Here is a 70,689-nt window from a genome sequence, read left to right as displayed (position 1 = left end):
GGCTGCAGTGACCCTTCTAAGGAGCCAGTATCATCATGCCCCTCCTTGATGGAGCAGCAAGGCCCCCACCACCTGCCCTTGGTCACCACTTGACACTCAAAGCCTCTGACTGGCTACACTGAACCCTGAGTGCCCCACGGTCCCTCCTGCCTCTCAGCCCTCAGCTTAGAGCATCTTCTTCCTTCATCACGTCCCCTGCTTGGCCCCTGACTACTAGGTCTTTCTTTACAAAGAAAGTGCAGATGGCACCTCGTCCAGGAACGTGTCTTGGACACCACCCAAAATCAGGGCTCTGTGCTGGGCCCCAGTGCTCTCAGAGCCCCCATGCTCACCTCCCAAAGCACTTACTCCCTGGAATAATCACTAGTAATACGTCAACTCCTCTGTCTTCCCCACCAGAGGTCTAGGGCTGTATCTCTTATTCCCATATGCTCAGACTGTTTGTCAAAACAATGGTACATGATTATTGAATAAATAGTCAAAGAGGGCTTCCTAGAAGAGGCAATTATTAAGTAGTATTTTATAGGCAGACAGGAAATGGTGGGAAAAGGAGGCTGTGAATGAACTGTATAGAGCAGGAGTGTCTAACTCAGATCCTTCAGGAGCTAAGAGACACTGGGAGGAATGACGACAGATGGTCCCCGACTTACAGTGGTTCGACTTAACAATGTTTCAACTTTATGATTGTGCAAAAACGATACTCATTCAATAGAAACTTCGGATTGTGAATTTTGATCCTTTCCTGGCTAGCGATGTACGACTATACTCTCTTGTGATGCTGGGCAGCAGTAGCTCCCACTCAGCCACGTGATCCTGAGGGTAAATAACCGGTACACTCACAACCTTTCTGTACCAAGACAACCAGTGTGTTTTTCACATTCAGTACAGTATTCGATAGATTACATGAGATATTCAACACTTTGTTTTAAACTAGGCTTTGTGTTAGACGATTCTGCCGAACCGTAGGCTAATGAAAGTGCTCTGAGCACGTTTAAAATAGGCGAGGCTAAGCTATGATGTTTGGTAGGTTAGGTGTAGTAAATGCATTTTTTCAAGTAAACGCACTTTTGTCTTATGATATTTTCAATGTACGATGGGTTTAGTCAGGACGTAACTCCACTGTAAGTCAAGGAAGAACTGCACATATATTTAACAGAAGGCGGGGAGACACCAGCAGAAGGCGCGCTCTGTCGAAAGGCATCACATTCAAGTATGAGTGCCACACTGCACAGGCTGCACAAAGCACAGTGGTTTGCTGTCCCTGATTCCAGGTGGCAGGGCTGGGCATGCTGGCAGGACTGTGTGGTCCAGAGTGAGGAAGGCTGTTGGAGTAGAGTGGCTGGTGAGCTCCTTCAGAAGCTGGGAAGCAGGGCATGACTTTGCTATGCCTAGTCTTGCTGTGGGACTGGGTCTCACAGCTCATCCTGGCTCTGGCACACATCCCAGGTGTCTTGGAGGCCCTTGGAAGCCACAGGCAAGAGTGTCAGACCAGAGACACAGGAAGCAGGATGGCCTCCCCTTTTCTTCTCTGAGACCTCCTGGACAGATGTGATCATCATCGCTCAGGGCAACTGGGTCCAGGGTGGGGTCTCTGGAATCACGGGTGAGATGAGTCCTCATAGCCCCTTAGAGGCCAAGGAATTACAGAAATTGTAGGACTTGAGCCTCCACGTGAATAAGACCCTGGTGAACACATTGCTCTTGCGGGTGGTGGGTGTCAAGCATCTGTGCAGGTCGTCCAAGGATTGGGCCCCGCCTGCCGCCTCTAGTTCTTGGGGAAGGTGCTGGTGGCCACTCGGCCACGAGGGGGCGCGCAGGCTCCAGGAATGGTTTCTCAGGGCTCAGCTTCCTGGAGGAGCGGAATAAGGTATCAGGAGGGGTGGCCAGAGGGTGAGAGCAATGACTGCAGCTGGGATCTAGGACTGAACTTGACCTTTTAACATCACTCTGTCACTGTCCCCAGCACTAGCGTTATTCATTGATTCATTTATTCAAGAAACATTTGCCCGCACCTGGGAGGGGCCAGCTCTGAGCTGGTGGGCTCTGTCGACACAAATCAGATAAGCTCGCCTGGACCCTGGAGGAGCACACAGTCTGGGCAGGGAGGCGGACTCTCAAAGCTGCAGTTTCCCTGGGAAGGATTTGTGCTGTGACAGAGGGGCGTGCTGTGTGCAGTAGGGGCACCCAGGAGGGAGGGCTGATTTTGCTTGGGACTTGGCGGAAGGCTTCCTACCGTTGGTAGTATTTGCTGTGGGTCTGAGCAGTAGTGCAACAGGCTGAAAAGTTAGGGAAAATGCAGTCCTGGCTGGGGGATGTCCTGAGCCAAGTCATGGAGGCCTGTCCGAGTTGGCTAGACAGGTGGACATCCAGGGGTGGGGAGGCTGGCTCGTGGAGGGCGTTGGCTATCAAGCGGGGAGTGATGGGAGCTTATCTCTGAGGACAGAAGAGTCCTATTTGGGAGCCAGAGCAGCCCCAGCTTTTGTGGGGGCCTGAAGTTTAAACAGTTTTGGAGGCTTTGTTAAAACAAGAATATAGAAATAAGTACCAAATTAGATAGAGGGGCTTGGAGGGGCCTGTGCAGGTAAGGGGCCTGACACCTAAGCTTATTAGCTTCGTGGAGAAACCTGGCAGCAAACTACTTCTGCTCTATCCCTCCTTTCTCCCTTCTGGGGAGTCCTGGACCCCTGAGCAGCGAGTCAAGGCTGGATTCAGGAAACCAGAGTCTGGGGTCTCCTCTGGAGGAAGAGAGGCAGAACTGCTTTGCTGGGGGGGAGGCGAGGTAAGTGGATGACTTTTCACATTGAGTCTATGCACATAGTGCCCCCAAAATTTTCGAAGGGGTGCCTTGAATCTGACCACAACTCCTGTTAATGCTTCAAGTAATACACAGGCGTGGAGGCTTTGCCCGTTGGCCAAATGCTTTCACCTGTGTCATTCTCACCCCATCTCAAAGAGGCAGGTAAACTGTTCCCTCCACCAAGGCTCAGGATTGTGCTGAAGAACACCTGGCACGGCTGAACCACCGGCAAGCGGGACTTCATACCCTGCTTCCCGCCGGTGCCCCTCGTTCACTAATATTTAAACCCAAGGTTGCACTCTTGGGCCCCTGCACAGGGAACTGATTCACTGTAGAAGTGAAACCGCAGATGACTTGGCTGGCTTTGGTAGTTTCCCCCACTTCCTGCATGGGCTCAGATGGTAAGGGCAGGCACAGGTAGGGTGGAGCTGACAGGTTTTTTTTCACCCCGTCTATCTGCGCTGTGGTGAGAGAGGGTTCTCACTTTTACCCCCTTTCTGGGCTGTTAGGAGAGCTCACACCTGGGTAAAACCTGCATCTCAGGCTGTCACCCAGGCAATGGATCTCTGAGACTGATTTGCATGATCTTCCTAGGGATCTGAAGCCTGTGTTTAAGTCTCAGCCAGCGCAGGGGGAGGAGAGAGGTGCCTCCTAATTCCAGCAGCTTTAATCAAGCAGTACTGAGCGTCTGCTGTGTTAGACGCGGTGCTAGCCCCAGCAGGATAGAGCTGAATCAGCCATGCCCCTGTCCCCCCGGCTCACTTCAGCATCTACCTGTGCCAGGTATTGACCTGGGCGGGGAGACGCGGAGACAGATGAGCAACTGTGCACCTGGGCAGGGGAAGCTCACGGTCCGATTCAGGGTCTCAGCAGAGAATGGTGAAAAGTATAACATAGTCTGTTCAAAACTGGGAAGGATACGTTCTCTACTTTTGTGCCCCAAGCTGTTTGCTGGGATTTATAGGAAGTAGATGGGATGGGAATGGATTGGGGGAGGTCAGCAGAGCAATTTCCTCCAAACGGTGCACAAAGGATTGGGAGCCTCTGGTCTTGGGGTCGGTACACATCGGGGTGACAAGAGGAAGAGAGAGATGGGAATCATGCAAGTATTCAGATATTTCTAGATGCTTCAAGGCCAGATCCAGAAAACCCCAAAGCCTTTAAACTTGTAACCATACAAAGCAGCCCTGGTTTATCCTAATTTCTGCAAAACCTGCATGAATCAGCCTGTGCTTATGATCGGGAAACAAGAGTGGGGAGGGCTGGAGGACGCTTGGGTGAAAAGGAGGCCGTGAGGTAGAAGGACCCCGGGGGTGCTTGGGATGGATGCTCACCACTGTGTGCATGTCAGCTATCTCCTCTCTTCCCCCTCCTCCCCTCAAAGGTCTGGCAGAGATCAACAAGAAGGGTCAAAATGTAAAAGCCAACTTGCCCTTGAACTTTCCCACAAACTACAGGAGCCTGGAGACAGCAAGAGTGGCTGATGGTGGGTGTGGCCGGCTAGGTGCCAGTGCCCTTCGCTCACCTGGGCCGGGCATGACATCTGGCCCATCTGAGCAGAGACCTGGCTTTGTCTGGACAGGGGCCTCAGCACGGGTTCCCATGGCTGGCCCTGCAGCACACCTTTCTTGCAGGCTTTGGAGCTTGGGAGCCTCTGGGGCCACCCCGTGCCTGAGACACTACTTGGGAGAAGGAAGATGCTCTGTGATTCCCCAAAGCTCTTTTCCTCTTACCTCACGTGGGCCTTGCAAAGATGCTATGAGGTGTATACCACTCATTAGCTCTTCATTTCACAGAAGACAGACTTGAAGTTCAGAGTGGTCACCCAAGATTGCACAGCTGGTGTGTGCTAGGACTGGGGCTCCAGTGTAAGGTCTCTCTGAAGGCAAGCCCTGTGCTCCTTCCAGGACTCTTGACTTTATAAACCTCCCCTGCCTGCTCCTCTCAAGGAATCCTCCAGGCCCCAGAGACCCCACTATAGCATGAGGTGGTTTGAACTCAGTGGCACAGGTCACCCCCCAACAAACTCCCCAGCCCTCCCCCCTCAGCATCTAGTTGGGGAGGTACAGTTTACGTAGAGGAAGTGCTGACAGCAATCCAGGCAGGCATAGTGAGTAATGTAGATGTATATAGTAGCCACGTTTGTTGATCCTGCTTCCTAGCCACAAACAATTTTGAGCGTTCACGCTGCTATTTATGTATTTACAAATTGTATTTGTACTTATACTCTAGTGTATACGAGCATTATAAAACACGCAGAAAAAAATATAAATTAAAAATAAGAAAGGGAAAAAACACGGAAGGGAAGTTGAGTGAAATAACACTTTTTTGAGTTAAAAAATGTATTTTTGGTTACAAAAGTGGTGTATTATGATTATTGACCAAACTGTTATGGTTTTTTTTTTCGCGGTACGCGGGCCTCCCACCGCTGTGGTCTCTCCCGTTGCGGAGCACAGGCTCCGGACGCGCAGGCTCAGCGGCCATGGCTCACGGGCCCAGCCGCTCCGCGGCATGTGGGATCCTCCTGGACCAGGGCACGAACCCACGTCCCCTGCATCGGCAGGTGGACTCTCAACCACTGCGCCACCAGGGAAGCCGCTGTTATGGTTTTTACTTGTTCTTTTTTGCAGCTCTTCAACCTGAGCTGGAGGCATGAGGTTGTGGGTAAGAAGGAAATATGAGGGGCAGGTTCCCCCTCCCTCGTCCTGGCCCAGGGCCTGTGACATTTTATTCCTTGAGGACATGTTCTTTCCTAGAAGGTGTCTCTTTCTCTTCTGAGGTGGCCTGGTGTTTGGCTGTTACTCATATGTTTCATCCAGAGCAGTGCTTCCCCAACAACTTTATGACCTTTGCCTCATCCCCGAACACCTGTACCATTATTAGTACTTTTCTTAAACCTGTGTCACCTTTTAAAATTAAATACCTCCTTTGACCTTGTCCTAAGCAATGAAGTCCACAAAATCCAGATTTGATGTGCTAATTCTCCTTCTGAAACACAGTAAAATAAATGCATAACTATTTAATCAAAAACGGCCCCAGGAACTACTATAATCGTCTCCTGTATTACCAGCGGATGCACCCACACTCTGGGGAGCACTGACGTGGAGGGAGGGAGAGAGAGTCCTAGGCCACGTTCCATCTGACCCTGAAAGGTCACCTCCCAAGGGACCATTGACAGGCCTTGAAACACTCAGGGATGCTTTCTCTGTTCCACCCTTCCCAAGACACAGACCCTATCCAGTGAACCTTAGGCACTAAAACTGGTACCCTGGGGTGAGGGTAGAGGGCCGCAGTGATTCCCAGCTCACAGTAGTCATTTGCTTAACCTGATGTAAAGGGGATCTTTGCCTGGACTCCCCCAAGGTGAGTGACCACAGCTTATACTCCAGACTGGGGGAGGCTGAAATGTTTTATTTGCTTCTCCTGTTCATGGGTCCAGGCTCTTCAAGCAGAGGCCCACCTCTCGCAACCCTCGGTCTCTGGGTAGGAAAGTCAGAGGTCTGGGGTCCCCTGGCTGCAGATGTGCTACAAATGCCTCCCCCTAGATGGTATCCTGGCTTTACTGGGACACCACTGAGACTCCATTCAGGAAGAGCCAGGGGATGATAGTTGAGTTTCTGGGTGTCATGTCAGGAAGGCCCTAGAATGCCAACCTCAGCAGCCCAGTTTGCGGCCAGGGCTCAGTCTTTGTGTGTTCTTTCTGCCTGTGTCTCTTTCTCTCTGTTGTCAGACACCTATTGGATCATTTTTCCCCAGATCATCACGTTAGGAGTGGGGGCTGACTCTCAGAAGTCAGTTTACCCCCAAGGCTCACTTATTAGAAATGAGGCTGACTTCTAGTTTTCTCATTGTCTTTATCTTGTTCAGGGAAGTACTAAAACTAAGTATTCTTGGGACTGGTATCTACCAAGAAATCTAAAGTGTTTATCTTAAACTCTTACTCAAAACAACACATTTCCAAACCTAAACATCTTTGTGTCTAACCTTAAGTATATTCAATGTGACTTTCACCTTCTTCCTCTTCAATGTGAGATAACCGGAACTATTTTCTTTGGGAAACTCCCTATACTGACTCTCCTATGATAGACCTTTACAGACCCACCCCTCCGATCTTTTTTTTTTTGAATTTTATTTTGTTTATTTTTTGTACAGCAGGTTCTTATTAGTTATCTATTTTATACATATCAGTGTATATATGTCAATCCCAATCTCCCAATTCATCCCCCCCCCGCCACTTTCCCCCCTTGGTGTCCATACATTTGTTCTTTACATCTGTGTCTCTATTTCTGCCCTGAAAACCAGTTCATCTGTACCGTTTTTCTAGGTTCCACGTATATGTATTAATATGCGATATTTGTTTTTCTCTTTCTGACTTACTTCACTCTGTATGACAGTCTCTAGATCCAAGTACATCTCTACAACTGGCCCAATTTCATTCCTTTTTATGGCTGAGTAATATTCCATTGTATACATGTACCACATCTTCTTTATCCATTCCTCTGTCAATGGACATTTAGGTTGCTTCCATGACCTGACTGTTGTAAGTAGTGCTGCAATGAACATTGGGGTGCATGTGTCTTTTTGAATTATGGTTTTCTCAGGGTATATGCCCAGTAGTGGGATTGCTGTGTCATGTGGTAATTCTATTTTTATTTTTTGAGGAACCTCCATACTGTTCTCCATAGTGGCTGTATCAACTTACATTCCCACCAACAGTGCAAGAGGGTTCCCTGTTTTCCACACCCTCTCCAGCATTTGCTGTTTGTAGATTTTCTGATGATGCCCATTCGAACTGGTGTGAGGTGATGCCTCACTGTAGTTTTGATTTGCATTTCTCTAATGATCAGTGATGTGGAGCAGCTTTTCATGTGCCTCTTGGCCATCTGTATGTCCTCTTTGGAGAAATGTCTATCTAGGTCTTCTGCCCGTATTTTGATTGCACCCCTCTGATCTTTAAACCTAAACGGTGGCAGCCTGTCTGCAAGAGAATCCCCTGGGGGAGCTTATTGAAAATTACAGATTCCCTAAAATATGGCACAAATAAACCGATCTACAAAACAGAAACAGACTCATAGACATGGAGAACAGACTTGTGGTTGCCAAGGGGGTTGGGGGAAGGAGAGGGATGGACTGGGAGTTTAAGGTTGGTAGATGCAAACTGTTACATTTAGAATGGATAAACAACAAGCTCCTAATGTATAGCACAGGGAACTATAATGAATATCCTGTGATAAACCATAATGGAAAAGAATATAAAAAAAGAATGTATGTATGTGTATAACTGGGTCACTTTGCTGTACAGCAGAGATTGACACAGCATTGTAAATCAGCTACACTTCAATAAAAAAGAATTAGAAAAAGATCAAACTCAAAAAAAAGAAAAAAAAAAAGGAAATTACAGATTCCTGGGCTCCCCGTCTGCAGGGTTGGATTGGACAGGTCTGGAGTAGCTCCATTCTTTGAAAGATCCTTAGGGGACCCTGAAGCATTTGGGAACACCTGCTCTACACCTGCCCTGACTTGTCTAAATCATGGGGGGAACTTGGCTCCGTCTCAAGCTGAGGTCCAGGATACACAGGGATTTGTTGAGGCCCAGGGCTGCGTAGGCAGAGAACCACCTGACATTAGATTGCATTTCTGCATAGGCAGGAACCAGCACTTAGAATTTCTTGAGGCCTCCCCCTGGTTCTTCATAAACCTATCATTGGTATCAAAGGTGATGCTTATCTTCCTGTGTGCTTGAAGGGAGACCACATATCTGTCTAATTTAAAAGGGGTATCTGATCATGTGACATCACTTAAAGAGAAAGGGGCCCAACACTCAGCCCCATTTTATGTCATGGGAGATTGTGATCTCTCAGGAGACCATTTCTGCCCACCCTCATTCTTGTGTTAGCATTCAAAAGTAGACTTTTGAGCAACTTCAGTAGGTGGAGATCTGTGTGGGGTCATGTGGCTTGGTGCCTAGCTGATTTCTGTTCTGATGGTCAGAGACAGTAGTTAGATCGATGCAAAGCTGCCAACACTCTAATGCTGTTCTAAAAATATTCATCTTCAGAGAATGAAAGTAATTTATGGAATGTCTGCTATGTGTCAGGAACCATACTGCACCCCTCTTTTCACACACATCTCACTTTTTCTTCCCAATAACTGTGCAAAGTTAATATTTTTATCTCCATTTTGACAAAGGTGAGGATTAAAACTTGATCTTGCCCAAAGTAACAATATTTCACCCTCCAGATGGCTCAACTTCAAGTCTCATTCCATGATCTCATACCACTAAAGCCAGTTTTCTGGTGCCCAAGAGTTAGGAAGATCTGCCTGAAATCCTCTGTCAGCTCATTCATGAAATTGGATTGAAAGAAAGGGAAAAGTGAGGTTAAAATTTTGTGGGGGGGAGGACAATAGGCAAACCAATGTGTCTTTTTTTTTTTTTAATTGAGAATTTACTTTTTAGAGAAGTTTTACGTTCACAGCAAAGTTGAAGGGAAGGTACAGAAATTTCCCATATATCCCCTGACCTCCCCCCACACACAAAGCCTTTCTCATTTTATCAACATCACCCACCAGAGGGGGATATTTATTATAACCGATGAACTTATGTTGACACATCAATATCACCCAAGGTCCACAGTGTACGTTAGGGCTCACTTTGGGTGGTGTGCATTCTGTGGTTTTCGACAGATGTATAATGACATGTATCCAATAGTATGGTATCATATGGCATATTTTCACTGCCTTAAAAATTCTCTGTGTTCCACCTATTCATTCCTTCCCAACTCCTGTGTCTAGTCTTAAAAAAAGAGGTACTTGTTCTTTTATTGTTACTATGAGATTGGTTAGTTTTCTTCAGTAATATTTTTATTACACAAATATTCCTGTTGCAAAAATTTTTAATGGTATGAAATTTATAATATCTGTTCTTGACTTACAAAAATGGCAATTTTATACGGCTCAATCTAATACTAAGGTAAAACTGGAAAGTCTTTTCTTACTCCTATCACTACCTCACTTCCACACAATTTGGGACACACAGTCAATTTTAGAATATTTTCATCACCTCCCCCCAGAAAAACCCTTTCCTTTAGCTGTAAACCCCCTTCTCTTCTACCTTCTACCCCAAAGTAAACAATAAACTACTTTCTGTTTCTATAGATTTTCCTATTCAAGACTTTCATATGAATGGAATCAAATAATATGAGGACTTTTGTGACTGGCTTCTTTCACTTAGCATAATGTTTTCATGGTTCATCCAAGTTGTAGCATGTATCGTACTTTATTCTTTTTTATGGCCAAATAACATTCCATTGTATGGATATACCACATTTTGTTTATCCATTTGTCTGTTGATTGCTGTTTGGGTATTTCTACTTTTCAGTTAGTATGAGTGACGCTGCTAGAAACATTCATGTATGAGATTTTGTGTGGGTTAATGTTTTCTTTTGGGTGTATATCTAGGAGTGGAATTGCTGGATCATGTGGTACACAGTGTTTGAGGAACTGCCAGATATTTTCCAAAGCAGCTGCACCATTTTACATTCCCACCAGCACTACATGAGGGTTCTGATTTCTCTACATTCTCATCAGCACTTAATATCTGACTTTTGGAATCCAGCCATCCTAGTGGATTTGAAGTGGTATCTCATTGTGGTTTTGGTTTGCATTTCCCTAATGACTAATGACGTTGCGAGTATCTTTTCATGTGCTTATTGGTCATGTATATATCTTCCTTATAGAAATATCTATTCAAAAGACGTAGAGAATGGACTTGAGGACATGGGGAGGGGGAAGGGTAAGCTGGGATGAAGTGAGAGAGTGGCATGGACATATATACACTACCAAATGTAAAACAGATAGCTAGTGGGAAGCAGCCGCATAGCACAGGGAGATCAGCACCTGGAGGGGTGGGATAGGGAGGGTGGCAGGGAAATGCAAGAGGGAAGGGATATGGGGATATATGTATATGTATAGCTGATTCACTTTGTTATACAGCAGAAACTAACACACCATTGTAAAGCAATTATATTCCAATAAAGATGTTAAATAAAAAAGAAATATCTATTCAGATCCTTTGCTCATTAAAAAAAATTTATTATTAAGTTATAAGAGTTATTATAAGATACATAATTTGCAAATATTTTCTCCCATTCTGTGTGGGGTATGTTTCACTTTATTGATGGTGTCTTTCGAAACACCAAAATTTTAAATTTTAATGAAGTTTAATTTATCTATTTTTCTTTCATTACTTATGCTTTTGGTGTCTTATCTAAGAATTATTTGCCAAATCCAAGGTAGTAAATATTTACCTTTATATTTTGTTCTAAGAGCTTTATAGTTTTAGTTCTTATGCTTAGGTCTTTGACTCATTTGAGTTAACTTTTGTATATGGTGAGGTAAGGGTCCAGCTTCATTCTTTTGCATGTGGCTATCCAGTTGTCTCATCACCATTTATTGAAAAGGCGATCCTTTGTCCATTGAATAGTTTTGGCATTTTTGTAAAAAAAAAATTCAACTGATTATAGATGGATGGGTTTATTCCTGGATTCTCAATTCTATTCCACTGATCTATGTGTTTATCCTTGTGTAGGACCACACTGTCTTGATTACCGTTGGTTTGTAGTAAGTTTTAAAATTGGAAGGTGTGAGTCCTCCTACTTTTCTCTTATTTTTCAAGACTGTTTTAAGTACCCTAAGTCCCTGGCAATTCTATGTGAATTTTAGCATCAGCTTGTCAATATCTATAAGGAGGTCTCTGGGATTCTGATTGGGATGCGTTGAACCTGAAGATCAATTTGGGGAATACTGCCATTTTAACAATGTTAAGTCTTCTGATCCATAAACAAGGAGTGTTTTCCCATCTAATTAGATCTTTTTTATTTTTTTCCAACAGTGACTTGTAATGTTCAGAGTATAAGTTTTACACTTATTTTGTTAAATTAATTTCTAAGCATTTTATTCTTTTTGATGCTATTGTGAACTAATATTTTCTTAATTTCATTTTTGGATTGTTCATTTCAAGTGTATGAAAAGACAACAGTCTTGTATATTGAGCTTCTATCCTGCAATCTTGCTGAACTTGTTTATTAGTTCTAATAAACAAGTGGATTTCTTAGGTTATTTTTAATGTATCAGATATAATCTGTGAATAGAATAGTTTCATTTCTTCCCTTCCAATGTGGATGCCATTTATTTCTTTTTATTGCCTTAACTTCCTGGGCTAGAACCTCCAGTACAATGTTGAATAGAAGTGGCAAGAATGGACATCTTTTCTGTTGCCGATCTTAGGAGGAAATCAGTCTTTTTATCATCAAGTCTGATATTAGCTGTGGGTTTCTCATGAAGGCCTTTTATCAAGTTTGAGGAAGTTCCCTTTTATTCCTAGTTTGTTCAGTGTTTTTATCATGAAGGGGTGTTGCATTTTGTCAAGCGCCTTTTCTGCATCTATTGAGATGATCATGTGATTTTTGTTTTTTATTCTTTTGGTATGATGTTTTATATTAATTGATTTTCAGATGTTGAAACAACTTTGGATTTCTGGGATGAATCCCATATGGACATCGAGTCTAATTTTTTTAATATGTGGCTGGAGTTAAGTTTGCTAGTATTTTGTAGAGGATTTTGGTGTTTGTTTTCATAAGAGACATTTGCTTATAATTTTCTTGTGATGTCTTTGTCTGCTTTTGGTATTAGGGTAATACTGGCCTGATAAAATGAGTTGGGAAGTATTCCCTTCTCTTTTATGTTTTGGGAGAATTTATGGAGAATTGGTATTCTTTTTTAAATGTTTGGTAGAATTCAGTAGTCAAGCTGTCTGGTCTTGGGCTTTTCTTTGCGGGTAGATTTTTGATTACTAATTAAATCTCTTTACTTGTTACACTTACTCAGATAGTCTATTTCTTCTTGAGTCAGTTTTAGAAGTTTGTGTCTTTCTAGGAATTTGTCCATTTTATCTAAGTTACACAATTTGTTGGTGTGCAGTTGTTCACAGTATTCCTTTATAATCTTTTTTAATTTTTGAAAGGTTGGTAGTTATGTCCCCTCATTCATCTCTGATTCTAGTTAGTTGAGTGTTTTCTTTCTTTTTTTTTTCTTGATCAATCTAGCTAAAGGTTTGTCAGTTTTGTTGATCTTTTCAAAGAACCAACTTCTGTTTTCCTTTATGTTCTCTTTTGTTTTTCTATTTGTTGTTCATTAATGTCCACTCTAATCTTTACTATTTCCTTTCTTCTGCTTGCTCTACATTTAGTTTGTTCTCCCTTTACCAGTGTCTTATGGTGGAAGGTTTGGCTGTTGATTTGAGATATTTCTTCTTTCTTAAAGCATGCATTTACAACTATAAATTTCCCTCTAATCACTACTTTAGCTACAACTATTTTACAGAAGGTATAACTAAATTGCCTCTCCCGTAGACAGCATATAGTTGGGCCATGTTGTTCTTTTTAATCCAGTCTGATAATCTTTGCTTTTTTATTTGATTGTTTAATCCATTTACATTTAAGGCCATTATTGCTATGGTGGATTTATATCTGACATTTTACTTTCTGTTTTCTATATGACCCATGTCATTTTTTGTTCCCCTAGTCCTCTTTTACTGATTTCTTTTGCATTAAGTAGATATTTTCTAATGTAGCATTTTAATTCCTTTAATATTTTTTTACCTTTTTTTTTCTTTTTAGTGGTTGCTCTAGGGTTTACCATATATAGCTTAGCTTATCAGAATTAGCTTCAGATTTATATACTAGCTTAGTTCCAGTGATGTATAGAAATATTACTTCTATATAGCTCTGTTACCTGCTTTTGTATGTTGTTGTTATGTATATCTCTTAATGTTACAAACCCAACAAAACACTGTTATACTTATTACTTTACTAACTGCAGTTATTTCCTTAGCCCAAAAGAGCTTTGTTCCTACCCACTTCCTTTATGCTGTTATTTACATTTGTATATGTTGTAGGCCCAACATTACATTATCTACATATTATTTATACAATTTCTTTTTAATCAGTTATAAGAAGGAAGGAAAGAAATACTCATACTTTAAAAAATAATTACATAATTACCTTTAGTGGTACACAGTTACCTTTGAGTGTGTGTGTGTATGTGTGTGTGTACTCAAGTGATAATGTGGGATTATTTGCTTTCAGCCTGAAGAATATACTTTAGTATTTCTTTAAAGGTGGGACTGCTAGCAACAAATTCTCTTAGCTTTTTTTTTTTTTTCTGGGAAAGTCTTTATTGCACCTTCATTTTTGAAAGATAGCTTTGCTGAATATAAGATTCTTGATTGACAGTTTTTTTGTAAAAATTTGAGCAATTTGAATATGTTATTCCACTGCTTCTGGCCTACATTGTTTGTGCTAAGAAGCTAGCTGCTAATCTTATTGGGATTCCTTGTAAGCAATGAGCTGTTTTTCTCTTGATGCTCTCAAGACTTTTTCCTTGTCTTTTTTTCTTCCCCCACCCCTGGCATGTTTTACTATGATGTGTGTTTGTGGATCTCTTTGTGATCTTATCTGGAGTTCATTAAGCTTCTTGGATGTGTAGGTTACTTTTTCATAAATTTGGGAAGTTTTCTGCCACTATATTTTGGAATATTTTCTCTGGTCTTTTCTCTCTCTCCTCTCATTCTGATACTCTGATTACACATATGTTGGTGCACTTTATAGTGTCTCACAATTCTCTGGGCCTAATTCACTTCTCTTCATTTTTTTTTCCTCTCTGTTTTTTTGGCTTGTATAATCTCTATTGGTCTAGTGATTCAAGTTCTTTAATTCTTTCTTCTGCCAGTTCAAATCTACTTTTGAGCCCTTCTAAAGAATTTTTTTTATCTCACTTATTGTATTTTTAAACTCCCAAATTTCAATTTGTTTTTTAAATAATTTCTATTGCTTTATTGATGTTCTTTATTTGATGTGACACTGTTATCATACCTTTCTTTACTTCTTTAGCATGCTTTCCTTTAGTACTCTGAGCATGCTTATAATGACTATTTTGAAGTCTTTTTCTGTTAAATCTATAATCTAGCTGCTCTCCCAGGCAGTTCATTTTGCCTGCTTTTTTTTTTTTTTCTGGTATATGGTTTACATTTTCCTATTTCTTTTCTTGCCTCTTATATTTATTTTTGTTGAAAACTTGACATTTTAGATGATATATTTTGGCAATTCCTAGTCCTTCCCCTTCCAGATTTCTTGTTATTTCTTGTTTATTTTTTTGTGATTTGCTGGATTGTTTTTGTGGAGTCTATTTCACTCCACCAGCATTCGGCCTCTGATGCTGCTCCTCAGGGAGATGTAATAGCTTTGAGTATGCCCACAGCCCCTTGGATGACAGTGGTATTTGTAGGGCTCTCTTTCTTGCTTATTTTGACTATACCCAGCTGTTAAATTTCACTAATTGCTTGCTGGTTGCTCTAATGTTTTCAACAGTGCTCTGGGGTGCAAATTGCTCTATAAGTGAATCTGATCAAATTGTGACTCCTTTGAAGGAATAGTTTTTGAAGTATGTGTTTGAGATTTGTTCTGACCCCAGTGGGTTCCTCTCAGCTGTTTTATTCCCTGATTCTGTCTTATAAACTATCCAGTGTATAGTCTGGGCTATAGCTTCATTAAATCCACGAATATCCCTCTATTTGCTTTTCTCCACAATCTCCACTGTCTTGAGAGCAAACATTAGGTTTGAACTTTTCCATGCTCTTTTGCAAAGAAAGTCAGCTCCTTTGGGAAGACATGGTGAGCTATTTGTTTTATGGACTGCTTTCCCCCTAGGAAAAATCTCTGGAGCTCTGGAGGTGGGGATGGGAACAATGACAAATCTCTCTTTGAGTGACAATGCTCTAGGAGCTGAGCAATCAGTAGGTGCAGACAGTAGCCTGAGATCCTCTTGGCTTGCCTCTCCTTTGTGAAACCACTGCCTCATGAGGGCAGTCGGGGCCCCAGTATTCTCAGCGTGCCCTACCCAAGGTAGAGCCTCCATCTCATGAGAGGGGAGTGGATGGAAGAGAGAGACCCCAATTCTCAACTGTACTCACCTGGAACTTAGCCTTAGCAACAGTAGCTGGGGACAGGATGAGAAGTGCTGAAGTCCTGTTCTTCCTGGGAAAAAAGCCCTCTAGCTGGTTACTGTGGGGAGAGGGAGACCTGTGTTCTTGGAAGCAGAAGCCTGGAGTGGAGTTTCTGCCTTGATGAGCTGAGTGAAAGGAGGGAGGCCATGGTCTTGGTTCAAATACCACACATTCTTACTTTTCTTACCAAATTTTTGTAGATGTTCTTGAATAGATGTTTCTTCATTTGCTAAACAGCAATTGAACACTTAGAACCACTTACAGAGTAATGGGCAGCTCGATGGACACATATTCCAAGGGAATTTTCACTAACAGCTCCATCCTTGGGCTAATGTTGTGATAAGGTGGCTGGCTCCTCCTTCTTAAGTTTCTTGTGATGAATATCATGGTGCATATAGAAAACAGCCATTTCCCTTTTACTTTTACGCTTGACATTGTGGACCGTGAGTCTGTTTTAATCCATATTTAGAACTGTGAGATTGAGAAAGCAGTTATTTTTTTTAAAGTAACCAACAGCAACAATTACTATGGTTAATACTTATTAAGTGCTCTCTTTGTGGTAGACACATATTATTTCCAAAAAAATCTATAATAGACAGTAGATAATTTTATTTTTATTTCACAGATAAATAAACTGAGTTTTAGAGGGATTAAGTCCCTTGCTCAAGGACACATTGTAAGTAAATGGTAAAGCTGAGATTCAAACTCATGTGTGTTTGGCACCAGCACCCAAACTCTTAATTTCCGTTCTGTATTGCCAAGCGATTCTAGAATTCTGCAAGGGATTTCTTGCTGTCAGACAGTCTTCTGAAACTTCATGTAAACTTTCCTCTGAGGTGCCTTTTGAAACTTTCATATTTAAGTGCCTTGAGAGAAGGAGGCTTCTCTCTTCATCTGTTATCAAGAGATCACTGAAAACTAAAGTCTGTCTTAACCATTCCATGTGTGAATAAATGTGAGTCTTGCTCCAGACTTTCTTGATTTTACAAGGACATTATCAGGAAGTCAAAACAACAGTGACAATAACAACAATAGGAGAAGCCCCTTGACTGTGTTAATAAGGCAGCACATAAAGGAATATGGAAGAAAACACACAGGAGTTTATCAAGTCTAAATCCTATTTAAACTTATTACCTCCAAATCATTGGAAAATGCTTGTCAAAGGTCTTAGAACCAAACAGGAGAGTAGATTTTAAAACATATCCCACGGGGTGAGGTTGTGAAGTAACCTTCATAACCTACCAATTACCGTGAGCGTCCATGGCTCACGGGCCCAGCCGCTCCGCGGCATGTAGGATCCTCTCAGACCGGGGCACGAACCCGTGTCCCCTGCATCGGCAGGCGGACTCTCAACCACTGCGCCACAAGGGAAACCCTATACTGTATCTATTTAAACTTTGCTTTTTCGTTTACAAAATGTCTTGAGATTTTGTAAATCAGTAAATAGAGACCAGCCACATGTAAAAAATTATCAAATTATATTTTGAAATGATTAAAAGTTTACAGAAAAGTTAGAAATATATTTTTTAAAAAGTAAACCAAACCTTTTTCTCCCTGAATAATTTGAGAGTAAGTTATTGACCTAATGCCCTATCACACCTGAATACTCTAGAGTCTGTTCCCTATAAAGACATTTCCCTACATAACCATGATACAATGATCAAAATCAGAAAATTAAATCAATACATTATTTCCATCTAATCCTTAGATTCTTCAAGTTTTGTCAATTGCCCCCATAATGGCTTTTATAGCAAAAGAATCCAATTCAGAATCACAGGTTGCATTTAGTTCTCAGGTCTTTCTGGTCTGCTTCCGTCTGGAACATTTCCTCAATCTTCTCTTGATTTTTATGACTTTTACAGTGGAAGATTGCAGGCCAGCTATTGTGTAAAATGCCCTCAATTCGGGTTTGTATGATGTCTCTGCACTCTGAGGCTTGGGTTCTACATCTTTGGCAATAATGTCACAGAAGTGACGTTGTGTGCTTCATATTGCGTCGTAGCAGAAGGCACACCGTTTGTGTTTGTGTCATATTGATGATGTTCACTTTGATCACTTGATTATTGTGGTGTTTGCCAGGCTTCCCCTCTGTAAAGTTACTCTTCTTTCTCTTTATTATTATTATTATTATTATTTTTGGTGGTACGCGGGCCTCTCACTGTCGTGGCCTCTCCCGTTGCGGAGCACAGGCTCCGGACGCGCAGGCTCAGCGGCCATGGCTCATGAGCCCAGCCGCTCCGTGGCATGTGGGATCTTCCCGGACCCCTGCATCGGCAGGTGGACTCTCAACCACTGCGCCACCAGGGAAGCCTTCTCTTTATTATTAAAAGGTATTCTGCGGGGAGGGACTTTGAAACCATGTAAATATGCCATTAGGCACTAAACTTTTTAAAAAATTTATTTGATCAAAGTATAGTTGATTTTCAATGTTGTGTTAATTTCTGCTGTACAGCAAAGTGATTCAGTTATACACACATACATATATATATATATATGTACATTCTTTCTCATATTCTTTTCCATTATGCTTTATCACAGGATATTGAACATAGTTCCCTGTGCTATACAGTAGAACCTTGTTTTTTGTCTATTTTATATATAGTAGTTTGCATCTGCTAATCCCAAACTCCCAATCCATCCCTCCCCCACTCCCTTCCCCCCTGGCAACCACAAGTCTGCTATCTATGTCTGTGAGTCTGTTTCTACTTCATAGATAAGTTCATTTGTGTCATATTTTAGATTCCACATATAAGTGACATCATATGGTATTTGTCTTCCTCTTTCTGACTTACTTCACTTAGCATGATAATCTCTAGGTCCATCCATGTTGCTGCAAATGGCATTATTTCACCCTTTTTTATGGCTGAGTAGTATTCCATTGTTTATAGGTACCACATCTTCTTTATCCATTCATTTGTTGATGGACATTTAGGTTGTTTTCATGTCTTGGCTGTTGTGAATAGTGCTGCTGTGAACATAGGGGTGCATGTGTCTTTTTGAATTATAGTTTTGTCTGGATAACTGTTCAGAAGTGGGATGGCTGGATCATGTGGCAACTCTATTTTTATAAACTTTTAATTAGTTAATTAATATTTGTATGGATTTATGGTTTCTGTTTTATTCAATGTGTTGTTATGTAATTATTTATTTTGATGCTTCAACTTTCATGATTTGGCCAATAGAAGCTGGCTTATATGTCTTTTTGACATGTCCCCAGTATTCTTTAGGGCTTTCTTTTTTGGAGATGGGAGACACAAGAAGGTTTTCAAGTTCATCTTGTATTTTCCCCATCAGTCTGAAATCAGCCCTTTATCCAAAGAGCCCTGGTTTCTTACAGTGAAAAATGGCATTTAGAAGCCAAAATTTTGGTGGTAGATGTGTTCATTGATATTGAGTCATAATTGCTCTCAAGTCCTCTTAGAAGATAGAGCTACATATATACACATCAACATTTATTTCTGTACCTATTTATATATGTAGAAAACTTGAATTCACATTAATAACTCCAATCCAATCTAATACCTCAAGGCTTAGTCTAGGTTGCTCCATTTTTGTATTTGTAATTCCTTTTCCCAACAGTGAGGAATCTGGCTTCCATTTTTCTTAATATATTTACTTTTTGGATGAATCCTCTGTTATAATCAATTCCTATCTCTGCTGCTCCCCTCTCCAGCACTGATACCCTTATCACCCTGCTTGGTACCTGACATCCCATGTTTGACTACCTTCCTCTTTTACCTGACTCCTCATACCAGGCATCCCCTCCTCATGGACATCTTCCTCACCCCACTTGGAGTCAGACACCTTGCATTAAGCAGCTCTCCACCACAGACACCCTCTTCATCTTGCTCAGGGCCATCCTGGTGCCATTCTCCCCACCAACTGCAGTTGGGACAAAAAACAGTGATTCTGTTCCTTAAGTTCTTTTATATTTGAGAATGTTTGCCTATTGTCTTTATATTTGATCAATACCTTGGCTGGATAAAATATTTCTGGCGTTTCCCTTTTTTTTTTTTCCCCTTAGAACTTTGTAGACAATGATCTATTGTCTCCTGGCATTCATTTTCTGTGAAGAAAGCTGAGGTCAGCCTAACTTATGTTTCATCACCCTGCCCTTCCCCTAAAAGGTTTTTATATTTCTGCCTGGAAAGTCAGGGTCCAGTAAAGGAAACAGAAACTTTACCAGGCATTTTAACAGAGAGAATTTATTATAGAGAATTGCTACCTAGCTAAGTGATAAGGCAGATAGAGAATACTAAGGTATCATGGAGGTAGCAATTGCAAGGAGAGCTACTACCCGTAGGACTGGGAGAACAAAGTAAAGAACCTGGAACTATTAAAACATGGAGCTTTGAGGAGAACCTCAGACCCTTGGGGGACGGGGCTTTCACTGTCTGATGCTCACGCTTCTGGAGCGGAGGGTAGGGAGTAATGAGACTGGTTTTATGACTTTGGAAAAACTGAAAACTAGCCCCAACTGTAAAAGAAACTGCTGGGGTGAAAAAGAAGCAATAGGTGATGCTGACAGTAGTAGGAAATCCACAAGAAGACAACGGGAAGTAGACAGAACTGAGCAAGTCCCTTCTTTATCCTCCAGTCTTTCAGTCTCCCGGTGTCAACCTCTATTGGCAGAACCTCCCCTGTCTGGCAAAGGAGAAATGGGGTCTGCAGAGTCCCAGCTGTAGCATCACAAAACTGGATATAGAGGGTGGGCTTGAAGTTGAGAAACAATAGCTTAATAACTGGAACAACACTTTAATTAGAATGTACATTGATCTTCAGTATTCTGAATCAATATTTCCTAGAACCTGGTATACACTTAATTGGCAGATGCCATTCCCCACCCCACCCCACCCCCCATTCAGGGAAATTCTCTTTTATTATATATTTGAAAACATTTTGTATTTAATTTATTGGGTTCTCTACCTCAGGATTGCCAATTTTCCTTAGTTGGATTATCTTGGTCTTCCATAAGTATTAGTTTTTCCTCTAATTTCTTTAATCTCTTTGTATTTTTCTTCCCATCCTCTGTGGTTTCCTCAAGTTTTTTCTCTGTTAGTAATTTAGTTTTTAATGATATCTATTCTATCACTTTCTATTTCTATTGAATATATTATCTCCATAAAAATATTATGTGTTCTTCAGTTTGCTTCCTTAATCTTTCTCTTCCTGTAAACTTCCTTTATTTTATTTTTAACATCTTTATTGGAGTATAATTGCTTTGAAATATTGTGTTAGTTTCTGCTGTATAACAAAGTGAATCAGCTATATGTATACATATATCCCCATATCCCCTCCCTCTTGCGCCTCCCTCCCACCCTCCCTATCCCACCCCTCTAGGTGGTCACAAAGCACCGAGCTGATCTCCCTGTGCTATGCAGCTGCTTCCCACTAGCGATCTATTTTACATTTGGTAGTGTACATATGTCCATGCCACTCTCTCACTTTGTCCCAGCTTACTCTTCCTACTCCCCGTGCCCTCAAATCCATTCTCTATGTCTGCGTCTTTATTCTTGTCCTGCCCCTAGGCTCTTCAGAACAATTTTTTTTTTTTTTTAGATTCCATATATATGTGTTAGCATACGGTATTTGTTTTTCTCTTTCTGACTTATTTCACTCTGTATGACAGACTCTAGGTCCATCCACCTCACTACAAATAACTCAGTTTCGTTCCTTTTTTGGCTGAGTAATACTCCATTGTATATATGTGCCACATCTTCTTTATCCATTCATCTGTCGATGGACACTTAGGTTGCTTCCATGACATGGCTATTGTAAATAGTGCTGCAGTGAACATTGGGGTGCATGTGTCTTTTTGAATTATGGTTTTCTCTGGGTATATGCCCAGTAGTGGGATTGCTGGATCATATGGTAATTCTATTTTTAGTTGACATAAATCATAGCAAGATCTTTTTTGATCCACCTCCTAGAGTAATGAAATAAGAACAAAAAGAAACAAATGGGACCTAATGAAACTTAAAAGCTTTTGCACAGCAAAGGAAACCATAAACAAGATGAAAAGACAACCTTCAGAATGGAGAAAATATTTGCTTTTCAACTACAATCTCTTCAAATATTTTCTCAGTCCCTTTCTTTTTCTCTTTTTCTTCTGGGACCCCTATAATTTGAATGTTGGTGCGTTTAATGTTGTCCCAGAGCTCTCTGAGACTGTCCTCAATTCTTTTCATTCTTTTTTCTTTATTCTGCTCTGTGGTAGCTATTTCCACTATTTTATCTTCCAGGTCACTTATCCGTTCTTCTGCCTCAGTTATTCTGCTATTGATTCCTTCTAGAGAATTTATAATTTCATTTATTGTTTTGTTCAGCATTGCTTGTTTGCTCTTTAGTTCTTCTAGGTCCTTGTTAAACATTTCTTGCATTTTCTCCATTCTATTTCCAAGATTTTGGATCATTTTACTATCATTACTCTGAATTCTTTTTCAGGTACACTGCCTATTTCCTCTTCATTTGTTTGGTGTGGTGGGTTTTTACCTTGATCCTTCATCTGCTGTGTGTTTCTCTGTCTTCTCATTTTGCTTAACTTACTGTGTTTGGGGTAAGGCTGCAGGTTTGTATTTTCTGTCGTTTTTGGTGTCTGACCCTTGGTTCAGTGGGTTATGTAGGCTTCCTGGTGGTGGTGGGGGGGGCGGCTGGTGCCTGTGTTCTGGTGGATGAGGCTGGATCTTGTCTTTCTGTGGGGCAGGACTGCGTCCAGTGGTGTGTTTTGGGGTGTCTGTGACCTTATTATGATTTTAGGCAGCCTCTCTGCTAATGGGTGGGATTGTGTTCCTGTCTTGCTAGTTGTTTGGCATAGGGTGTCCAGCATTGTAGCTTGTTGGTTGTTGAGTCTTAGCATTGAGATGGAGATCTCTGGGAGAGCTTTCACCGTTTGATATTACGTGGAGCCGGCAGGTCTCTGGTGCACCAATGTCCTGAACTCGGCTCTCCCACCTCAGAGCCACAGGCCTCACACCCGGCCAGAGCACCAAGACCCTGTCAGCCACACAGCTCAGATGAAAAGGGAAGAAAAAAAAGAAAGAAAGAAAATAATAATAAAATTTTAAAAAGTTATTAAAATAAAAAAATTATTAAAAATAAAAATTAAAAAGTTATATAAAAAGAAAGAAAGAAAGAAGAGAGCAACCAAACCAATAAACAAATCTACCAATGATAACATGTGCTAAATACTGTACTAAAAAAAAAAAGGACAGACAGAACCCTTGGACAAATTGTAAAAGCAAAGCTATGCATATGAAATCACACAAAGAAGCATACACACTCAGAAAAAGAGAAAAACGAAAAAAAATATACATATATATAAAAAAAGGAAGAGAGCAACCAAATCAATAAACAAATCCACCAATGATAATAAACTCTAAATACTAAACTAAGATGAACATAAAACCAGAAACAGATTAGATGCAGAAGGCAAACCCCAAGTCTGCAGTTGCTCCCAAAGTCCACCACCTCAATTTTGGGATGATTCGTTGTGTGTTCAGGTATCCCACAGATGCAGGTACATCAAGTTGGTTGTGGAGATTTAATCTGCTGCTCCTGAGGCTGCTGGGAGAGATTGCCCTTTTTCTTCTTTGTTTGCACAGCTCCTGGGGTTCAGCTTTGGATTTGGACCCACCTCTGCATGTAGGTCGCCTGAGGGCGCCTGTTCCCGCCCAGACAGGACGGGATTAAAGGAGCCGCTGATTCGGGGGCTCTGGCTCACTCAGGCGGGGGGAGGGAGGGGTACGGATGCGGGGCGGGCCTGCGGCGGCAGAGGCCGGCAGGACGTTGCACCAGCCTGAGGCGCCGTCCGTTCTCCCGGGGAAGTTGTCCCTGGATCCCGGGACCCTGGCAGTGGCAGGGTGCACAGGCTCCCCGGAAAGGAGGTGTGGATAGTGACCTGTGCTCGCACACAGGCTTCTTGGTGGCGGCAGCAGCAGCTTTAGCGTCTCATGCCCGTCTCTAGAGCTCGTTTAGGCGGTCCTCTGAATCCCCTCTCCTCGTGCACCCCGAAACAATGGTCTCTTGCCTCTTAGGCAGGTGCAGACTTTTTCCCGGACTCCCTCCGGCTAACTGTGGCGCACTAGCCCCTTTCAGGCTGTGTTCACTTAGCCACCCCCAGTCCTCTCTCTGGGGTCTGACCTCCGAAGCCCGAGCCTCAGCTCCCAGCCCCCGCCCGTCCCGGCGGGTGAGCAGACAAGCCTCTCGGGCTGGTGAGTGCTGGTCTGCACCGATCCTCTGTGTGGGCATCTCTCCGCTTTGCCCTCTGCACCCCTGTTGCTGCGCTCTCCTCTGTGGCTCTGAAGCACCACCCCCCCTTCTCTACCAGTGAAGGGGCTTCCTAGTGTGTGGAAACCTTTCCTCCTTCACAGCTCCCTCCCAGAGGTGCAGGTCCCGTCCCTATTCTTTTGTCTCTGTTTTTCCTTTTTTCTTTTGCCCTACCCAGGTACGTGGGGAGTTTCTTGCCTTTTGGGAGGTCTGAGGTCTTCTGCCAGCGTTCAGTAGGTGCTCTATAGGAGTTGTTCCACGCGTAGATGTATTTCTGGTGTATTTATGGGGAGGAAGGTGATCTCCACGTCTTACTCCTCCACCATCTTGAAGGTCTCCCTTACTGGGCTCCTGCTGTCGTTCTGGGGCTCAGTCCAGCTCTCGGATCCCATAACTCTACCTGGGAATTCTGTTGCCTCCCCGGGGCTCCACTTCGATCGGGGAGTAAGGACTTTTTCTCTGTGGCCCATTGACATCTTTTCAATGTTTTCCAGTGCTTTTTCCCCATCTCTCTTACCTCACTTTCTCCCTTCCCCTCCCCCAGGCTGGAAATTTTCCCCTAGTATAGTGAGAAGAGTAATCTTGGTTCTGTTCGTCTCTTGTCTATGTTGCGAATCCTTGCCATTTCTCTAAGGGTCTGGGCTTTTGGACTCTAAAAGTAGGAGGAGAGACCCTTTCTCCCTGCATTTGGCTGTCATACTCTCTCAGAGAATAACCTGGCTGCTTTAATGGGAAGAAGGTTCAGGGGCATGGGAGAGGGAAAGGCTAGGGTGGGGGAAATTGTGAAATATTTAAGAATACAATTCACTACTTGGTGATAATAATGACAACAACAGTAATGATGTAATTAACATCTACTGAACACTTCCTGTATGCCAGGTCCTCTCTCAAGTGCTCTATATATGGCATCTCCACTAATCACCACAACTCCATGTGTATTCATTATTATGCTTCTTTTTCATAAGAGCAAATTGAAGTCTTGCGAGGGACGGGGGTTTGCTCGGGTCCCACATTTTGCAAATGATGGGCATGGGCTTCGCATGCAAGCCTGCTGTACCAAAGGCTGTGCATAACCTTGCACCTCTGGCCTCTTGGCAACACCTCTGGAGCTTCAAGACACCAAGCCATGGAGATGGGGAATCAGATGATTCTTTCACACTCCTGGCCCCTCATGCAGCAGGAGTGGGGCTGCCCTGCCTCTTCCTTCCCTGCCCCAGCAGGGGTGGGTTGTCTCCGTGTGCCCCCATGGTCAGCTTCTCCCTACAAACCTAGTTTCCTGCTCTGCTTCTGCTTCAGCACGTTTCTAGTCTCTCTCTCTCTCTCTCCCTCCCTCTCTTTCGCTCTTTTTCTTGGTTTGCCTTTACAAATAAAATATAAATTTAACCAAGAGCTCATACCACAAAAAGGGAAGAAGTGATAAGTATAAGCAGCAAACAGAGCCCAGGGGTTAACACCTTGCTACCACATACGAGGGCTTTGTGGGGAGAGGATCAAGGATCTGTGTGTCTCTGCTCTCGGGGGCCCTCCAGGCTGCCCTTCCTGCTTCATGCAGAGGAGACACGTCCTGGGCTTCTCCCCAAACAGCAGTGCCTTTTTCAACACGTAGAAAGCCTGCAGCTTCAGGAAGGCTTCCCAGCTCCAAATTATCTCTACTGTCAGAGGACTGTTACTTTGGAGAAACAAGCTGACTCTAAAAAATCAGGTATCAGACTTTCACATCTTAGCATGACTTAGCTGAACTAGCTGGCCAGGATCCAGATTCTTAGGGGACAGTCATTTTGATGGCAGTGGGGAGGGAGGAGAGGAAATTTGGAACATGATGCAGCCAGTTGGCATACGGCGCCGCGAGAGGGCTCTGGGCAGCTGGGTGAAGGATGTGTGTCTCTCTGCAGGGGACGACTCCATCAGCACCTTGGGCCTGCTCCTCTGCCTGGGGCTCTCGTTGCTGCTTGTGTCCATCCTGGGCTACAGCCTGGCCAAGTGGTACCAGCGTGGGTACTGCTGGGAGGGTGAGTGAGCGCTGGACCCTGTCACCCAAGCGCAGCCCAGTCCCTCCTCTCCTGTGGCATTTGGCCAGGCCAGGCGGGGCTGCAAACTCTTCAGCACGGAGTCATGCAAAAATATTTCCTGTGGTGGCCGCAGTGGTTGAAGACTTGGGTGGGTGGCTGAGCGCTTGAGGTGTGTGGGGGGAGCGGGTGGGGCCTTTACTGAGGGAGTGGAGGCTCTTCTCCTCCCCCAGCAAGCAGTCAGCTTCCTCGTCCTTCAGAGCTCACAGGAGTCCAACTCCCAGGCCTGTGTGGGCCACAAGGCTGAGGGTGATGTGCTAGACAGGCCAAGTCCAGCTGTCTCCTACCCTGGCTCCTAGAGCCTCCCTTGCCCTGCCCTCTCTTGGGACTCTCTCCTAAGCTTGCTGATGCTTCGGCCTCACTGGGCGTGTCCTGGAATTTGCTGGGCTGCTCCCAACTCTGATCCATATCTGCCCTTCCCATAGGACCCAGGAGAACTGGGAGGGCATGCTGCAGTGCCGAGAGGCAGAGAACGTCTCCCGGATCTGCAATTAAGTTCAACAGCTTCCATGGATGTCTGTTGAGCACCTACTATGTGCCAATGCGCTTGTGCCTAGTATGATTTTTTTTTTAATTACATGCGAAGATGAAATTTTTAGTCTCTCTTTTTTATAGATGAGGATGTGAGGCTAAAGTCACAGAGTCTGGATTCAAGACTCCTTCCCAGAGTAATCAGTGCCCTTGATGGAGGGGTCCCCAGTGGCAGGATCTATCCTCAAAGACTGGTGGTTCTGTCTGGGAAGAAGGGGTGTACCCATGGGTCTGGGGCAGGAAGCAGACGCTGAGGGACTGGGAACCTCCCATGGCATCCTGCAGCCCTGCCTAGCCACCCCGCACCTTCCAGACAGGGGTGAGGGAGAACTAGATGCTCCCAGAAGAGTGATGGGCCGCTCTCCCCATAGGTACTAACCCTCTCTTTTCCGATTGTCTTTCTAGGGCCTAATTTTGTCTTCAACTTGTACCAAATCCGGTGAGTAGATTCAGGGCAGATCTGGGTGGGGTGGGCATGGGGGGTTAGGTATGCTTGAGAAAGAACCAAAGATGGAACTCAAATTCACTGCTCGCCTTCCCTGTGTCCTCCCCATGTCCCTAAACAAACAAGAGAAAAGGAAGGAGCCAGGGTCCATCTAGAAAGTTCCATGAACGTAAACTTGAACATGGACAGGGCCATGTAAGATCCAAATGACAGTGCTCCTCTTAGCATTCACCCCTGGGCAGGCACCATCCAACCATCCATTCATTCCTTTATTCATTCACCCATCGTGTATTCGGTAAAGATCTAGTGTGGCAGGTATTGTGGTGTTAGTTTCTAAGGGTACAAAGATAACTGCTCATAGCTTCTGTCTTCAAGCATTTCACTGTCTGTGGTGGGCACCTGCCTGATTACAAATAATTTAAGTTCAGGCATAAGATGCTGTCAAATGAAGACAATCAGGCATTCAGGGTGTGGGATTTGGAAACTCCTCTTGTGATATGTCATCTCATCTGCTCTTTGTCACATGGCAGCTTCTCATCTGGCCTGAGAGATGGGGTAGCTCTGATTCTGGAAGATAAGCCAGTGAGTCAGTGAGTCACTGCCAGAAGTTCTTCCCATGCTCTGGTCCCAGGGAGAGGCCTGGTTCTCAGCCCCAGTAACTTGATTGGCTCACCTTTCTCAGGAACATGAAGGATCTGGAGATGGGTCCACCCTTCACCATCAGTGGCCGGATGGTGGCTCCATGAAGTTCTCCAACAGGTTGGTCTGATGAGGGCAGCAGCAGCTTTCTGGAGCCCCAGAGAGGTGAGTGGAAGGTTGGTGAGCTGAGTGAGTCTGATGTCCCAGTGTGGTCCTCAGATGGTCCAGGCACCCCAAGCCTAGCACCAAGGACTGCTTGGAACCCGGAGATGATTTGGTTCATCCCCCGCCTCCTGGAGAGTGAGTGCTGTAGGGGATGATCTCAGGAATGAAGGCCTGGGGTTGTGCTCTCTCCCACTCCCCAACTCCTGCTAGCCCTGGGCCGCTCCTTTTCCACTTGAACCATGTCCTGCCTTTCTTTCCTGGGGAAGTTCTATTTCTGATCAGATGGAAATTTCTAGAATAGAGCTTTGTATCTCAGCCCTTTGCTCTGAGATGAAGATTCCAGATGGCCACCCTCTCCAAGAAGCATTGCTGTAGAGCTTCTGAACTTTCCGAACTTTCTAAGCCCAGGAGCCATCCCTGTTTCCTGGCTGGCTGACCCTTTGGTCACACCTTTCCTCGCCCGCCTTCAAGCCCATCCCTCTTCACAGCACAGTTGCTTTCTCCCATCTAAACATTTCCTCCCTCCAGCAGTCCCTCACAGACCCTCAGTTTCTCTCTCATCTCTTCCCCACAGGACTCCACACTCACCTCTTCCGTGTGTTCCTCCCTCTGCCCTGATGTGATGGTTTAGAGGAATCTTTCCCGAGACTCATCTCTTTGTCACTTTCCCTTTTTTTCTTTCTGCAGGAGGAGGCTCCTGGCTCAGCACCTGCCTCTCCCAGCCTCCCCTGCCTCCACCTCTGGGTCTTCAAGGCCTGGCCTGGCCCCCTCTTGTGAACACTGAGGAGTTTTCTCTGGGGACACCACCAGCCTGTGGCATGAGAGTCCCCCAGGAGAGTCAGGCCTCTGGGGACAGAGTCTGTGGAGTCACGATGGCTTTCTCACAGAAACAGAGATGGCCGCGTCCCAGCGAGAAAGCGCTGGTTCCTGGGAGGCCTCTGAGCCTGCGGGCGGAGTTCCAGGTGCCCAGCTGGCCGCTGTGGGTGGGGCCTGCCATCTGGGGCATCCCCAGTCACTTCCCTGCAGGACTGACACAAAGGCCAGAAAACCTGTCACATCCTCCTTAGGCAAAGTCATGTGGGAGGGAGGGTGATTCCACTTTCAACCTTCCTACCAGAAGCCAAGTTCCCCTGAGGGCTGAAGGCTGAGCTTAGGCCTTGACTTGAACTTGGCTCTGGCACTTTCAGCAAGTCCCCCAACCCCTCCCCCCAGCCCCTCATGCCCTCCCACACACATGTCCACCACCGGGGCCTGTTTTCCCTGCTTCTGACCAGCCTTGGTGCCTCCCAGACAATTTTGAGGGCAGTGCTGAGAATGGTCTAGAAACACATTCTTGGTTTTAGCTTCCTGTGATGGGGTGGGCATGGTGTGGCAAGCTCAATCTCCCATGTTCTCCATTTCCCATGCAAGGCCTGCCTTGTGATGTGGAAAGTGGACCAGAAATGGTGAGAGTGGGGAAGAGGAACCAAGGTTAGCCTGAGAAAAACAGATAATGCACACGAGAAATCAAGAACCAAGTACAGCTTTGTGACAGGAGAACAGTTTGTTCGTGTGTCATCACTCCTTCTTCCGGTCTGTGCCCTACTGGACCCGAGGTGGGGCCTGAACTGGGATGTCAGCTTAGTAGGTACTTAATGCAGAGTTGTTCAATCCAGAGAGATTGAGTTCCTGGGGCAGCTGTGGATGGAGCAGGGCCTGAGGGGGCCCTGCCACTGCTGAAATGCAGTTAGAACTACCAGCCACCGGTCTCCCTGCCCATGTCCCAGCAACAAGGTGGACAAGATGCAGAAGCCCAGGACCATGATAGGCGAGGAGGAGAGAAGTCATGGTATTTGTCCTCCTATCCTCTCTTTCCTGAGGCCTGGTTTCTTTCTTACTTTGGGTTCTAGCAGATTGCCGAGGAAGGAAGGAAGGAAGGAAGGGAAGGAGGGAGGGAGGGAGGGAGGGAGGAAAGAAGGAAGGAAGGAAGGAAGGGAGGGAGGGAGGGAGGGAGGGAGGAGAGGGGACTTATAGCTGCTATCCCCTTACTTCCCTCCGGGGTCTGGGGGCCATTCTCTCAATGTAGCCAGGCTCCAGCTTAATAAACCAAATCTCCAGATTTGGAGGTCTTCAGCTGGGCCCTAACTCCTCTATTCCTGAGTAGGTGGGGCTGGGGAAGAGCCCCCCAGTGACTTTAGATCCCTCCCTTCCTTGAAGACCTATTGCGGGGGAAGGGCTGACTTTGGTGTCCTTCTTCCTTGCATTTCAGTTCTGAGGGCTGAGCCCCATTGCTTAACCCAGGGGGTGTCCAGCCTCAATAAACTCTCAGCTATGCCCTGCTCAGTGTGGATCCTGGGTCTGCAGCCCCAGCAGGACCGTCCTAGGCCCCTGAAAGTGCTCAGAACTCAGCGGCCTTGGGAAAAACAGAAAGGATGGGGCCCAGAGCCCAGGTGGTCTCGGCCCCCGGTTTGGTGGCTTCAGGTTAGGAGACAGAGACAGCTGCCGAGGGCTGGGAGAATGGAGGGTATTTCCTCCATTCTGCTCCTCAGTTGGGAGCAGAACTGAGACTGGGCCACTTCCTCTTTTTGGGTCCTCTGACGCGTTCCCTGTCCTCTCTGCCTCCCCCTCGTTTTCCTGACTTCCGTAGTCTGACCGGCTAGCACGGCTTTCTTTACCCTGGATTCTACATGTTTCCGTTGGGGGCAGATTCCAGCTGATTCAGAAATGATAAGGGAGAAGATGCCGAGAAATCTGGCTTCAAGTCTGGTTGGTCTGGGCATTGGCTGGGCACCCAGACCCATGGCCGTGCCAGCACCGACCCCCCCGACCCAGGCCCTCCTTCTCCGCTTAACTATTCTTCATCTCACTGGCCCCAGGAGCCAGGAAGCAGTCACGAGTGTCAGCAGTTCCGTGGCCCTTCCCATGTTCACTGCCACCAGGTTCCTCTTTGGTGTCTTTGCCAGGGCTGCCTTTGCCTAGAATGCCTTCTCCTCCCCACTCCCACCCCCAGCCACATCTAGTCTCCATGGTTGGCTTAAGTCTCATCTTGCCTGTGGCTTCCCTCAGGACTCTAGACTTGACGCCACCCGATCAGGCAGGGTTACATCCCACAGGTTTTTAGTAACTGCTAAAAGTGGAGTCCATAGGCGGTGCTTAATAAATGCCTGCTGAGTGGAGAGAAACACCCAGTTTCTCTGGCCACAGAAGGCTGCCTTGTCCTAGAGAAAGGCGCCAAGGTGACATGAGGAAGAGCAGAAACTGCTGATACAATACGCAGTCTGCAGAGCACAACGCATTTCCATGCATGTTACTGTGTCTTGAACCTTGTAGCAACCTTGTGACGTGGAGGTGGTTACTGGTCCCATTTTACATATGAAGAGGCTGAGGCTCAGAGAGGTGTATGCTTTGCCTAAGGCTGCACAGCCAGCCACTGACTGCATTGGAGCCTGAGTAGAATCTGAGGCCTCACAGATGCAGCCTGATCTCAGGGGCTGGTGGGAGGAGGGTTGAACACTGTAGAACAGGGTCTGGTCTTGACCTGTCCTGCCATGCTGTGTGGCCATGGGCTGTCACTTCACCACCCTGGGCTTCAATTTCAGCATCTGGCAATCGAGGACTGGACTACTTCTCCAAGGTTCCTCTCTTTTACTTGAAGGAGAAAAAGAGTCTCACCTTCTCATCTCTGTACTCTCTGTGTTTAGCACAGCACCTGTCACTTGGTAGGCATTCAATACACAAAAGAGGCAAGTATAATACAAAGTGTAGTTATAACTCTCTAACTCAGGAGGTGGCAGCTGAAAGGTGATGGCTGCAGTTCCCTTAGACCCTGATGGTTTAGGATCCTAAATATTACTCAGTCTTTCTTTGACCTTGGCTAAGTCTGACCAGCTCACGAGACTGGACCATTCCCGACCGAGCCCTTCTTGAGCAGGAAGGTAAAACGCTAACATTTGCTGAACAAAGATCTGTGCAAAGCAGGGACTTCAAATGCACTGTGTCATTTCATCCTCCCAGCCTCACAGGTGAGGGAACAGAGGCTCAGGGTCTGGTGAAATGATTTGCTTAAGGCCAGGCAAGAATGTGTTGTCTTTATAACTCTTCCTCACTTTTAGCCTCTGCCCAAGCTAGCAGCTCCCTGAGCTCCCTGGCCCCCTCGCTCTGGTCTCTAATCTCTTTTCCAGGTCCCCTGGTGTGGTGAGAAGGGCTTCTCAGAAGCCTGACCTCTTCAGGCCTTGTCCTCAGCCCTGAGCTTCCCACTGACCCATTCCTCATTCTTTCTTTTATTTTTTATATCCCCTTTCACCTCCAAATCATCAAATTCTGCGCATTCTTTAGGTCATCTCAATTTTCACTTCTCCAGAGAAACTTCTTCAACATCTATGGATCTTCTTGTCTTCTGAGTTTTAATTACAAATACTCTCTGGCTACCATAACTTAATTATTGATCATTCCCTTGTATTTATTCATTCATGCAGTTTCTCTAATAGGCCAGGAACTGTGCTAGGCACTGTGCAGGAATCCAATCTCTCTTGAGATTAACCTCGCTTTCTCCTATTTGATGGGTACTTTTTGCAGCAAAATTCAGATCTTATACTTTTTCTGAGTTCTTTATGGTACCTTGCATGGCTCTGGCCATAGCCAGGAACTCCTCAGGAAATTATGTTGAAAGATTCTTCAGTCTCTTCAGGGAATCTTGGGTGTTGCTTCATCCCTGGTCCAATCCCAGGTACTCGGAAAACCAAAACTTTCTATTTTCTCTTCCCGTCCTCAATCATGTTCAACCCTTTGATCATCAACTGGTACAGATCTGGAGAAAGTGCTCACAGTGACTTTTTCTATTTGAGAGATAATGGCCAAACCCATGAAGTAGCTGGACAGGTGAGGGGGGAGCTCTGCTCTCCTGTAGCTTCCTTTTCAGCTGTAATGACCTTGCTCCATGCCACTGACCACGGATGGAAGGCCCAGTGTCTATGGTGTCCCTCTCTCTGGCCCAGGGTTCTGAGAACCTCAAAGTGGGAGTAGATGAGTCTATCATTACTTTTTTAAAGTGCTTAGTGATCAAAAACCATCTAGAAACAGTGATATTTAAGCAGATCTGGTACAAAACAGGAAGCCAGTGGCCTGGTGAATTCTCACACTTGGGGACCAGAAGTGAAAATGTTCTGTCTGCCCAGAGCAGCAACAGGCCAACAAAACAACAGGTGGGGAAGTGCCAGAGATCCTGGTAGACTCCCTGTCTCTTGGCTTTTTCCTGCAGAGACATGGGGGTAGTCTCCCCATCCCCAAAGCCTAGGATGAGGTTTCTCATACACAAGCAGGGAGCCGTAGAGAGGCAGAGGGGTGGAAAATGTAAGAAGCCTTATCTTCAGGTCTAGCCCCAGGAGCTGGTGGGTCCCAGGTGCCTTGTTTGTATAAGGCTGCCACTGGACTTAAGGATTCTGAGGCCCCTTCCAGCTGCAAGGCTATTTCAGAGTGTGGGTGACTTCAGTTCCGCAGTGCTGGGGGAGGGAGGCAGGGGAGGAGGTAGGCAGAGACACCTCTGAGTGTGTGTGTGTGTGTGTGTGTGTGTGTGTGTCCACTGCAGAGGTGAGCCAAGGAAGAGATGGATCGTGTCTTGTCACCGGCTGTATTCCCAGAGGGCCCGCCCATGACAGGTGCTCAATGAATGTTTGCTGAAGGGGTGAATGGCTGCATGTTCAATGTTTTCACGGTCCCTTGCCTTGCCCCCTCACCACATCCCCTTGCTCTAGGCTTCCTGTTTAGTCTGTAGCCCTGAGTCCCTCCAACACCTAAGAGCTATAGGGTGAAAACAGCAGAGAAGGGAATAATCATGGTATAATATGATGAAGCTGAGAAGATGATGAGCCTGAAAAATCAAATTTATATCCTGACTGCTTTCATTTCAGATCAGTCTAATGTCTCCCAAGTATACATTCAGCCTCAGGCTACCATTACCACATTGCCATCTCATATTTGGACATTATACTACTTCAACATCTTTCACATGCTTTTCTCTGTGAGGAAATCCACTCCTTCAGGCATTCATTTATTCATCCAAAAATGTACTGAGCACCTATGCTATATATTAGCCATTGGTTGGGTGTGAAGGATACAGAGAGAAATCAAGAGGAGTCTCTGCTCTCCAAGAGCTCACAGTGAAATGAGCATGGAATGTTGTATGTTCAATGACAGCAGTATGCCCAATGCATTCATGAGAGGAGTCAGATTGAAGATTACTCTCTCCATTTGGCAGATGAGAAGACTGAGGCATGACAAGATTGAGCTGGGTGATGGTAGAACTCAGGTCTCCTGAGTTCCATTCCACTCCTGAGCATTCTTTCCACTCCCTGGGTCTGTTGCCTCTTCCCTTTTGCCCTTGGGGCATCTCCAGACCAGCCACCTTGGCTTGGAAGCTCGTCCATGGATTGGTCCTTTCAGCCTGGGTGGACTGATGGGCACTTCCTCCATGTGAGGAAGTTTTGCTTTCTTCACTCCATTGTATCATGCCACACAGTGCTGGTTCTACTAGATGTGTGGTTTCTTTGCCCCAGGTTTGAACTGTGGGCTCCGATCTTACAATATCTCAAGTTTTGGAAGTCTCCCAAGTCTCACTTAGCATAATCTAATAAATCGTATATTTTACTCCTTTCAATTTAGTCCAACAAATGTGCATTGAACACTCTAGCTGGACCAAATGCCCGTCCTATGGACCGCTGTGCACATCTCCATCACAGCACGTTCAGCTGATGCTTCTTATGATCCCTTACGTCCTCTTGGCCCCACCCCTGATTCTGGCCATTTCTGAGTGGGCTCTGACTGACTTTGTGCTAACCAGTCTCTTCTGCAGTGCCCACTGCACATCACTTGCTTTCTGCCCTGGCTCCTTCTGTTCTGGGGGAGCCCATGCAGCCCTGTTCACCAGCAGCCCGAGAGTACAGATGAGTCAACGTCTCTGGGGCAAGCCTCAGCCAGTGAAGTTCAGGAGCTGATGGATTAGGACTTCTACTGTCAGTGCTCAGGGGACAGTTGGAAGAGGCCTCTATATGCTCCAAGAAACATTCCAGTGGGATCAGGGTCCAGTTGCTCCCAGCATGACCAGCCTGATAACATATTCTTGTTTTGGCTTTTCCTTCTCCTGTTCCCTCACCCTTGTTCCCTCTGATTGCCTTCTAAATAAACCACCTGCCCACAATTCCTTGAATCAGGCTCTGCTTCTGGATGGGGCAGTCTAGGCTAAGACAGCACTTACAGCCTTATATTGTAAGTCTGTGTTCATTTATTTACTTGCTCATTCATTCCTTCAACAAATACAAACTGAAGTTGGGGGATGTAGGAGTGAACAAAAGAGATAAAGTCCCTGTCTTTACAGATCTTATATTTTATTGGGAGAGACAGACTATGAGCAAATAAACACATAAATCGATCATGTCACTTCAGATAATGATAAGTGCTCTGAAGGAAATAAGCTGGGGATAGAGGGATGAAGTAGAGATGGGGCGGATACTTGGGGAGGGTGGTGAGGAGAGACTTCTTCAAAGAGTCTCCATTTGAGGAGACATGTGAATTAAATGAGGAGGGAATGCAGGATAAGACCTGGGAGGAACAAGGGCAAATGACCTGAGATGGAAATTAGCTTGAAGCAGAGTGGGCAGGGGGAGGCTGCAGCAGGTGTGTCGAGAGAGTGGGCAGATACCAGCTCATCTGGATTTTACCACCCATTTGGACCAAGAGCAAAGGAGAGGGCTTCCAGCAGGGGAATAACATGACCTGAGTCATATGTTATAAAGATCACGTTGGCTACTGCACTAGAGTAAGTATACTGTACAGATCATGCTGGATTACACTAACGGAGCCGGAGTGGAAATAGAGGGGCAGGAAGGGGATGAACAGTGGTCCAGGTGAGACATGATAATGGATTTGACCAGGATGATCATGTGGGGGTGGTGACAAGTGGTTGGGTTCACCATCTATTTGGAAGGTGGAGCTGATGGGACCTACCTGACGGATCAGATGTGGGTTGTGAAGGGATGACTCCTGGTTTTTTGTTATGAACAACTGGGTAAATGATGGTGCCATTTACTCAGGAGGGGAAGACTGGGGGAGGAATGAGTGTGTGAGGGAGTCAAGAGTTCTGCTGCAGACATATTTTTGAGATGCGTGCTAGACATCTAAATGGAGCTGCTCAGGAGGCAGCAGAGTTAGGGAGAAGTCCTGCTTGGGCATTTGGAAGTCACCAGCATCCAGATGGCATTTAAAGGTATGGACTGGGTGGTACCATCTAGGAGCAGTGAGGAGAGAAGGGTTGAGTTTAATAGAACAAGCAGCAAATCATCAAGTTATTCTCGAAAGCAGTGACTCTCAGACTTTAATGTATATGGGAATCACCTGCAACTTGATCACCTGGAACTTGTTTATTAAGCAGGTCCCTGGGAACTAGCCTTAGAAATTCTGGGCCTTGAGGAAAAGCTTAGGAAGACAAGTACCCCCAGGTGATTTGAGTGCCCTGGGGGATAGGTAGAGGGGTGCCTAGGATTTGCATGAAGAATGTTTCTGTTCTCTCCAGGGCCATCATGAGGACTTAACCTCCACCAGCCCCTCCTTCCTTGTGCAGGTAGAGGTATACAGGTGTGGCACCCACACCCAGACCTTTGCTCGTCATGTACCAATCTTCACCAGCACCCCTCCCTGTGCCTACTCCAGAGCTAACCAGCCCTACAGATCAGCTGATTTACTAAAAACCCTCAGCTGCACCCTTGTGATGGGCTGTGATTGTCCAAGGAACAACATGGCACCAATGACAGTGGGGTCTGCAAGACAGGTGCCCAGCATAGGCATGGCTAAGAGCAGAGGAATGGCAGCCTGCTTTTCCTCTAGTTGGGCGATCATGAGGTGAGTATTTTAACTGTATATTGGCTGCAGAGGAGCTTGGTGGTCTTCTCCATACCTTTGAATGAGAACTTGACCTAAGTGGGTCATAGCACAAACGCTTTCATATCCGAATCCTCAGCTCTGAGCCCTCACCCAGTGCCAGGCCTGCCTTGCCAACTGCTGGAGGATCGTCTCCTTGGCTGACCTGTCATATCAACTCCAGAACTCACCATCTCCCCCTTTCCCCCATGCCCATGTCTCCCTTCCATGGCCATATTTCACTTTTCTCATCATCCACACTGAAGTATGATTAGTACCTCTGATTCCTGTTTCTCTCACTCCAGGTTGTCATCAAGTCTTGCCAATTCTCCCTTCAAATTGTCTTTTGAATCTGTCACTTCCTCTCTTCCCACTGTCCCTGCTCATTTAATTGGATTATTGTTTAAGCCTCTGTCGTGGACCGAATGTTTGTGGTCCCCCCATTCATATGTTGAAGCCCTAACCCCTAATGTGCTGGTATTAGGAGGTGCGGCCTTTGTGATTAGGGTTAGATGAGGTTGTGAGAGAGGATCCCTCACAGTGGAAAAAGTATCCTTACAAGAAGAGGGAGAGAAACCAGAGCTCTCTACCACCCCTACCCCCATCCCATCCCACTATGGAAGGAGAAGGAGAAGGGGCCATCATGAATCTTTAGCCTCATCTGCAAGTCAGGAAGAGAGCCCTCACCAAGAAATGAACCTGCCAACACCTTGGTCTTGGACATCCTGGCCTCCAGAACAGTGAGAAATAACTGCGGTGTTATTGAAGCACGGTGTTTTGTTATAGCAGCCTGAGCTGACTAATACAACCTCCTGTTCAGTTTCTCTGCTGCTTGCCTCCATCTCGTGTGTGGACATTAGTTTCCATGATGGCACCTATCACTGACTATAGTAATGTGTTTGTTAGTCTGTTGAGTAGCTTGGTGATTATCTTCATAAGCAGAGGTGCCCTCCATGAAGCTGCACATCTTTTGTTCACCACTCTGGACCCAGGGCCGAGTGCCATGTTGGGCACATAGTACATGCTTAATAATGTGTTTCTTGAAGAAATGAAATGCCGACAAGGAATGCCTCCAGCAGTTCACCCTGCATTCTGCCTGGTTCCTTCTGACTCATGCCAGGGTGTATTGACCCTGTTGTGTACTGACCAGGGTTATCTTTCTAAAACACAGATCTCACCTCACCCCACCCTTGTCAGTGTTTACTGGGCCCCAGCACCCGTTTTGAATGTTTACGGGAGTGAAAATGAAGTTAAGATCAAGCTGATATTGAGGTGTGGTGGCTCATCAACAAAGGTGATCATAAATGATTAATAAAAAATTTTTAATTGTGGATTTGCTTTAAAAGAAACCCCCAAACCCATGAGCACTACAGGAAATAGATGAGTCATGCCTTCTAGTACCTAGTGTCCTCTAGACTGGGGTTTGATAAAATCAGCCTTAACTGCTAGAACTACCTCACATGGTTACCAGTGTGCTGTCCCAGGTGGGCACAGCAAGACCCCCTTCTTTGCGACCCTCCACCTGCACTGCCCTGTGGGCTCCATTCAGTGCAGTGGGTGGGACCATCTCAGGGGTGGTGTGTGTCCTGTGACCGTGTGTGCAGTGGGAGTGGGGTGGGGAGGGATGGAGATCTTTGGGGAAAGACGAGGCAGACTCTTTGACTATGGCTATTTACAAACTCGGGAAAACAGAGTTCAGTAGAATGCCCACTTCCCATCTCCTTACTAAGAGGAAGTTCCATTAGCTCATAGAAATGCAGAATCACCCATCCTTCAGCTTAGAAAAGCCCTCGAAGGAGGTTTCTCAGTGTAGGAACAAACGGGGTCATCTCTTGGAGACTTCATTCCAAATTCCCAAGAAGCCTGGCAGTGTCTCACTGCTGTTTGGAAGAACTCTCTCAGTTTATCCCATGGCCCTGGCCGTGCTGGGTGGTCAGAAAGCAGCTTAAAAGAGGAGGAGACCCGGCACAAACTCCTACTCCTTCCACATAAGGGAAGCCTGCTGCAAGAGCTCACGTGCTTGGACTCCACTCTCTCCTTTGAACTACTCCATGCTTCCTCTCTTCCATCCAAACTGGCCTCAGTTCCTTGAGAGGGATTCCTCTTACTCTCTGAAACTTCCTATTCATGTCTCAGCCAGGCTTCATCCAACCTGCCCCAGAGGCCTTTCCCTTGGGCAGACGCCATCTCCAACACTCATTTCCAGGAGGAAGTGACCAACCCCATACACCAATTTGACAAGGAGGCCTTCGGGGCAAAAGTCTGAGCAGGTCCCAAAGGTATAAGATTAGTCAAGTTCTCTGAAGATGACAGGATCAATGCTTCCCCAGAACTGGTTATTTTCTCAGAGTAAAAAGGGAGAGGCATCATCAGAGATGACACAGGGGAACAGAGATGTGGTGTCCCCGACCACCTCCTGGAGGATCCAGGCTGCGACAAAGAGCAAAGTGTACCCCAAACTCAGGCCCCAAGCCCTGGGTCTGCTCCACCGGCTGGGCTGAGCTCGGGGAGAGCCTGAAACCCACACGTGGCTTTTTGTGGAAGGGGGAGGCTGCTTTTAGAATTGAATGCAGATGGCTTCTGCACTTACGAGAAGCACTGCTGGGACACACTTCCACGTTGGGGGGAACAGCTGGCGGGGCTCCAGGAATGCCTGGTCTGCTGTCTGCCTGGAAGGGAGGGGCTGTCGGGTCTCCTTTCAAGTTGTCAGAATTCACATCCAAAAGATAGTGTTTTCTGTCCCACTGTTTCCTTTTCAGTCTTCTTGAAGAACCCTCTGCATACTCTCATTTACACTCATTTTCATTACCTTTCATTACATTACATGCTCTATACCTTACGTTGCATTCATTATCTTTCCTCACGTACTCTTTCAGCAATTTCGTTACATAACATACATTTTTCATGATCTCTTTCATTTTCACCTGTTTCCAAGAAAAACTGTCCATTTCCCTATACAGCTTTAAATGTAACTCTTCATGTGTGATCTCATTTAAACCTCCTGACATCCCCATGAGGAATGATTATTCCCATTTTATAGATGAAGAAACTGGAACTTAGTAAGAAACTTGCCCAAGGTCACAGAAAATAAACGTTAACATGACGACTTGGACCTGATTTGAGCCTAAGTCCTCAGTCTTGGTAGCTTAAAGTGACATCGCACATCTACTCATCATTCTCGATCGTCAACAACTTGATGCCTCTACCAGCCACTGTGTCATCAGAAATCTGATTGGTTTCCCAAGATTCCTGTGGCTCTGACAATTTATTGGAAGAAAGAACACATGTCACTCATTTACAGAGCCTGTGTTCAAGGCACATTCACATCCTCGTCCTCAGTGGAACCTCACACCCTTATGAATGAAACAAGTCAGACAACGTTTTCTGGTTTCATAGATGAGGAAAAGTGGCTTTCTCAAGGACACACGGCTAGAAACAGTGAAATCAGAATGAGAACTCCTAGGCTATCAAAATACCCAGAACTCTTTCCCTGTATCTTGCTGCCTTTTCAATAAATAAATGAACAAAATAAATAAATAAACCTTCCAAGGAAACGCTGAGAAACCCCTCCTTCAAGCCTGTTTCTAGAGGGAGTTATTATCGGACTGGCGCCTACGAGCTTCCTGGCAGAGTGGAAGGGGCTCTGGCTGGATTCCCTGGGCCTGATGTCTATTCCCAGAATGCCACGGAGAACACAGGGCCGAGGATGACTTGGGCGGTGGGCACGCCCCAGGCCTATCACCCCTCCCAGGTTCCCTGCCCACGGATTGTAAACTGGCTTTGCAGACAGATTCTAAACTGACTGTGGGGAAGCAGGGCCCACACCTGCCCCCTCTCTGGGCCCAGGGTCTGGTTGTTCTCTCAGCACAATGCCATGCACTCTTGCTACATCAGTTAGCCTGCGGCATGGGAAAGAAGCCAGCTCTGTGAAGGCATGGCTTCCTCCCTACCCAGGGTCAGTTGGGGTTGGAGATGTTACCCCAGAAGCCAGCTTGGCTATCATCCATCCATCTAGAAGGGTCCCCTAGAGATTCTTTACGTCACAGATGGGATAACTGAGGCCCTCTGAGAAGTGGCTGGCCCAAGGTCGCACAGCTGATCATTGAACGGAGACCCTACCCCAGTGTCCTGTCCTATAGCTGGATGTCAGCAGCAAACACAGTGCAGGTCCTAACCCTGACCCTCTTGGGCAGATAAGGTGGCGTCCAAGCCTAGAGGCCACCTGAAGGCCTGAGTTTTGACCAGTACAAACACCCATGGTTTCGCTGGTACTGTCAGCAAGATGGTGTGGGCAGCAGGGTGAGGGTAGTGCATGGCTTGGCCACTCCAAGTGCCCCAGGGGGATGCTGCTCTATTTGCTTGAAAGAGGGTGCTGTCTGCAGATGGACACAAGCCATCCCCAGAGCACTGGATTCTGAGCCAGAAGACCCCTTCTGCATCTCAGCTCCCTTTGACCCCTGCTCCCTCTTTTACCTCCTAGAAATGGCCCCTGCAGCGAGGCCCTGAAGCTTCTATCCTCTCAGCCCTCTATCCTGCTGGAGGCCCTGACACATGGCTGGCCTCAGCAGGGCGGCCTGGCTCTCTGAGCTGACTTCAGCCTGGTGGCCTCACCACAACTCCGAAAGGCCCCATGATTCCCCTGAGCAAGTAGCCCTTTACAATATGGGAAGCGTCCCAAGGAGATCTCTGCCCTGCCCTTCTCAGTTCTGCCAGAGTCTGCAGGGCCCCGTCTGCAGAGGAGGCCAATGCCACATATGTACCCTGTGCTAGTTTAGTGTCCTCCTGCCCTGGACTCTTACCAGGCCTGGCGCTGGCCTCACTACGCTTGCAGAAAAGTGCCCAGACTGGCCTCGTGCTTCACTTTCATCCCCTGGGGCCCCTCTGGGTCCAGGCAGGGTGCAGCGGAAACCAAAAGCAGCCCTCTGGCCTGAGTCACTCACTTGAGTGCAGGCTGGAGATCAGTGGCAGGGCGACCAGGTCTGAGTCGAAGCTGCCCAGGAGACCGCCTGGGGCTGCCACACAGTCCAGAGGGGCAAGGTCGTGGGCAAAGCTCCAGTCGGATGCTCCAAGGTCACCACAGCGGGTCAAGCCCAGGAGTGACCAATCCTCAGTTGGTGGGTTCCACTGTCCAGCTGGGGCCCCTGAGGGAGTGAGAGTCATTTCTGGGGGGTCCTGTTTCAAATAGCCCTTGGCCAGGGCTGGTAGAGGCCAGTCCACCTCAGCATCCACGCATGTCCTGAATTTGGGGCCAAGGCCATCTGTTGAGGAGGACTCTTCTTCCAGGCCGCCTGCCTCGGCTGCCCTCTCCTCCGGGCACCGGGTCTGCTTCAGGTAGCCCTGGAAGGCCCCTGCAGCTGGGTCTTCTCCCGCAGCCACCTCCGGTCCCAGGGGACTCACATGGCCCAAAGCTGAGCCACCCTGAACATCCTCAGGCTGCCCCTCAGGGTTCTGGACCAGGCCAATGCCACTGTCAAGCTGGTCCTGGCTGTCGCTCCCCGCCTGCGGCGCCCAGCTGGGCTCCGTGCCAGGACTCAGGCTGGGCTCCTGCAAGCAGATCCCGCTGTCTGTACTTTTGCTGCCGCCGCTACTGCAGCTGTCCTCCGGCAACCGGGGCGCCCCCTTTCCCAAAGTACCCCCAGCCTGGGGGTGGGGGGCAGGGAGGTGGAACTGGGGCTCGTCAGTCTGCAGGGATGGCTTGGCACTGCTGAAGCCACTGTCCGTGCTGCCGTGCAGCTCCGAGTTCCTCAGCTCTGGGGACACCTTGGGGAAGGCCTGCTCATCGAGGGGATGAATGGTGTCTTGGGTCTCTGGGCAGGAAAGCTGGCTGATGAGGCTGAAGGGACTGGGCTTCTTGAAGACCTGGGGAGGAGAGGGTAGAGTGAGGGGTGGGAGGGTCACCCGCAGGAACCCGCCCCAGTGTGGCCAGGGGAGGCCAGGGGTTCAGGAAGTACTGCTCCAACAGAGGGGTCCTGCAGAGCCTGGAGTACACTGCCACTTGTCCTTTTGGTTTTGGTTCAGAATTGAGTTTTCCTCCTCATGCAATTCTCAGTTTGACTCAGGCCAGATACCTAAGAAGCCTGTATTCTTGGAGTTCAGACAGAATGACAGGCAGAATGGGAGGCTGCAGGGAAAGGTGAACATTCTCAGGAGGCTCCATCAGCAGTGCTTTTCAAACCTGAAAGCAGGCTGGACCCACTGAGATCTAGAAATGTGTTTCAGACTTTTTTCCACTGTGACTCCAAGTAAGAAATATGTTACACAATAACCTGTATATAAATAGCCCATAAATATATAACTCATATATGATTGAAACCAATTTCACAAAATAATACTTATCGTTACTACCTGTGCACTGTGATCTATTGTATTGTCCTGTCCTATCCTATCCCATGTTATTCATTTCAGCTCTTATAACGCTGGATGTGAGACACCGAGTTAATTTCTTCACTCCCTGAGTGACTCACATAAACACAGCCTTGCTGCAGCGTGGGGCAGTGAAACAAACAGAGCTAGCAGCTGAGGGGGCCTCGCTCCCCATTAATTGCCCAGAGGCCCAGGGAAGTCACTTAACCTCTCTCCCCCTTGCTCTTGTGCCCCAGCCGCACTGGTGTTCCTTTTGCTCTGGACAGTGCTGTCTCAGGGCCTTTGCACAGGCTACTCCTTGTTGGAATACTCTTCTCCTAGCACTTTGTATGGCTGTATCCTCCTTATCGTTCAGGTCTCAATTCAGATGTCATCTCCTCAGAGAGACTTTCCCAATCACCCTTGCTAAAGCAGTGCTCCAGACATTCTCTTCCCATTAACCCAGTTTATTTTTTCCTAGCACTTAGTTCCTGGAGTTATTTTTTTGTTTTCTGTGCCCCCACGTGCACACACACACACACAGTCCCCAACCCCAACAGAATAGAAACTCCTTGAGGGCAGGAGTCGTCTGTTCTTATGGGCCACTCTGTTCCCAGAGATTAAACTGAGCTGGCACATAGTAGGCACTCCAAAGGTTTGTTGACTGACTTACTGAGTCACTGTTGCACATCTGCCCTTGTTCCTTTTGTATGTGATGACTCTAATGCAACTCTTATTGGTTGGATCCCTATTGATATCATGTGGCTTGGTGACTAAGGATGTGTATTCTGGAGCCAGATTTCACGGGTTCAAATCCCAGGTCTGCCTCTTATCAGCTGTGTCACCTTGGCCAAATCATTTATCCTCTCTGTGCTTTAGTTCCTCCTATGCAAAATGGAAGTAATGACAGTATTGCCTTCTCAAGTTGTGGTTCATGCATGTAAAATACTTAGAACAGTGCCTGGTACAGAGAAAGCACTCAATAAACACTTGGTGAATTGAGTTTTACTCTCTAATAATTCTCTAAAGAAGTATTATTATCTCTGTTTCCTAGAGGAGAAAACTGAACCTCAGAGAAGTTAAATGACTTGCCCAGTGTCACACAGCAGCAAAGAACAAATAAATCTGGAATTGGTACTCAACTGTCCTGATTTGTAATCCCCACTTGTTTAACAATGCTTTACTTTGATAATCATTGAAGATCAGATCAAAGCAGCTAATGAATGAGAACAAGCAAGTGCATGTGAAGGTGCTTTGTGCTCTCTCAGTTATTTATAAAGTTAGTAATGGCTGTGATCGTTAGAGGAAGGAAACTGGGCTGTACTTATCTTGAGGACGAAAAAACTCATGAGGACAAGTCAATTCTGTGATCCAAATGTTCAGAAAGAACAAAAAAAACAGAGGTTGCTTGTCATGTCCTTTGGCATTTTTGCATCTATGTCCATTTCACTGGTTTGCATTAAACTTAACAGTTGATTTGTTGGCTGCCCCACCAGACGTAATCAAGCCCCTTGGGACCAGTGGCCACATTACTCAGCTTTTGCACGTTGTATTTGCTTGGTAACTGTAACTCAGTAGCTACCTCTCTCTTACTAGATGCCTTTTCCCAAGCCCAACTAAGACTCTCCCATCCAGTGGTCCTTTCCTACCACTCTGCTGTCTAGTTACCCATCCCTGAGGGCAGGTTCCTTGGTGCACTCACCAGGCAGCCCCACCCCTCTTCTCTCCCCTCCATCCCCATCCCAGAGTTCTTACTCAAAATAATTTCAGAGGGCCTCTGTCTCTCTCCTTATTTTTCCTAGAGATCCTGGGATCCTTGTGGAGGGTCCCCTTCCAGCTGTGAGCTTCCCTGGGCCCTGGTCTCCCTGAAGAAGCCCACCCTTACAGCTGAGCCCTTGACCATCACAGTAATGTCAGCTGTGGGGACCACCTTTGGTCCAGTCTGAATCCCAGGCCAGAGACGGGCTGTGGTCTGGAAATGCTGCTCAATGTGGCAAGCTGAACTTTGGAGGCCGGCTGACTACAAATGCGGTGTTTGTCAGCACTGTGTAGCAAGAGGATAGGCTGTGGGAAGGTCCGGAGATGCTCGCCTCTCAGCATCACCTCTCCGCTCTGCTCTCTCCCACACTGACAGCAGCCCTTTGTCTGCCTGTTCCAGAGCACCCATCGCCAGCCTCTAGGGATGGGAAAGGCTGGGCTCCGGCCCTGACTCTTCCTGGCTGTGGGACCCTCTGCGTGTAACAATCTCTCTACGCCTCAGTTTCCTCAGTTGTAAAGTGAGGCTATAACTACCTGACTCCGAGGTACTAATGCACAGGGGCTGGTTTGTGGCCAATTATTGGCAAATAGTAACAAAATGGCGCATGGCGGGTTGGGATTACTGTGTCTTATCTGGGCCACTATAAGGCAACATTCTCCGTGCTGGGCTTGGCATTCAAGCCCTCCCTCCGCCCCCATGTCAGGGCTGAGGGTACACGGCCTGCCTGGGAGGGTTCTCCCTGCCTCCCGGAGTCCTGGTGGGGCCGGGAAGGATGGGGCAGTGGCCTCCCCGTGAGACTCACCAGGACGGTGGGCAGCTTCCCCCGGCGCTGCACATACAGCTGGAGGGCCAGGAAGAAGGCCAGGGCTCCACAGAGCAGCAGGACAAAGGTGAAGAAGATGCTGAGGTTGGTCACGGTGAAATCTGTGGGCCCAGAGAGATGGGTTTATAGCCTGGTGCCATGGGATATGGAGGGGCAGTCCCCGAGGATCCCATGGCCCCTCTCAGGAGCCTCTTGGTGAGGGGCCGAGTGACCCCCCCCCACATCCCCCCCAGGTTACCTCTAGGCCACAACTCTGGAGGCCATGCCAGGATTCTTGGGAGTCCCTGCCTGGCCCTCCAACCTCTGCCCTGAAGGATTCCCTCACTAGACACATGGCCTCCAGCCCTCTGCACAAAACTCACATGAAGGCATACATAGCGGTGGGGAAGGATGGTACAGCAGGTAAGAAGGGAGGCTTTGGGAGCAGCCAGACCTGGGTTCAAATCCCAGCTCTACCACTTACTAGCTGTGAGGCTGTGGACAAATTAGCCTGTCTGAGCCTTAGTTTTACCATCTACGAAATGGGCAAAATAATAGTGCCTACCTCATAGATGGTTGTGAAGCACACAGCACTTACCACGAACCAAGCCCTTTATAATAGTCCCCCCTTATCTGTGGTTTTGCTTTTCGTGGTTTCAGTTACCTGTGTTCAACTGTGGTCCAAAAACATTAAATGGAAGATTTCCAGAAATAAACAATGCATCAGTTAAATCGTGTGCCGTTCTGAGTAGCATGATGAAATCTCACACTGCTCCACTCTGTCTGGCCCGGGACATGAATCATCCCTCTGTCCAGCAGATCCCACCCGTGAGTCACTTAGTGGCTGCCTCAGTTATCAGATGGACTGTTGTGGCATCCCGTGCTTTTGTTCAAGTAAACTTTATTTTACTCAATAATGGCCCCAAAGTGCAAGAGTAGTGATGTTGTCAATTTGGGCATTCTCTTAAATTTTTGCTTAATTTATAAACTAAACTTTGTCATACGTATGTATGTATAGAGAAAAAACATAGTATATATACATGCTTTCAAGGCATCCACTGGGGGTGTTGGAACGTATGCCCTTCAGATAAGGGGGGGGACTACTGTACAGTGTCACCTGATTCTTATAACCACCTTAGGAGGTGAATACTATTATCGTCCCTATTTTTATAGGTTAGCATCCTGAGGCCCAGAGGGGTTAAGCAAGTTGCCCAAGGTCATATATGTCATAAGTGACGACGCTGAGATTTGAACCTAGACCTGTATACAAAACTACTTCTATATCAGTGAGTGGATGTTGAAAAGCTCTTAAGGCCGCCTGGCACACAGATGGTGCCTTCCTCTGCTTCAGTAAGGCAGAGTGAGGCTGAAATGACAATGAGTTTGTGCGTGTCTGCCATAAACTGAAATGTACTGCAGAAAAGTAAGGAGTCCCTCTGGTCATTGCTGGACGCTGCCCACACTGGACTGGGCACTCCCAGCGCACTGACAGTTGGCATGATTCGCTGGGCACTTGACATATGTTGTCCTGAGTAGCTAGTTACAGCCTGCTCTGGGCACACCCTGTCTTCCCAGCCAGACTGTAAGATCCTTGTGGGCAGAACCACAGCCTTCACGTGCCATATTCCCTTCCCTCCCTCCCCTTTCCAGCACTGGGCTGAGAGCCTGGCACAGTATTTGCTGACTTTTGCAGCTGTGGGGAGGAGTCAGCTCAGTTCTGCTTTCCTCTGAGGGGGAGGAGGGGAAGGTCGGAGAAGCCCTTGGTGCCCCCAGCTCTAAGAAAAGACAGCAGAGGAATGTAACAAACAGGAACCACCACAGCTGGCTGAGGAGAGCTGCAGAAGGGCTCCTGGGAGTGCAGCTGGGCTCCAGTGGAAGCACCCGCAGAATTGGGAGACCTGGCTTTGTGGCCACACCCTGGAAGTTGCTTATAGGTACTGAGCCTCAGTTTCTGCATCTCTAAAATGGGGACAATAGGAGCTCTTTCATAGAGCTGTGTGAGGATGGAGAGCTGTGTCGCAGTTGGGGGGCACCTAGCACAGTGCCCCACATCGGCAGCCCTCAGTGGAATGCTTTTCAGACGTGAGAGGCCCTTCCTGCCTCCCTTCTGCCCAGACAGCAGCCCTGACCAACTCACACTGCGGGGTGAGCACGATGCACTCCTCCTTGGACCAGACCTCCTTGTTCACTCGGGAGCTGACAGATGGTTTCACCCTGACACAGAACTCTCCCACCCCTCTCGGGACTGGGAGGTTAAAGTTTTCATGTTTTATCTTGTCATGGGACTGAAACGAAAACAATCAGAGCAGTAAACACGATATCCTTGTTCCATGCCACATGCAGGCTGAGAGCCGAAGGGGCCTTTAGAGATGCTCTAAAGCACTGAAGGCCAACCCCCTTTAGTGGTCTTTTTCTAAGATAAAAAACCCTGCATTATCGAGGCAGCCCAAGATCTCTGTGATTACCATAATTTAGTTTGTATTAAAAACGAAAAGGAGCAAAGGAAGCCATAAACAAGGCGAAAAGACAACCCTCAGAATGGGAGAAAATATTTGCAAATGAAGCAACTGACAAAGGATTAATCTCCAAAATATACAAGCAGCTCATGCAGCTCAATATCAAAAAACAAACAACCCAATCCAAAAATGGGCAGAAGACCTAAGTAGACATTTCCAAAGAAGACATACACATGGCCAACAAACACATGAAAGGAGGCTCAACATCACTAATCATTAGAGAAATGCAAATCAAACCACAATGAGGTATCACCTCACACAGGTCACAATGGCCATCATCAAAAAATCTACAAACAATAAATGCTGGAGAGGGTGTGGAGAAAAGGGAACCCTCTTACACTGTTGGTGGGAATGTAAGTTGACACAGCCACTATGGAGAACAGTATGGAGGTTCCTTAAAACACTAAAAATAGAACTACCATACGACCCAGCAATCCCGCTACTGGGCATATACCCTGAGAAAACCATAATTCAAAAAGAGTCATGTACCACAATGTTCATTGCAGCTCTATTCACAATAGCCAGGACATGGAAGCAACCTAAGTGTCCATCGACAGATGAATGGATAAAGAAGATGTGGCACATATATACAATGGAATATTACTCAGCAATAAAAAGAAACGAAATGAGTTATTTGTAGTGAGGTGGATGGACCTAGAGTCTGTCATACAGAGTGAAGTAAGTCAGAAAGAGAAAAACAAATACCGTATGCTAACACATACATGTGGAATCTAAAAAAAAAAATGGTTCTGAAGAACCTAGGGGCAGGACAGGAATAAAGACGCAGACGTAGAGAAGGGACTTGAGGACACGGGGAGGGGGAAGGGTAAGCTGGGACGAAGTAAGAGAGTGGCATTGACATATAAGCACTACCAAATGTAAAATAGATAGCTAGTGGGGAGCAGCCGCATAGCACAGGGAGATAAGCTGGGTGCTTTGTGACCACCTAGAGGGAAGGGATAGGGAGGGTGGGAGGGAGACGCAAGAGGGAGGGGATATGGGGATATACGTATACGTATAGCTGATTCACTTTGTTATACAGCAGAAACTAACACAACATTGTAAAGCAGTTATACTCCAGTAAAGATGTTAAAAAAAAAAAGAAGCAAAAAGGAAGTATTTTATAGATACTGAGGACCATCCCAGAAGAGGCTAGAATCAATTGTGGTTGAAAGGAAAGAGGATGGATTTTGCAGATTCCAGATCCCCCATTTATGGGAGTGTGCTTGGGCATTTTCATAGCCTCTGAGAGCTTCATTTTGCCATCTATAACATGGAATAAAATCCCCACCTGCAAGAGGGTTGGAAGCAATAGTTATAACATCTCCTGCGCTGCCTGACACCTAGTGGGCACTGTCTTCCCTGCCACCTGGCAGAAGCACAGGTTTGAGGGCTCAGGCCATCTTGGCTCCCCCCACTTGCCCCACAAGCTCTCTCGACTCTGCTGGAAAACTTCCCCAGGGGTACACAAGTCACTTCCGGCCCAGGTGACAGGGAAGCCTGGCCTTGGGGAATCCCATACCTTATATTGTCCTGGTACCTTGCGAACCTCAATCTCATACTCCCGGAAGTTGTGGAAGATGCTTTCATATGTGTCGCCTGCAGGGGCCATCTTGGGCCTGGGGAGCTGGATCACCCCAAAGATGATGCCATCGTGCATCTCTAGCTTCACGCCGGCAACTGTCAGAGTCACTGAGTCGGGAGACAAAACCATGAGGCCTGCAGGCTGGGGAGGGCCTGGGCACCCCATCCATACCTGGCCTCCAGGGTCAAGCTTTACCCACCCTAAAACCTGGGCTACAGGTTTCTCAACCTGGCAGAACATAAGGATATCCTGGGGAGCATGTTAAAAATGCAGATGCCCAGACCCACTCAAGACACAGTGAATTTGAATTTTGGAAGCTGGGCCCCGGAGACGTCTATTTTTTTTATTTTTTATTTTTTTGCGGTATGTGGGCCTCTCACTATTGTGGCCTCTCCCGCTGCGGAGCACAGCCACTCCGCGGCATGTGGGATCTTCCCGCACCGGGGCACGAACCCGTGTCCCCTGCATCTGCAGGCGGACTCTCAAACACTGCGCCACCAGGGAAGCCCAGGAAATGGCTATTTTAAACACACTCTTCAGTGATGTTTCTGCAGCCAGTGGAGTACCGGCCTGTGGGCAGGCATTTGGGAGACAATGACCTCCAAGAGCATCATTCTGAATTCTGCAGAGCAGCCTTGCCACACACATAGAGCACAGTCAGTCCCAATCTGCAGAAGGAAAGAATCCCATCACATTTGGGGCTTATTCTTTTCTCTTCTCTCTGCAGAGAGAAACTCCCAACTTTGCTTCAATAGCACCTCCCTGCTTCAAAGCCTCACACCCTGACCCCGAGGAATTCATTCTTAAAGGGAGGAGGACCTGATCGAAATTCTGCCTCCAGCTTGCTGCCCTATGCTGAGTGCTTATGGATTTGCTTCCCCTCCCAGAACCCTACAAGTACACCAACCTGACCCTCGTGACTCAGCTGCCCCAACTCACCCCCAGACTTCTCTTCTGTAGGATAAACAACTCCAGTTCCCTTTTAAATCTTGAATAACTTGGCTATTTTCAACTATACCTTCTCCAAAGTCCTGACTCAGGCTTGTTTGGGCAACTAAATCCCCAGCCAGGAAGCCAGGCAGATGAGGCGAGCTATGGGAACGGAAAGAAAAGTTCTAGACTAGAGCTTCCAGCCGGAAAGGACCCTGAAAGCCATGTTTTAGGTCCCGGGGAGGAAAAGCACCTTCATCCACAGAGAAGCGGGTGTTGGGATAGGTCCAGTTTGAGTGCTGGCCTCCGTCCACTGCCCGGACTCTGGCTCGGTAACCATTGCTATGATACAGGTCCAGGGTCTGCATGGTGAGATCACAGGACAGCACCAAGGTCTGGCTACAGCTGCGGATGGGGTTCCAGTAGATGGGCTCTACTCCATACCTGGGGAGATAGCGGGGTAGGCATTGGGAGAGGAACTTGTGCTCAAACCTAACTCCTTTAGGAGGGAAGCAAGAGGCCAGGGGAGAGCTCTCATGACGCTATAGCCCTCAGGGTATTCCCTTTAGTCCGAGGCATCTAGTTGCAAGGGGATCTCCCTTGGTTCTGGGACTCTGTACCAATTTCTCTGTGCTCTAGAAGACTCTTAGATTGGAATACGAGTAGCTCAAACGCCAACTTATCCAGGGAGACTTGCCACTCCCTGCAACACAGCCCAATTCCGCCTTTCTCCCAACCAGATCTGTAGTCCTTAGGGCTTCCTTGTTCTCCAACTGGCTTATGGATGCTTTTCCTGTTTTTCCAATAACATGGAAAAATCTTGAGGATAAAGGCAATACCTTGGCTTTCTCCCCCCGAGCTTCCAGCACCCTACACCCATATGAGACTTGATCAGTACTTGTCAACTGATGGATATGTGCCAGGGTCCTTCCTGGTGTCACTTCAGTAACAAGGCAGGTATCTTCCCATGTCAGGGTGGGTAGAAGGGGATGGACTCACCCACTCCCTCACTCACCTCCCTCCTTTCTCCATCCTCCCTTTTGCTTACCGCAGGAGCTCCACTTCATAGTAGGTACTTTCAGACTGATTCGGGATGGGAGTCCAGTGGAGGACGTGGTAGAAAAATTCTGCTTCAAACCATGCAGATGAAGGTCTGGGCAGTTCTGTCCGCAGGGAGAACAGTGTCAGTACCAGAGCTAGCAGAGGTCCCCTTCACCTCCCTGCCAGGGAGGAGATGATGGTGGTGATGGTGGCAGGCATTCTAACAGCTCCCATTTACTGAGTGCTTTACCTTGAGCTGAGCACTCAGCTAAGTACTTTACATATATTGTCTCATTTAATTATCACAGTAATCCTACAAGGTAGGCATTTATAACCCCAATTTTGCCAGAGAAGAAATGAAGGTTCAGAGAGGTTAAGTGACTTGCCCAAGGTCAATGGGGTAGTAAGCGGTAGAGTGGGCCTTTGAATCCAGATGTGTCTGATCCCAGAGCTAGTATAGTGTCCTTAAATCGCTGTCCTGTGCTGTAGGTGATCAGAAGCAGAAGTGCTGGTTGAGAAGAGCCAAGGTGGGTGTGATGCATCCCAGGCAAGCAAGCAGGGGCTGAGGGCTAAGATGTGCCCACAATGAGCTCTCTGATGAGCCGGTCCCTGGCTCTGCCCAATCCCTGTCCCTGCTCCAGCCCCATCCCAAGGCCTGCTCTCCATCCCCACACCTGGTCCCCACCCTGGTCCCAGCCCTGGCTCTAGCCCAAGGCCCCCCTCTCTGGAGTTCTTTGGGTACACAGATATCCTGCTAGTTGGCATCTACCTGTTTCTCTTCACAGAGCCCCAAGCTGAGTGCTTGTCCCATCCCCCCACTTCTAGGAGGGCTTTACTGCAGCCTTAGGCTGAGTAGGACAGGCAGCCCTGGGTCTAGACTGGGCTGAGGACGTTTCCACAAAGAGCTGGCACCCCTGGCTCCAAGGTGATATATACTAAGTACCAGTGCCTCTCTCCACCTCCTGTGTTCCCCTCACAGCCAGCTGCACCTCTCACCATGGGAAACTAACTTCAAGAGCCTCAAACTAGCACTTGCTAGTGTGACTCAGACAAATCATTTAACCTCCCTGAACTTGTTCTCTCATTTGTAAGAATGTGATAAATACACCTACTTTAAGAGTCTTGCCGATCGAATGCAATGAAGTACGTCAAGGCCAATACCCACATTCAGCTCCTCTTCTCTCCTCCTCGATCCCTTAATGTCTCTCCATCTGACAGCGACTCCCAGGCTTCCCTTGTTGTCCAACTTCTCATCATCTCTCTAATAATGCTTCTTTTTTCTGACTGTCATCCTCACTTAGAAAGCACATCTGTCCCGGTCCCTTGCTTTCTTTCTTATACTGTCTTTGATCCTCAAGTCTGTGTCTCGATTTCAAAACGGTATACGGAAAGTGAAAAACACAGTGGGTCATTGTGGTGTTTGGGCTGCACATCCCCAGCTCAGCTCTCTATCATGTGAATGGTGACTGCATGTTTTACTTCGTATTCTGGCGTCATGTAGAAGCAGTTTCAGTCCCTGCTCTCCCTGCCTCCGCTCCTGGTCCCTCCGGCTCCCGGCCCTTTCATTTTCTCCCTTCAGGGTTTATTCTTTTCAATTGCAGAAACTTTCCAGGATTTCTGGCTGGGTTAGGAGAGCTAAGGAGTAGCAGTAGGGAGGAGGGAGGCAGGTGGCAGTGGGAGAGCACTGGGGGCTAAAGAAGGAGAAGGGATGATCCGATGGGGGTGACAGGTAATAGTGGGGGAAAAGTGCTGAGATAGGGTGACATGGCACGGGGCAGAAATAGATTAATCGGAGAGCTAAGGGAAGGTAGAGTCAGACTGAGATCAAAGTAATTCCCCCGAGGGACCAGCAGTCTCTTCATTTGAACTAGAACAACAAAAAAGCCAGGGGTAAATTTATGACTCACAGGGAGGCGGGTGGACGGTGACTTCGTGGGGGGGTTATTTAACTTCTCTATCCATACTTCCCCCTCCCCTAGTCAATCTCAGTCTCTTCCACGTCCACAGCGGGTGAGCCTGAGACCCAGGCTTGCCAGAATGAGGGAGATCGGGGAGTGGGGAGATAATGGGTGCCCCTCTCCGTAGAGGGCCAACCAGACGTGATTCTCCGTGGGACTCAGAACTTTAATGTAGGAGTGACGACCGGTAGGAGAGGGAGCGGGGTGGGCGCGGAGAGGTCAGGGCTAGACCCCGATCCTTACCGTGCGTGCGAAAGCCGAGGAGCAGGCTGAGGAGGGCCGCAAGCTGCACTATCAGGCGCGGCAGCATCCTGGTCGAGCCGCATCCTCCGGAGCGGGAGCAGAAGCCAGAGCCGGGATGCTTGCCTCCAGTCGCCGCTCTGCGGGACTGAGACTGAAGCCTCCGACCGCCTGCCAGGTCTCGCCCCGCTAGGCTGACGTCATAGGGGCGGGGCCTCGAGACGCCCCGCCCCCGAGCCGCGGCGTCAGGGAGCCCGAGCCGCGGCGTCAAGGAGCCAGAGCGGCTGCGGAGCGCGGTCAGCCCAGGCAGGTGGAGGGGAAGCAGGGGCAGGGCTTGTGCATGCTGTCCCGGGGCGGGGGCCGGGCTCTGGGCAACTCTCACCCTCCTCGCCTCCCGGGGCCCTCGGTGTAATAGGGTGAAAGCGGTCTGGGTAGCCTGGAGGGTGTGTGTGTGTCTGTGTGTGTGTGTGTGTGTGTCTGTGTGTGTGTGTCTGTGTGTGTGTGTCTGTTGCGGTGCAGGTGGCGAGGGACAGCCTTGTCCCTGTGGGTGCGGAAGGTGGGGTGAGGGTGTTAGAGCAAATTTTACGGAAGAGTAGGATTGGGATCCGCAGCTGCTCAGAGTTGGGAAGGAGATTGTCTCAGGTGCTCAGGGGATGTGTGAGAGGACACGTGTGGGAGCCTCGGAGCTGCCATGTACCTTGATGTAGGGCTGAGCTAAACCAACAGTAAAATAGGCAGTCCTCTACCTGCTTAATATTTTGGAAGGGGTGCCGACGACGTCTTCCAGCCTTTTTTGGTTTCCCTCGCCTGCCTGAAATCTCATGTTTAGAGGTTTTTTGTCGTGGTCCGAACGGGAGTTGGAAAAGAATTTCCAGACACAAGGCAGAATGTAAAGAATATAGAAGTTATTAGAGGGAAGGGTCGCCGCCAGAACAGCGGGTCGACCTCCTAGTAGTCTGGGAGAGTCGAGCCAGAGCATGTGCTATTGATCAGTTTTTATAACCAGAAAACAAAGGAATGGCCCGAGGTGAAAATTTCGTTTACTGATTGGTCGAGGCACATATACCTTCCTTCTACAGGGTGGGAGCGGGACAGGGCATATGCCTTTCCTTATTTGGGACAGGTCCCGTTTCCCAGGTGGGCTCAGAAATTTCCTAACCATTGCAACATGGTGGGGAGGGCGATTAAGAGTCCGGTAGGGGGTGTAACGCTGACACTTTTTCAGGCAGGGTCGTCCTTTGTCCTTGAAGCACCATTGTCCTTGGAGCACCACATTTTTTTTTTTTTTTCCTGCTGGGTAATAGTGCTTCGGAAGAACTGGGTAAACGTCATCAGTCACTCATACCTCTGTCAATTGGCTCATCTGACGCTTCACTCCAGGTGCACGGAAGGTATCTGGGCATGGGAGACAAACTGTCCACTTCACTGTTGTTGGGTTGTGGCATGTGCTTCAGACTATGTGTGTGTATGGGGGGCGGGGGGTGGGATGGAAGTCCCATCCTGTATCTGAAGATCTACCTTGGGAGAAAGACCTCATTTTTAAAAAAAATTATTTATTTAATTTATTTATTTTTGGCTGCATTGGGTTTTCGTCGCTGCGCACGGGCTTTCTCTAGTTGCATCGAGCGGGGGCTACTCTTCGCTGCGGTGCGCGGGCTTCTCATTGCTGTGGCTTCTCTTGTTGCGGAGCACGGGCTCTAGGCACGTGGGCTTCAGTAGTTGTGGCTCGTGGGCTCTAGAGCGCAGGCTCAGTAGTTGTGGCACACGGGCTTAGTTGCTCCGTGGCATGTGGGATCTTCCCAGACCAGGGCTCAAACCCGTGTCCCTTGCATTGGCAGGCGGATTCTTAACCACTGAGCCACCGGGGAAGCCCAGGACCTCATTTTTGGATGGTGGTCGGTGAAGGTCAGGGATGCACTGGCCACATGGATAGTGAAGAGTGGTATATGCAAGCCCAGCAGGACACATGGTCAGTCAGGGCTACCCTAAGTGGACAGCTCTTGTTGCCACACTCTTACATCAGCCTGGAGGAAGAGTCCCAGGGTTTTTAATGTGTGAGGATATTTTTTTGCACCCTCTGTTGCTCAACTGAGAGATTAAAAGTTAGCCAATTGCTCAGAAGTACCCAGGCATGACCCAAGGGTGTGGCTGCTGTCTGAAATGACTTCTTAGTTCCCGTTGACCTTTACAAGGAGTATGCTGTGCTGTGTCTTTCTGAACTTGTCTTTACTTTTAGTTTTGTGTTGAGTTGTAAGAGTTTACAAGTCTATACCCCCTCACCATTTTGCAGAAGGATCAGGATTTCTTAATTCATTCATATGACATACATTTAATGCATATCATTATGAACCTGGGGATATTATGTGCCTGCACATTGTTGAGGCTGAGGAAAAAATGGTGATGAAGACAAGGTCCCTTTCCACAAGAAATGAACACTCAGCTAGAGACAGAAAGTGAACAGAGATTTTTAATATGCTGTGGTAAGTGCTTTGGGAAGGAAAATACAGGCTCACATGGGGACACAGGAGACAGACACTCTACCACAACTGGGGTCAGGGATAAGGAAGGTTTCCTGGAGGAGGTGACATCTAAGCTGAGACCTGAGGAATCAGTAGGAGGTAGCTGGGTGAAGAGGGGACAAGGAGGGTGTTCCAGACAGAGGGAAGTATATGCTTAGATATGAGGGAATATGGCATTTTTTAAAGAATCCTGTAAAGTGAGTAAATTAGCATTCCTATTTTAAGAAGAGGAAACCACTGTGACTGACATAGGTTAATGTTTTGCTCAGGGCAGAGTCAGCATTTGAATGTAGACTATTCCACTGTATCCTGGTGCCTCAAAGAAAGCGCCTAGAACAGAAGTTATGTCAGACATATGATTACTGTATCTTTTTCTTTTAAGAAATTCAGTGTTTATTTTGGTTTGTATTCAGTTATTCAATCTCAGTGTTGTGAAAAGTCCACCTAAGTAAGGTTCAGTGATTTCTGGTATTCATACCAGTATTGGGACAGATAATAGAAAGTAATTATAATAGTATCCTTTGCTTATTGAGCTCTTACTACGTATCAGTCATTCTGCTAAATACTTAATATGTTGTATCAGAGACTGGCTAGATGGTTAGCAATTCCATTTCCTCTTTCTGGGCACACATGACAACTACATTTCCTAGCTTGCTTTGCAATTAGGTGGAATATGTGACGGAGTTTTAACCAATGTAAAGTTGAATTGATGGGTGCCACTTCCTGGCCTGGCCTCTAACTCTGTCATTGCTATTCTGTCAGCCAGTGGAGGGGGCCTAGTGGGGACTCCAGGGAGACTCCAAGGGGTTGGAAGGAGCTTGGGTCCCTGAGTCAGCTCTTGGAGGGGAGCTATGCAGGAAAGACACCCAATCTACATCAGCCTGTGACTTGAGTGTGAAGCACACTCTTCTTGTATGTAGCCACCGAGATTTTGGAATTTTTGTTATAGCAGCTAATGTTAACTACCCTGATTAATGTGCAAGCATTGTCTCATTTAATCCTTATTACTACCCCTGCTAGACTGACGTAATTATTAATGCTTTACAGACGGGGAAGTGAAGTCAGGGACAACATCACTTGTTTGCATCACTCAGCCACTTAGTGGCAGAGCTAAGATTACAGTCCAGGTCTGTTTGACTCCAGAGCTCATGCTTTTGCGACCATATAAAAAAATGCTCTTCCCAATCTTGGAAGGGTTCTTGGAAAAGACAAGTGTCTACTGAGTTGAGAGAGAGAAAGAGAGGAGGGTGTGGGTCGGGGAGGAGGAACAGCTCAGGGCTGAGTATGGTGGGAAGAGGGAAGGTGAGGAGCCCCAGAGAACATGTGGGCAGAGCCTTGCTCCCATGGCCACACTGGGAAAATTTTAGGACAAGTTTTGGGCTTTGGATGGTTCCGTTGTCCCATTTTCGCTCTACTTCATCTTGGTCTTCAGTTTGATGCTTCTGAATGGGCACCACTGTGGGGTAGGGTGGGCATCTGAGCGGCAGGAAGTCCAGCTCGAGTGTGGTAACAAACACGGCTTGCAGTTTCTGTCCCTGGACTAGTGATGAGGGAAGTTCCAGGCCTTGTGATCACTGTGTCAGAGCTAAACATAACAGGGAGAGAGACCTCAATGGAACCAACCCCGAGAAGAAATCAGAGAAAAGGAAGCTGCCTGGGGATACTTGGTAGTCACTGGGTCAAGGAGAATGACAGATGTGAGGGGAAGAGGCCATCAAGGGCCAGCCCAGCCCCAGAAGGAGCCTTCTTGCTATTGGTTACAGAAACTAATTAACGTTCACAACCATTCACCGTCTGCCTGGCTCTCTCCTGGATGAGAATAAAAGAGCTCACCAGGGACAGAACCCCCTTCTGAATGTCCCTCTCTCTTCTGTTCAGATGGTGGCTCAGACTTGAATGGAGAGTTGCTTGAATTTTAGTTGGGTGGGTAATAGGCCTCCCTAAAGGGTTTTGGGCAGGAGAGAGACATGGCAGATTTGCATTTTAAATAGAAGAGGAAACCCAGAGTACAGAGGTAATTAGCTAAGGTGACTCAGCTAGTTAGGGGCAGAATCAAAACCCTGATCTGATTGAAGTTCAACTCTTTGCCTGACAGGCCCCAACAAATAGTTCCAAACTGTGGAACTATGAAGACCATGTGAATCACGTGTCATGTTTCGTGCCCCCTAGCAAAGAAAAAAGAGGAAGAAATACTGGTCTCCCAGGTGAGGGACCTCCCCTGCTAATTCTCTTGAATCAGCAGAGCTGGGGCCAAGGGCCATCTCAAGCCTGCAGCCTACTCGGGATATCATTCTTGGCCAGTGGCCAAGATCCACAAAGCTGCTGGGAGCAACCTGTGGGCCTCAGAAACAGGAGACCCATTTCTCACCCTAGCTTGGCCACTGCCAGGTGTGTGCCCTTGCACCAGTCCCTTTACCTCTATTAGCTAATGACAGGATTGGAAGAATTGTAACCTTCCTGGGCTGTTGCAAGGCCAGATACAGAAGTGTTCTGACAACTGATAAAGGCTTCCCAAATAAGAGGGGGTGTGGCTAGTAGAAATATTCAGCAGAAAGGCCTCATACTAACTAGAGGGGGCCAGTGCCCTTTCCCCTTGTCTGTATTCACTCATCCTTTCTCCAGGCTGTATGTTGTGCTGAACCCCACCCCACCCCAGGACAACTGGGGCCTTTGACCACACTTGGACCCCTCTTCGCCTCCAATCATCTTATCAGGAAGGGCGAGCACCTAGTCCATTGCCGTTGCTCTCATGAACCTGTGTACGAGAGATTAAGAACGCTGACAGAAATATCCCATTCCCTTCAAGAAACAGCTGTGTTTTCCTTCTGTAGTCCAGATGACTTTGCCTTCTCCAGTTTTTAGGGGTGTCATTTCCCTTTCATTGTAAACTTAACAGCAGTCTGAGCTCCTATCCTACGAAGGGAAGAAGTTCATCTGCTCTTGGGCTTCCATTCCCAGAGAACTTGTGGGGTTCTCCAGGGAAGTCTCCCATGCCCAGGGCTCTCCTGGCAATCTCACACCTCACCTCCTAGGGTCTCATGGTGCTGGGCTGCAGCTGCTCACTTCAAGTGTGGACACAGGGCCTATCACATTTTGACTTGCTGTTGGAGGCTTGCAAATAGCAGAAGTACCAAAGAGATAGTTTTCAACCACTTTAAGAAGTAGCCACTCGGAGCGCCCACCAGTTTGGTCCCCTTCTGAAAATTTCCTTAAGCTCTTGGCAGTCATTGTGGCAGGAAGAAACCAGTTAGCCTCCCACCTTTGGAAATCTCCAGGCCTCTCTGAACAACTTTCTTGCCTCCAGAGAAGGGAGAGGCCTTCCTTTCCCTGCTCAAAGCCCACTACTTCTTCTTCTTATTTCTCGCTTTAAGATGATTCACAGGAAGAGCATCAATATCCTTCAAGGGAAATTCCTAGCCCCACCCCAAGGTATAGTGTGGCTCCAATGGCCCACAAAGGGCTAGTTGCTGGTGTATTTCCTTAAGTCTGCCTTAGCCTCAGATAACAGCACAGGTGGGACAGCATCTGTATGGCCCAGACAGTGGCATGTCAAGCATAATCCAGGGCCCTGCACAGCCATTCCTCCATGGAGGGGAAGAGACCAGGTTTGCCTGCTTCTCCTGTGCGTGTCTGGGCTCCTGGTCTTCTATGAGCAAAGCCACAACAAAGAACAGTGATTTTCAGGTGTGGGATGGGACAGCCTAAATTCAGCCTATTTTTCTAACTTCTCCGGGCCACGGATCTGCTAAGGAGATACTCAGTTGACATTGCCAAACAAAACCTCTAGACCTCGGTCTGAGGGACCTGTCTTGGGTCCACTACTGACGTCTGGGCCTTTGCCCAAAACTATGGGCATATGCTTACTTTCTATTGACATGACTAAGAAGGTTCACCCAAGACAGAGGGAGGCTCCCACCTAAAGACAAATCCTAATTACTACTCTGTGATATACAAATTGCTTGTAACCCTTGAAATGCAGTTTTTCAGTTTCAAGAATTTAAAGATATCCATTCCACTGTACCTCTGGTAGCAGTAGGAGTGCGGGGTGGGAAGACCTAAAAATGGGGTTTAAGCCCCAGTTTGTCAGTTGTCATCTGTGACTTTGGGCAGGTCACAAATTCCCCAGGTCTCATACCTATAATATAAAGACGATACCTCTTCTTACAGCCTATTGGGGTTGTCGAGAGGATTAATGTAAGCAAACGTTTGTTAAGTACCCTTGACTAGGTCCTGTGGGATACAAAAATTAGTCATACGCTGGCCTGATCAGGAGCATGTACTTTCAAGGGATTTAAACCTGTAATAAATAACGTCTGAGGACCAGCTTAGATGTAAGGTGTCTTGTAAACTCTAAGGTGTAATACACATGTAGGGTATTAGTACTGCTGGTATTTTTCTTATGGATTGGGTCTCCTTTCTGGTCACTGCCAGGCCAAACATATCTTGACCAGGTCATAACCCAAAGCCTGTTCTCCCCGTCCCCTACATGGCTCCAAGAGATCTTGTTGCCCCTTGGAATCCTGGAATCCTTACGTGGCGGACAATTCATCTGTACCCCTGCTTCTCTTCCAGCACTTTCCCCAGGACATACTGGAAATAAGGCCTTTCCTCTTTCACAGAATTAATGACAAATACAAGATATGATCATTGGAGGTCAGCTGGGCATAGTGCGTAGAAAGTGTGCATATGTTCCCAGTGGATGGGTGCGTGGGAGGGGAGCATGGAAGAGGGAAGTTCTACAGTCCGAGGGTGCAGTTCAAATTCTTATCATTTATAGGAAAATGAAAGTCAGAGAGGAGGAGCTCAGCTAGATAGACAAGTTCACACCTCACCCCCAGATTCATTCTGTGGCCATCTGACCTTTTGGGACATAAGAGCAAGTGAGTTGTCCTTCTCACCTTGTTCCAAACTCTTTTTCACAAGCCAGCAGTTGGGTGACTGATGACAGGAAGTCCTGCTGGTCTTTCTGGTGGCCAGTAGCCCTTCCTTTCTGCCTGCACGAACCTGCCCTTCTCTCCCCCCTCAGCCCCTCCTCCCAGGACACCAAAGGAACCCAAGTGGAAAATTCTCAGGGCCCATGAGAGAAAAATGAGCATTTCTTCTGCAGCTTTTTAGAGTCCTTGAATATGGTGAGGTTCCTTTACACTTCTTAGAACTTCGGTTTGGTAAACACATTTTTTTTTAACACATAAAAATTCTTTGATGAAGTAATAAGTGTTCAGAAATATATACCATTTATCAACACTTTGATGTATGGTAGGAAGCTCCAAAGAGGTGACTCATGTTTAATGTTACCAATTGTGGAAATTCTAAGCATAATTTCAGAAAGCTGAAGTGAATAAATGCTCTGGGGTTCAGGAAAGTTTTGTAAGTGGTCACTACCTGTGTCCACATTTATAAATTAACAGAAGGCTTTCCACGTGAGTACTGGATACTTGCCCATCCATTGTTCTCAGGAGATGCTCCCTGTGCAACCATACAATGAGCTACTTCTTCTGGCTCCTGGAGTAGGAGCCTCTTTCCATTACATGTGTTCTTGAGCTCAGGACTCAATTCTTTCCCCCTCTCCATCTAACGTTCCTCCCCACACCAACTCTGGTCGTTACATACTAAAGCGTAAGTCAGTAACTCAGCTCCTCTGAGGTCCCACTTCGATAACAAAGTCCATTATTGCCACATCTTCCTCACGGCCCTTCTCCCTCTTGGGTCAACAGCTTGAATCTGCTAATATTCATTGAGTACTTGCTCTGTGTCAGCCACTGTGATTAGCGCTGGGGGACAAAAGTGAAAAAGACACTGTGTTTGCCTTGGAGGATGCTTAGTTTGAAAGCGAGGGGAAAAGGAAACCTAGCGTTTATTTTTGTGCTGCCTAATGCGCTGTCATTACTTCATCTGATCCTATCGGAAGTATTCTTTTCTCATTTTACAGAGGAGGAAACTGAGAGGTTATATGATTTTCCCAAGGTTACTCAGCAAATGGTCCAGTCCAGGCCTGTCTGACCCTACATCACCACTTTCCTCTTCACCCTTACTCCCACCAGCCACAGACAAAAAGAAGCAGATGGGACGTTCCAGCTGTAGGTCAGTTGGGAGGTTGCCAGGCAAAGAACTAGGTTGAGGCCTGTTGGCAGGTGTTTGGGTACAACCACGTCCCCCTGTGAGAGACCCAGAGCCCAAGGCAGCCAGGGTGAGGTGTATGTGTCAAATCTCCCTGTCTCTTTAATTACAAGAATTTCTCAGGAACCTAAATGTGATTACATGTAGGACTCATTTTTTTTAAAGGAATAGTTTTATTTTATTTTATCTTATCATTTTATTTTATTTTTTGGCTGTACCGTGCAGCATGTGGGATCTTAGTTCCCTGACCAGGGATTGAACCTGTGCCCCCTGCAGTGGAAACGCATAGTCTTAACCACTGGACCGCCAGGGAAGTCCATGTAGGACTCAGTTTGATGATCCTTAATTTAATCACATCTGCAAAGACCCTGTTTCCATAGGAGGGACCATTCATAGGTTCCAGGGATTAGGACATGGATAGCTTCTGGAGAGCCATTTTCATCTTACCACAGTGACCAGTTTCAACATTCATTTCTGTATTCATTCAATCATACCTTGATTGAACGTATACTTATTGAGCATTTACTCAATACCGGACACTGCAGGACACTGGAAGACATGGTGAGCGAAGCAGAGCCTTCTCATAGCCTTACGGTTTAGAAGTGGAGATGGGCGTTGATCAAATAATCATGCATATAATATGCAAAATTGCGACTGTGGTAAGTGCTGTGAGAGTCCATAATTGGGACCTGACCTGGTGACAAAGGCCCAAGAGAACGTCTATGAGGAGGTGCTGCTTGAGTTGAAATCTAAGGGACGAGTTGGGGTCACCAGGTTAAGAGGGGAGGGAAGAGTGTTGCAGGCAGAGGGAACAGATGGCAGGACCAGGGCATGACCAGCACCGGCAGGATGTGGAGGGCTTGGGGTGGGGCGCACGGGGAGAGGGGTGTGGGTTTCAGGCACTGTGTGCGGGGGTCAATCTGTTGTGCCTTCTCCCCATCCTTTAGACCAATCCTAACTCGTGGCCCCTGCCTGGTATCCTAGAACCCTTCCTCCCCGTTCCTCCCTCAGGCCTCATCCTCTCACTTCCTGCCCAGTATGCCATGTGGTTTAGCAAGGAAACCGCCTGAGCTCAGTGTTAAGGGCAGACCTCTAAGCCTTGATCAACAAAAAATTCATAAGAGCCTACCGTGTGGCAGACATTGTGTCGGGAGTTACAGAGATGAAGACAAGAAAGTGACATTCTTCTGGCCCTTGAGGCAAGAGACTATAGGGTGGAGGGGAAAGCATGAGGGCTTGAATGCTGAATAGCCTGTTGACCTGCATTGAATCTCATTTCTACTACTTACTGCTGTGTGGTCTTGGGAGAATGACTTCACCTCTCTGTACTTCAGTCTCTTTCAGGAGCACTTAAGTCAACCAACTTTTAATATGGCCCCACTGTGTGCTAGGCAGTAGGCCAAGTGCTGGCAACCCTCAGAGACCTGTCTGGCTGGGAGCAGAACACTGAGGTTGATTGTTTCCTCTCCTGGGACTCCAGATCCAGTTCTGCTGCCTGCAGTGCTTGATCCAAATGGGTTTCCGGGGTAGATGCCACCAAGTGGTTTCTGCACAGGGGCCCCACGCCAGGCATAGTGCTCCAGGAGATGGCAGTCAGATGAATGTTCTGGGAGTGTGGACCCATCTGGCCTTCTTCCTGCCTCCTCTTCCCTCCTTCTGCAGAATATTCGACACTGTCTCCAGAGAACCCTCTTCGATAAACACTAGTCATTCCAGGCTTGTGCGTCACCCCCAACTTTGCGGAGTACTCTTTTGGCCAACAATTTTCACCTACATCTTTGTTTATTGGCCAGTATTACTAGGTGCCTCAACTTGATGTTTTGGTAATGACACTGGCCCTAGTCTTTTCCATCAGACCATCTGTGTGAATAGGCCAAGACGGGGTCAGACAACTTGCTAACTCTACTGAGTTTGGCAAATCGCTTTACATCTTTAAGCCTCCTTTCTATGGTAAAGTGAAAATATAAGTCCCTTGTCGTCCTTCCAGGGCTTCTGTGAATATCAAATGATATCCTGCCCCCGCATCCTGTTTTTACTCCATTGTGGTGCCCAAGATGAGGTTTAGGGTGGGGTGAGGAAGAGCAAAACCTTGAGCATTGAGCGGTTGAACTCTCTAAAATTGGCTGAGCCTTATTGATACCCATGATTCCTCCTCTAAGGGCTGTTGTGGGTGCAGGTGGGTTAACTGCCCAGAAGCTGTCTTGTTAGGTTTCTTTTCCAACCATAGTGGCTTTTGAGTCTTCAATTCCCTCCCTGCTCTCTCACCTTTGAACATCTGGGTGGGGGATTTTGTTCAGAGTGTGAAACAGTCTTCTAGATCGCTCAGGTCTCCATAGGCGTGAGGAGTTGTTTTTGTCCTTTGGCGAGAAGGCATTTTCCATGTGAGCAGAGGTGTGAGGCTGTGACCCCTCATGCCCTGGGGCTGTCCTGTGCCTGAGAGTTCAGGCACCCATGGGAAGCCGTGGACCTGGATTCTGGGGTAGGCTTTGGGGCAGGCGGAGGAGCCCACCCAGTTACTACACAGCCAGGCCCAGCAGGGAAGGGAGGATAGACAGCCTCAGACACAGGCTGAGAAATGTGTGAAGGAGAGGATTCAGAGCAGGGTCAACCAAGCAGCACAAAATCTGGGTGGACAAGCAATCTATGGAAATTCACTCCAATTTTTAGGGTATGGTGTGCAAGGCATAGCCAGGAATACCATGGGGTTCACAGGCAGAGTAACTCTGAGTCTCAGTTTCTTTATCAATGAAATGAGAATAATAGTATTTATTGCATACGGTTATTGCACAGTGCATGGTGCATAAATGTCCAACAGATGTTAGATGTGGGAAGGTCTAGTTCAGGTAATGGTGGAATAGTTTGTACTGGATAACCCTCTGGCTGATAACAGTGATAAGCTCTGAGCAAAATATGGAAAATCCCAACTAGGAAAAGAGACAAATCTCCCATGTAGAAGAATTTCAAATCATTTATGTAAGTACTCGACCCTCAATGAGCATCACTGCGTACTCCTTAAGTGTGGGCTGTGCATGGTGACTTTCTTTCAGAGGACAGTATGGAAAGAGGGGGAAAAGAGGTGGCGAAACCTGACAATCACTAACTCAGACAGGTGATCAAGGTCAACATCAACAATGGTATCAAAGTCATGTTGACAGTACCTGCCCTTGATATGATGTGATGAGAATAGTACTTTGCCTCTGTGGTCTTCTTCTCCAGAGCCTGTAATTCCAGCATAGCCATGAGGAAAACATCAAACAAATTCCAACAGAGAGGCATTCTACAAAATATCAGACCAGTACTCCTCAAAACTGTCAAGGTCATCGAAAACAAGAAAGCTCTGAGAAACTGTCCCAGCTAAGAGGAGCTTAAGGAGACATGATGACTAAATGTAATGTGATATGGCAACCAATATAATGTAGTACCCTGGATGGGATCCTGGAACAGAAAAAGGACATCAAGTAAAAACTAAGGAAATATGAATAACGTATGAATTTTAGTTAATGAAAATGTATCAACATTGGTTCATTAATTGTAATCAAATGTTCTCATATTAATAATAGGGGGAAATGGTGTGGGGTGAAAATTCTTTCAGCTTTTGTATAACTGAAAATATCTTTATTGTAGCTTTATTTTTGAGAGATATTTTTTTGGGCATAGAATTCTAGATGGATTGTTTTTTCCTGTCAGTTCTTTTTTTTTTTTTTTTGCGGTACGCGGGCCTCTCACTGTTGTGGCCTCTCCTGTTGCGGAGCACAGGCTCCGGACGTGCAGGCTTAGCGGCCATGGCTCACGGGCCCAGCCGCTCCGCGGCACGTGGGATCTGCCCGGACCGGGGCATGAACCCGTGTCCCCTGCATCGGCAGGCGAACTCTCAACCACTGCGCCACCAGGGAAGCCCTCCTGTCAGTTCTTTAAAGATGTTGCTCCATAGTCTTCTTGTTTACATTGGTTCTGATGTGACATATCCTTATCTTAATCTTTCCTTTGTATGTAACATGTCCTTCTTTGACTGCATTTAAGATTTTCTCTTTAACATTCGTACTGAGAAATTTCATTATAATGTGCCTTGGTGTAGTTTTCTACATGTTTCTTGTGCTCAGATTTTTTGTTTGTTTGTTTGGTTGGTTGATTTCTTAGACCTGTGGGTTTATAATTTTCATTAAATTTGGAAAATTTTGCTAGCATTTCTTCAAATATTTTTGTTTACCCCTTCTCTCATCTCCTTCAGGAATTTTTCAGGGAGTCTAATCTTAGGCCATTTGAAGCTGGCCTACAGCTCACTGATACTCTTTTCTTTTCTTTTCTTTTGTGGCTATTTTTTCCTCTGTGTTTCATTTTGGGTAGTTTCTATTGCTGTGCCTTCATGTTCACTGATCTTTTATTCTACAGTGTCTAATCTGCTGTTAATCCCATTCAGTGTATTCTTCATTTATGATATTGTAGTTTTCATCTCTAGAAGTTAGAATTGAGATTTTTAAAAATAAAAGTATCTTGGTCTCTACTTAACTTTTTGAACCTATGAAATACAGCTATAATAATTGTCTTAATGTCTTTCTCTACCAATTCTGGCATCTGTGTCAATTCTGGATTGTTTCAATTGATTGATTGTTTCATCATTATGGGTCATGTTTTCCTGTTTCTTTGCATGGCTTATAATCTTTGGTTGTGTGCCAGCCATTGTGAATTTTATATTGTTGGGTGCTGGATATTTTTGTATTCCTATAATTATTATTGAGTTGTGTTCTGGGATGCAATTAAGTTTACTTAGCAAAAGTTTTATCCTTTTGTGTCTTGCTTTCGTGATTTCTTAGGTGAGTCTGGCAATTTTTCTCCTCTGTTGAGGCAAGACTACCCTGAGAACTGTACCCATTGCCCTGTGGATTATTAGTTTCTCCAGTCTGGATAGTGGGGACAGGTACTGTTTCCAGTTCTGTGTGAGCATCAGGTACAGTTCACTCTTATTCTTTCAGATGGTTCTTTGCATGGCCTCTGGTAGTTTCTTCTTTTGGACACACTAATCAGTACTCTGCTGAATACTTGAAGGGAACCTCCTTCAGATCTTTGATGTTCTCTCTGAGTGTAGCTCTCTCCTCCCTGGTATTCCATCCTATGAACCCCAGCTGCATAGGCTCTACCCGAGTTCCCCCTCCCTGTGCTATGGCCTGGAAACTCTCTCAAGGCAACATGTTGGGGCAATCTTAGGGCTTTCAGGGTTCTTGTCTTTTGTTGCCTGAATTTCAAGATCCTGAAAACCAATACTACGTATGATTTTTCCATGGGGGTGGGCAGTGGTTGTTTCAGGTGGGAAGGTAAAATGGTCCCTGTTACTCTATCTTGTCCAGAAGCGAAAGTTCTCACTTTCATTTTTGAAGGACATTTTTGCTGATTATAGAATTCTAGGTTGACAGTTATTTTCTGTCAGCACCTTAAAAATATCATTCCCTGGTCTTCTGGTTTCTCTTGTTTCTGTTAAAAAGTGTATTAGTTTTGGAGCGCTGCCATAACAAAATAACTCTTAAACAACAGAAATTTATTTCTCACAGTTCTGGAGGCAAGAAGTCCAAGATCAAGATGTCAGCAGGGTTCCACAAAATGGGGGAAAATACTTGCAAATGATGTGACCGACAAGGGATTAATCTCCAAAATATACAAACAGCTCATGCAGCTCTATGTCAAAAAAACAAACAACCCAATCAAAAAATGGGCAGAAGACCTAAATAGGCATTCCTCCAAAGAAGACATGGAGACGGCCAAGAAGCTCAACATCACTAATTATCAGAGAAATGCAAATCAAAACTCCAGTGAGGTATCACCTCACACCAGTCAGAATGGCCATCATCAAAAAGTCTACAAACAGTAAATGCTGGAGAGGTTGTGGAGAAAAGTGAACCCTCCTACACTGTTGGTGGGTTTGTAAATTAGTACATCCCCTATGGAGAACAGTATGGAGGCTCCTTAAAAAACTTAAAATAGAACTACTGTATGACCCAGCAATCCCACTCCTGGCATACATCCAGAGAAAACCATAATCCAAAAGGATACATGCACCCCAATGTTTATTGCAGCACTATTTACAATAGCCAAGACATGGAAGCAACCTAAATATCCATTGACAGAGGAACGGGTAAAGAAGATGTGGTACATATATACAATGGAATATTACTTAGCCATAAAAAATAACGAAATAATGCCATTTGCAGCAACATGGATGGACCTAGAGATTATCATACTAAGTGAAGTAAGTCAGAGAAAGACAAATATATGATATCACTCATATGTGGACTCTAATTATTTTAAAAAGGTACAAATGAACTTATTTACAAAACAGACTTACAGATATTGAAAACAAACTTATGGTTACCAAAGGGGAAACATGGGGGGGTGGATAAATCAGGAGCTTGGTATGAACACACGCTGCTATATATAAGATAGATAACCATCAAGGACCTACTGTATAACACAGGGAACGCTATTCAATATTCTGTGATAACCTGTATGAGCAAAGAATCTACAAAAGAATGAATGTATGTATATGTATAAGTGAATCACTTTGCCGTACACCTGAAACTAACACAACATTGTAAATAAACTCTACCCCAATAAAATTAAAACATTAAAAAAAAAAGATGTCAGCAGGGTTGGTTTCTTCTGAGGCCTCTTTCTTTGGATTGCTGATGGCTGTCTTCTCCCTGTACCTTCACATGGTCTTTCCTATGTAAATGTTTGTGTTCAAATCTCCTCTTCTTATAAGGACACCAGTCATTTTGGATTAGGGCCCACCCCAGTGATCTCATTTTAACTTAATTACCTCTTTAAAGACCATTGTATTCTGAGGTACTGGAGGTTAGCACTTTAACATATAAATTTGTGGGGAGGGGTACATTTCCACTTATAACAAAAAGTCTTTTTTTAAATTAAATTTTAATTATTTATTTTTTATACAGCAGGTTCTTAAACGTTATCTATTTTATACACATCAGTGTATACATGTCAATCCCAATCTCCCAATTCGTCCCACCGCCACCTGCCACCACCCCCCCCCCCCCCGCCGCTTTCCCCCTTGGTGTCCATATGATTGTTCTCTACATCTGTGTCTCTATTTCTGCCTTGCAAACCAGTTCATCTGTACCATTTTTCTAGGTTCCACATATATGCGTTAATATACGATATTTGTTTTTCTCTTTCTGACTTACTTCACTCTGTATGACAGTCTCTGGATTCAACCATGTATCTACAAATTACCCAGTTTCGTTCCTTTTTAACAGCCATTAGTCTTATTCTTCTTCCTTTTAAGATTATGTGTCTTTTTTTTTTTTCTGGATTCTTTTCAAGATTTTCTGTTTGTCATCAGCAGTTTTATTATGATGTACCTAGGCATGGTTTTCTTGGAATATACCCTGATTGGGGTTTGTTGAGCTTCTTAAGAATTCTGCTCATTCACTCAGACACTCATCTTTTATTCAGAATTCTTGTGTCTAGTGTCAGCTTCATCTGCCTGCCCCATTCCCTAGATTTTGTATTCCCTGGTTCCTTATAGCTGGCTCCTTGACTCTCCCATTTTGAAAGTTCATCCCTTTCCAAGTACCCTAAGGACAGGTAGGGCTAACAAACCATAACATTTTGAAGCATTCATATTCCCAAACAATGGGATTTGAAATTATCTCATATTTAAAATTAGAAATGTTTTTCTTCTACAAAGCAGTTCATATTTATTAAAGAAAATTTGGAAGTACAGAGAAGTTTACAAAGAAGGAAAAATAAATCACCCATAGTCCCATGACATATTTTTCACTTTGTTTTTCTAAATGTTTTTATTTTCTTGTTCAGTTTTATTGGGATATAATTGACATACAGCATTGTATATATTTAAGGTGTGTAGCACAATGACTTGCATGTATTGCAATGTGTTTAGCACAATAAGTTTAGTTAACATCAACCATCTCACACAGATACAAAAAAGAAAAAAATTTTTTTCCTCGTGATGAGAACTTTTAGGGCCTGCTCTCTTAGCAGCTCTCAGATATAC

At 46.4% G+C, this 70,689-nt stretch overlaps 2 protein-coding genes and 1 long non-coding RNA gene across 5 annotated transcripts; 1 reads left to right on the top strand and 2 right to left on the bottom strand.

The window, feature by feature from the left end:
- Nucleotides 1–12,436: 12,436 nt before the first annotated feature.
- On the bottom strand, nucleotides 12,437–29,192 carry LOC115801607 (uncharacterized). Its single transcript, XR_004021908.2, has 3 exons — nucleotides 28,557–29,192; nucleotides 27,838–27,952; nucleotides 12,437–27,731 (listed from the first exon to the last, which is right to left on the bottom strand). It is a non-coding gene; the product is annotated as an uncharacterized LOC115801607 (long non-coding RNA).
- Nucleotides 25,927–29,892, top strand: SMIM35 (small integral membrane protein 35). The gene is given in 6 exon segments (XM_030759595.2): nucleotides 25,927–25,953; nucleotides 25,955–26,005; nucleotides 26,008–26,131; nucleotides 27,125–27,158; nucleotides 27,847–27,890; nucleotides 27,893–29,892. Coding segments are annotated over 6 exon segments (309 nt in total). The 5' UTR covers nucleotides 25,927–25,938; the 3' UTR covers nucleotides 27,934–29,892.
- An 8,267-nt stretch (nucleotides 29,893–38,159) lies between these two features.
- On the bottom strand, nucleotides 38,160–54,176 carry IL10RA (interleukin 10 receptor subunit alpha). 3 transcript variants are annotated; one of them, XM_022559225.3, is made up of 7 exons: nucleotides 54,031–54,176; nucleotides 51,837–51,951; nucleotides 51,042–51,232; nucleotides 49,796–49,965; nucleotides 47,895–48,042; nucleotides 45,758–45,879; nucleotides 38,160–42,713 (listed from the first exon to the last, which is right to left on the bottom strand). In XM_022559225.3, the coding sequence occupies exons 1-7, from the start codon at nucleotides 54,095–54,097 to the stop codon at nucleotides 41,787–41,789; spliced, it is 1,740 nt and encodes a 579-aa protein (XP_022414933.1). In that variant the 5' UTR covers nucleotides 54,098–54,176; the 3' UTR covers nucleotides 38,160–41,786. The 3 variants fall into 3 exon arrangements, with proteins under 3 accessions (XP_022414933.1, XP_022414934.1, XP_089771703.1); XM_022559226.3 differs by lacking the exon at nucleotides 54,031–54,176 and adding an exon at nucleotides 52,942–54,008; XM_089915577.1 differs by lacking the exons at nucleotides 51,042–51,232; nucleotides 51,837–51,951; nucleotides 54,031–54,176 and adding an exon at nucleotides 50,877–50,940.
- Nucleotides 54,177–70,689: the final 16,513 nt, after the last annotated feature.

Source organism: Delphinapterus leucas, chromosome 7 (genome assembly GCF_059928025.1).
Source record: "Delphinapterus leucas isolate spDelLeu-1000000601 "Yukka" chromosome 7, BTC_Dleu_Yukka2, whole genome shotgun sequence".
Classification (NCBI taxonomy): Eukaryota; Metazoa; Chordata; class Mammalia; order Artiodactyla; family Monodontidae; genus Delphinapterus; species Delphinapterus leucas.
The sequence above is the reverse complement of the archived record's forward strand: the minus strand, read 5'-3'. Positions and strand labels throughout refer to the sequence as shown.

Coding starts and splice junctions, on each gene's coding strand:
- IL10RA (XM_022559225.3), bottom strand. CDS start 54,097: ATGCTGCCGCGCCTGATAGTGCAGCTTGCGGCCCTCCTCAGCCTGCTC. Junction 51,952..54,030: donor CCTCGGCTTTCGCACGCACG/GTAAGGATCGGG, acceptor CCCTGCGGACAG/AACTGCCCAGACCTTCATCT. Junction 45,880..47,894: donor CATCGTGCTCACCCCGCAGT/GTGAGTTGGTCA, acceptor CTGGGCCCACAG/ATTTCACCGTGACCAACCTC.